At 27.3% G+C, this 67286-nt stretch overlaps 3 protein-coding genes across 3 annotated transcripts; 2 read left to right on the top strand and 1 right to left on the bottom strand.

Moving 5' to 3' along the window:
- Positions 1–24179: 24179 nt before the first annotated feature.
- LOC100200475 (protein transport protein Sec61 subunit alpha) lies at positions 24180–27309 on the bottom strand. Its single transcript, XM_065812442.1, has 8 exons — positions 27130–27309; positions 26859–26926; positions 26628–26693; positions 26042–26516; positions 25185–25345; positions 24934–25038; positions 24500–24855; positions 24180–24419 (listed from the first exon to the last, which is right to left on the bottom strand). Exons 1-8 carry the CDS (start codon positions 27134–27136, stop codon positions 24233–24235), a joined length of 1425 nt encoding a protein of 474 aa, XP_065668514.1. The 5' UTR covers positions 27137–27309; the 3' UTR covers positions 24180–24232.
- Positions 27310–27507: 198 nt separating this feature from the next.
- On the top strand, positions 27508–48800 carry LOC100199195 (dolichyl pyrophosphate Glc1Man9GlcNAc2 alpha-1,3-glucosyltransferase). The gene is made up of 13 exons (XM_065812443.1): positions 27508–27679; positions 38049–38127; positions 39331–39524; positions 39982–40091; positions 43928–43995; positions 44167–44308; positions 44415–44530; positions 44614–44734; positions 44864–44997; positions 45083–45222; positions 47913–48010; positions 48122–48194; positions 48373–48800. Exons 1-13 carry the CDS (start codon positions 27588–27590, stop codon positions 48599–48601), a joined length of 1596 nt encoding a protein of 531 aa, XP_065668515.1. The 5' UTR covers positions 27508–27587; the 3' UTR covers positions 48602–48800.
- Positions 48801–48844: 44 nt separating this feature from the next.
- On the top strand, positions 48845–52646 carry LOC100204057 (tubulin alpha-4 chain). The gene is made up of 6 exons (XM_065812444.1): positions 48845–48962; positions 50606–50974; positions 51073–51433; positions 51797–52153; positions 52227–52353; positions 52432–52646. The coding sequence occupies exons 1-6, from the start codon at positions 48960–48962 to the stop codon at positions 52562–52564; spliced, it is 1350 nt and encodes a 449-aa protein (XP_065668516.1). The 5' UTR covers positions 48845–48959; the 3' UTR covers positions 52565–52646.
- Positions 52647–67286: the final 14640 nt, after the last annotated feature.

Consider the following 67286-nt stretch of genomic DNA (forward strand, 5'->3'; position numbering starts at 1 on the left):
GTACAGATTTAAATGCTTTTCAGAAATCAATGTAGATTTTGTCGGTAATTAAACGGTTATCTAGAGCTTTATTCCAACCATTTGTTGACTCAAGAAGACTTGTACTGGTTGATCTTTTGGACAAAAAACTGTGTTGATTAGTAATTATTAGATTGTTGCTATTTAAATATTCGGCAGTTTTTGAACTAAAAATAATTTCCATGACATGACAGCAGGTACATGTAAGAGAGTTCTAATACTATTTATCATCTGAGATGGATCCTTTTTTAAAAAATAGGGTAAACAAAAACTTGAAGCCATTATTTGGGTAGGAAGCTTGATTTAACTTGAATGAAATATAAGTGAAAGCGGAAAACATACTATGTGGGCAAAAAAATTTTAAAGTATATTTGGCATTCCATTAGGACCGAACAATGTGCTAGTTTATACATTTATTAGTTTTTGGTAAAGTCTCTGCTAAAAATTCAACAATGTCGATGTTAGTATAACCGTTAACGAAGTTTTATTTTTGGCAAACAACCTTTATCTACCGTAAAAACACTACGGAAGTGTTTGTTAAATACCTCAGCAATAATAATATTGCTAGTAATTAAGTTGTTGTTGGTTTTTAGTGAGTATATACTTTAGATAAAAACGACTATTTTTATTATGGTATACTGTTCTGATTGGAACAAAACAATCAATGCCAATACAAAGATGATCTGAAAACATGTTTCAATACTCCTCAGTTGTAAAAACAAAGGAAAACTTTCAATTTATGTTTGATAAGTAAGAAATAAAACCTAATGGATTTTTTAAAATCTTAAAAAAATCTTTTTAGACTGTTTATAAATTAAAGTGTCAATATAAAATAGGACAGAGTTATTGTCACTTGTATTAAATGGACACTCAGAAGTAATGTTACGTAGTAAATGGACACTCAACATTAATGGCATGTACTAAATAGACACTCAACAGTAATGTTATGTATTAAGTGGACATTCAACATTAATAGTGCTTCATTATTCAATTTTGATTTTAACTTAATTATTTGTTTAATTTCTATGTTTGTGTTAACTGAATTTAACATGGCATAAATCGATTTTGTATCTTACTTTCTGGAACTTGTTAAGTCTGAAGCTTTAGACGCTTTAATACTAAACACTACAACATTACACTCGCATTTTTCTCCTTTTGCTTCGGTGATAACTGCATTCATAAAATGTATTTGTTCGGTTAATCTTTTAGATGTCATAATTACATTAACGACACTAGCCTACGATACGGAGATAGAAGGTGTAATTTTAGCTTTTTCTAAAATAATTAGTCTTTCGGTCAGCGGTAATGAGTGACTTTTCTTAATCAGCTTTATAAACGCTAAATTCGGTAGATTGAACATTAACCATATTTATTATAAATATTTCTCTTGATGTATGTTTTGTTTTAATTTTATTTTGTTTTTAAGTTTAAATAAACTGCTTATATAAAACAAAACGCGTCCGTTCACCAAAACGTCATGTGTCCAGAAAAGCTTTTTATTGTCCAACATTTGTTCGGTCCAACGCTCAACATTTGTTCGGTTAATTTCTATACGTGTAAGGGGAAGAGTGAGTCAGTAGGTATTTACGGATTATTGTTTAAGTTCATTAAAATGTTTCAAATTTTTCAACTCTCAAGTTGAAAGCTCATACAAGCCATGAATCATTACAATAGAACAAGCATACAAACAAAATATTATATAATATTTTATATAGACCCTTTTTGTTTTAAGTTGAACTGTTTTTAAGTTGAACTTGCAATTCAAACTAACTACTACATCTTAGTACTTACTGCTACATCTTAGAAATCTAAAAGATTTCTAAGACGTGAGTTGTAAGCTCAAGTTTATATATGTTTATATATAAGTAAGTTTATATATGTTTGTATTTATATATATATATATATATATATATATATATATATATATATATATATATATATATATATATATACATATATATATATATACATGTTAATCAACTACCTTTATATTAAAGCACTTCTATATAATCTTATATAGACATAATCACTAATATTGAAACTTGCACCTTAGAACTCGAACAACAAAATAAACAAACACTGCCAGAGATTCTTCGACAAAGCTGTTTGAAAATTTTAACCAGTTCTTTAAAATTGAAAATAAAAGATAATTTAATAAAACAGCAACGCTTTTCTTTACAAAACCTAAAAAAAACATTCACAGCTAAAGATATATCCGTTTGACAGAGGAACAGGTTTTGCTTTATTATACGAAAATGAAGCAAAAGATAAATTAGAAGATCAAATAAAAAATAGTAAAAGTATTGGTTACGATCCAACACCCACATTCACCACTAAATTTCAAAAACTGTTATGTAAAATAAGAAAACAGGGTAAGTTAGACAATGACACTTACGTTAAAATGTATCCATCAGATTGCGTTCCGCCTGTAATCTATGGAATGGTTATAGCTCTCAAACCGGCAAAAAAACTACCCAATACGTCCTGTTGTTTCCACTAGAAACACACCTCCTTATGGAACATCTGAGTATCTGGTTGCGATTATCTAACCAACATTAAATGAAAATATAACTCGACTAATTAATTCAAGAAATTTTGTCAACGATGCTAAATAATGGAAGGTGACTTTCAAGTTATGGTCGGTATTTAAAGAACATAGATGGCTAGCCAGATATTTGAAACAATTTAGTCGGTTGAATTTTAGTTTGGAGGACTATTTTTATTAATATTTTTAGGAGTCAGTTGTTACTTTTAAAGTATTAACCCCCTCCTCCTCATTTTATTTGTAGAAATGCCTCGGCCTATATATATTTACAAATTAAAAATAATAATTGTTAAAAATACATTGTAACAAAAAGATAAAAGCTTTCACAAATATTTCTTTTAAATTGAGAAAGTAACCATAGCAACAGCATCAATATAGTTTTAACGATAGTCATTCAAATACACTTTTAAATCTTAAAAATAAGAGACACTCAAACAAATAAAAAAACTAAGAATAACGAAATTCGATGTTCATTTAGAAAAAATTATTTATCTCGTTTGAAAACTTCATTTTTTCATAGAAACTAAAAGGGTTTAACGATTCTAAGGGCTGTCTATAAATTACGTCAACATTTTTCTGTTCCTCCCCTCTCTCTTTCTCTCTTAAAAATCAACTTTTTCTATCGATTTATTATATATATGATATATTATATATATATCATATATATTATATACATATATTATATATATATATATATATATATATATATATATATATATATATATATATATATATATATTATATATATATATGTATTATATATATATATATATATATATCATATATATATATATATATATATATATATATATATATATATATATATATATATATATATATATATATATATATATATATATATATATATATATGTATATATATATATATATATTATATATATGATATATTATATATATATCGATTTATTATATATATTATATATCGATTTATTATATATATTAGTTATATATATATTTATTATATATATGGTGACTTCAATGCTCACCACTCTGAATGGCTTGGCTCTAGTGTCAGTAATTCTGCAGGCATTAAAGCCCACAATTTTTGTCTTTCTCAATCCCTAACTCAAATAGTCAACTTTCCAACTCGCTTTCCTGATAACCCGAATCATTTACCTTCTCTACTTGACTTATGTCTTGTTTCTGATCCTAGTCAGTGCTCAGTTTCTCTACATTCACCCTTAGGTGCTTCTGATCACAGTTTGATCTCTCTAAAACTAATATCTCATTCTTCTTCATCACCTGAATCCCCCTATTATCGAACCTCTTACATCTACAGTAAAGCTGGCTGGGATTCTTTCTTGATTTTCTTTCTTAACTTTCGTGATTTTCTTCGTGATGGCCCTTGGGTAGAAATCTTTCGTCTTCCTGTCGACAAATGTGCTTCTTACATAACTTTGTGGATTCAGGCTGGCATTGAATCTTTTGTTCCCTCTCGACGATTCCAGGTCAAGCCTCACTCTCCTCCATGGTTTTCCTTACACTGTGCTGCTGCGATTGCCAATCAAAACCATTACATCCATATTTATCAGCAAAACAATTCTCTAGAAAACAGACGTCTGTTTATTACTGCTAGAAACAATTGTAAAAAGGTTTTGTCTAATGCCAAAACCCACTATTCTCAGGTCATGAAATCTCGTATTTCATCTCAAAAATTAGACTCTCGTGACTTCTGGAGAATCTTTAATAGCATAAATAATAAGTGCAAATCTTTAATTCCACCTCTCTTGTATGGTTCAGACTTTGTCACCTCACCTAAAGACAAAGCTGAATTGTTTGCTAAAAACTTTTCATTAATATTGTCTCTTGATTCCATTAGTTGCGTTCTACCTGATATTGCCAGCAAACAGGTTGATCCATTGCTTGACATTCGTATCACTTCAGCTTCCGTATCTAAAGTAATTTCCTGCCTAGACTCTTCTACAGCTTGTGGCCCGGACAACGTACCTGTTATTGTCTGCCAGAAGTGTTCTCCGGAGCTGTTGTCTATACTCTCAAAACTATTCAACAAGTGCTTATCAGAGTCTTGTTTTCCAGCCTGCTGGAAAGCGGCATCTGTTATTCCTATCTTCAAAAATTCTGGAGAGCGATCTGATTTGTCTAACTACCGTCCCATAAGTCTTCTTCCTATCATAAGCAAGGTTTTTGAATCTCTAATTAACAAACACTTAATTTCTCATCTTGAATCTAATAACTTACTTTCTGACCATCAATATGGATTTCGATTTTCTCGTTCTACAGCTGATTTGCTTATAGTAATAACTGATAGGTTTTACTATGCATTAGATAAAGGTGGAGAGGTTAAGGCCATCACTCTTGGCATTTCAAAAGCTTTTGATAAAGTTTGGCATGCTGGTTTTCTCCATAAGTTTTCTTCTTATGGTGCATCTGGCAATATCTTTAAAAATATTCAATCCTTGCTTTCCAATCGTAAAAGTTGTCCTCAATGGACAGCACTCTTCTTTTTATTCTGCAACTTCAGGGGTTCCTCAAGGTTCTATCCTTGGCCCTATACTCTTTTTAATTTACATTAAGGATCTTCCAGATATTCTCACATCTAAGGTGGCATTGTTTGCTGATGATACTACCATTTATTCTTGTCGCGATAAGAATCCAAGAATCTCTGATTGCTTGGAGGGGGCATTTGAGCTTGAAAAGGATCTCACTTCTGCTACTAGCATGGGGCTCACTTCATGCTGCTAGCAGGATCTCACTTCATGCTGCTAGCATGGGGCTCACAGTGGCTGGTGAACTTTAATTCAGATAAAACTCAATTTTTTTCAGACAATCGTTATCGCAATAAATTAGATGTTCCTATATTTTTGAACGGTAATGTACTCGATGAGTCATCTACTCTTCATCTTCTAGGATTAACTCTTACTTCCAATCTTTCTTGGAAACCATATATCAAATCTATTGCAAAATTAGCATCTGCTAAGGTTGCATCTCTTTATCGAGCTCGTCACTTTCTTACTTCGGATTCTATTCTTTACCTCTATAAATCTCAAATCCGGCCTTGTATAGAATACTGTTGCCATATCTGGGGCGAATCTTCTAATGATGCCTATTCTCTTTTAGACAAGGTGCAAAAACGCATTGTAAACATAGTTGGACCTGCTCTTGCAGCCAACCTCCAACCATTATCACATTGTCGTAATGTTGCTTCTCTTTCTCTTTTCTACAAATACTATAATGGACACTGCTCTAATGAGCTAGCATCTCTTGTGCCATCTACTAAAATTCATTCTCGTGTTACTCGTCATTCAATTAAGTCTCATCCTTTTTCTGTGACTGTTCCTATGTGTTCCAAAAACGCTTATTCGTCTAGTTTTTTTTCTCGAACATCAGCTCTTTGGAATTCGCTTCCTTCATCTTGCTTTCCTGATTCATATAATTTGCAGTTCTTTAAGTCATCTGTCAATCGTTATCTTGCTCTACAATCTTCATCTTTTTTCTTTCAGTAACTTCCAACTTTAATTAGTGGCTGCTTGCAGCCTTGTTGGAAGCGAAGATGTTAAAAAAAAAAAATATATATATATATATATATATATATATATATATATATATATATATATATATATATATATATATATATATATATATATGTATGTATATTTTTCCTTTACTTATTTTTTTCAGATCACTGTTAAATAATCAATTACCTTTAAGAAAGACATTATTAGTAATATTAAATTTTTTTAAATAATTTTTCTTAATTTTTCTCTTTTGCTAAATATATTTTTTTATTTTTATATATATTAAATTTTATTTGTATATATTAAATGAATTGATTGCGATGATAGTGATGATACTTAGGGTAACCTGGGGCAAAGCGAGACACTTTTAGAGAGAATGTTCATGACTTGAGAAGAACCATGTTTCACAACAAGAAATTTTGCAGGCCACTAGCACATTATGTGTCTAATGATCTCTTAAATATTTGTGGTGATAGGTTGTTGCATTGGTACATAATAAAATTCAAAATGACAAAAACTACCTCATCTCACTTTCCCCAAAACCTGGGGCAAAGTGTGACAGATTTCATTTGAAGAGAAAAAACTAAATAAAAAATATAGTTTTCAATAAAATTAAAGCAGACTTTTAATAAATTCGATTTGATTAAATATAAGAATGCAAATAAAAGCACAAAGGTATCATTTTATGTAATTTTTCGTTTTAAATCAAAAAACATGATGGGAATTAAAAAAAAAATTATCAATAAAAAAAATGCATATGCAAATGTTAGTCATAAAATTTGAATAAAATCTGTTCACGTAAAAAGCAAACTTCGTTAAATGTGCAGTCTTCGTTTACCCAAACAGTACATACACAACAAGCTATCCAGTCAATTTGGGTACCATTGCACCATTTGCCGATGTTTGTAGGACAAAACCATTCCAATGAAAAGGAATGGTTTTGTCCTACAAACTGGACAAAACCATTCCTCTTCATTGTTTACATCTTTTTCAATCAAGCATTTCTTTAATTTTCTTTTCTTTTTGTTCTTTTTTATATTCTTTTTAGTTTAATTTCTTGTCATTGTTCTTTTCCAGTAAATTTTTTTTTCTTATTGTTCTTTTTTTTTTTTCCTATTGTTTTTTTCTCATTGTTCTTTTCAAGTAAAATTTTTTTCCTTAATGGAAAACTAGTTATAATTTGAGATTTTTCAGCTAATTTTCTTTTTGGAGGATAAAGTTTTGGAATTGAAAGTATGTATTCAACAGAACTTGATGAAGTAGCCGTGGTCTCTGAAAAGCTGTAAAATTTCACTTTCTTTATTGGTATCGCGTTTAAAGTGAATTTCATGAGGTATGGATAACCTGATTTTATTATTATTACCACTCAAAGATGTCCTTGGATTTTTATTCTCTTACAAATGCCGATTAAATGGGACAATTCCAGTTGCTCTAAAACTTGAAGTAGCATTTTCCATATTAGCAGCTTTTAAATATGCTTCATTAAAAATTTCTCCAAGATTTTCTATTTGTATTTGTCTTCCTGAATGGTTTCGAATCCATCTCATACATGCTAGATTAAAAAAGGTTTTCTAAGGCTTAAAAAATCCACGGATCAATGGCTGAAGTTTATGAGTTGTGTGTGGTGGTAGCGATAGCAAAAACAATCCATTGTCACGAGCATAGTCTATAAGTTTTAAACATTTAGTATGAGAACGATGACCGTCAAATATAAGTAAAACTTTGTTGATCTAAGTGCGTCATACATGTTTAACAAAATGTTGTGTATATTCAAGAAATAAATCAGTATTAACCCAGCCATATTCTGAGCATCCTTGAATAGTACCAACTGGAGCACTGTGAGTAATAATTTCTTTTTTTTTTTGCGCTTAAATATCATCATGGGTGGTACATAATGACCGATAGAATTACATGCACATAAAATTGTTTTAGTGACTCCTTTTTCCCCACTTGTCACTGATGAAGCACACTATTTTCCTGTAGATGAAATAACTTTTAATGGCTTATGGACGCATGATAATCCAGACTCATCACAATTAAAAGTTCGATGTGGCTCAAAGTGATATTTATCTAACAAATTCTCTAAATTACTAAAATAGATTTTAATACTATATTTATTCAAACCAAATACTCTTTCATAGAAATTGCTTCTGGTTTTCTTAGTGATAAATCAGGATGGCGTTTTAAAAAGTTTCGCACAAAGTCTTCTCCTACTAATTTACTATCTTTGTTAAAAGGATTTGGAATTAAATTTTTTTGCAGAACTCAAATACTATCAATTTAATATCCATTGTTGAGAGACCATAAAATGAATCGTCCATATCTTCAATATACTTATTTAGACCTTGTTCTTGGTTATAAGAAAGCACTTTTCTAAAGTAAATTACTATGTAAAGAAAGAAAGCACTTTTCTTCCAAGTAAATTAGTATGTAAACTACTTTCAAGTGAAGCCTTTTTAACACGCTGATATAGTGAATCTTTTGGCACACTAAAGTTTTTACAAGCTTTTCTTAAAAACATCTGCTTCAACTTTACTGCTGTAATAGCATTTTTCATGTCATTTTCGTTCCAGTTAGCTTGATTAGTTTTTCTCTTGTAGTTTCTCATTTAATTTTTTGGTCACTAAATGACAACAAAGTTATGTTATATTCTCTTAAAGTTTCTAATAAAATTATGTTTTACTTTTACATAAAATTCTTTCATAATATGATGATATCGTAAACGTTTACTTTGACGATTTATAAAGTTTAAAAACTTGCAAGGGCAAACTGACCTATTAGTGGCCATGTCCTATTAAGAGCCGCTGTCGCGTTAAATAAGTAGCTCGTTAAATAAGTAGACAAACAGTTCTGCGCATGCTTAAAAACGCTGAAACACTTAAAACCCAGGATCCTAAAACCCAGCGTTAAATGAGTAACATTGTTTATAAACAAATAAGATGGCTGATTACTCTGTTAAAGATGTTAAAAAATATCTTTATGACGGAACAATTAAGAAGTGTATGAGTTTAAAACAGAATAAATCATTCCTAAAATATGTTTAAAAATTTCAGTTTACTGGTATGTAATAACATTTTTGTATTATTGTATGTATTAATAATTTTGTATTTGGACTTTTTTTGAAGATTTAGAATTTATTCTCAGATAAAATGTAAACATTGTATACAAATGTAAGCATTTGCGTATAATTTATATACGATTGTAAAAATTGCAGAATTATTGTTCATTTGACAAATGAATATATACAAAAGTAAGCGTTGCAAACACGTTTTGCATACACATGTCACATGTGTTTACCAATGCTTACATGAGTTGTAAACGTTTGCATATAATTTATATACGATTCTAAACATTACAGAAATAGTTCTGTAATGAATAATATTGCATAAACTTATACAAATACTTAAAATTACCATTGCATACATCTTTGGCATACAAATGTAAACATTACAAATAAAATTCTGCAAACTAGTCTTCAAATGAACATTTATTTTGAAATAGTTTGATGAATGTGTGGAAACACTTGTTTTTTATTTTTTTTTCTTAGATGGAAGGCTGTAATATGTAACTGCATCTAATAAGCTGCAAGTTCTTTTAACAGATAAAGAAAAAAAACGTGCTTTTAGATGTGCACGACCTAATCATGGAGCTCATGTTGTCCTTAATAACACAAGAATTAAGCTAAAAAGTGCTTTTTATTGGCTAGGTAACAGGGTTAAATATTTCAACTGAATATTTTTTTTATCAAATTTTCTCATATAATAATTGTCTTCTTTGCATTAAAAATGGTTTTCAACATTGTTCATTTTAAACATGATTTTCAACATGGTTCAACTTAATGTAATTGTAATTATAATTGTAAATTTTTCCAGTACAAAAGCTTATCATATTGTTTGCATAATGTTATCTAGGTATGGTTAGTGATATTACAAAATGGGTGAAAGAATGCGACAAGTGCCAGCGCATGGAGAAGATTACAACTTGTGCTCCGGAACTGAAACCAATTAAGGTCAACAGATTGTGGGAGTTTTTAGGTATAGACCTCATTGGCCCCCTTCCGCTTACAACATAAGGTAATAAATACATCTTAACTGTTACTGACCTTTGGAGTAAGCATGTTGAAGCTTTTTCAATACCAGAAAAATCTGTCTTTTTTGTTTCTAACTATCTTGTTACTTTATTTTATTAATTTGACCCTCCAAAAAAAGTACTATCAGACCAAGGTAGAGAATTTGTAAATAGCTTGAATGAATTTTTATTTTCTACTTTCAATATTAGGCATTTAATAACATCAGATTATCATCCACAAACAAATGGACAGGATGAGAGAACAAATCAGATTATTAAGCGAGCTCTTTCAAAAGTAGCTAATGAATCCCAAGATAATTTGGATACTTTATTAGAACCAGTATTATTAGGTCTCTATACATGCGTACAATCTTCAACTAAGTTCGCTCCATTTTCTTTAATGTAGGGAGGCACGACTTTTTTCATCTTTAGCTCTCAATGATAATGATCCTGATTTTAATGATAATAATATTGACATTGCAGAAAGTAATGCAACTGAATCACAGATTCAACAAATAATGGATTTCCGTATTGCAGTTCATGTCATAGTGAATAATAATATTTGTATTGCATAAATAAAATGCAAAAGTGCCATGATAAAAAACATTTAAAAGGTTTTAAGTCATTTAATTTTAAAATAGGTGACAAGGTTTTAGTAAAAAATTACGTAAAGATAGGTCGCAAAGGTAACCGTATGGAGCATGATAGGCTCGGACCTGCTATAATTACCAACTTTAAGTCAACTGGAGCTGTTGTGTCCCTTAATGGTAAAGTTTGGAAATCAGCTGTAGCTATCCCCAATATGAAGCCTTATTTGAAAGAAAATCTAAGTTTTATCACTTCAAATATTTTAAAAGAACATAATTATTGTTTGCAAATCACTGACCAAATACATATAAACAAAAAACCATGTGATGAAAATACAAACTCTACTTTCACAGCATTAAAGATTACACCCACATTAATGTATAATTTAGAAAGAAAAAAAAAAGTTAGTGAAGTGATTTTCCTATGTCTCCTAGCAATTATAATACTAACAATAACTATAGTAATAGTAACTTTATTTATAGTAACAAAATTTTAGCAGCTAAAGAAGAAAAGCCAGTTGATAGTGTTGTCGAAAGTGTTAAATCTGATACTATAATTAAAAAAAGTGAATATAGAAGTTCAAAGTTTTCTCAAGTTTTTTGTGCAGTTCCTGTTGCCATTAAATCTTATTCAAAATTGTCAACACAGTCTAAAAAAAAAGCCTTAGATATTTTAAGAAATCCATCTGGCTGGCTTGATGACACCTTGATTGATATAACGCAAGGTTTACTTTCATATCAGTTTCCTAAAATATCTGGGTTTCAAAGTTTGTGTATTTTTAGTTGTTTTTATTCAGGTAGTTTTTAAACAAATACAGTTTTATGCAGATAATTAATGTTCGAAAATCACATTGGGTGCTTTTAAGTAATGTGTCCTCTGATGTTGTTTCCCATTTTTGAAGTGTGTTTAGTTCTACAACTCACTTTTTATTAGTTCAAGTAAAGATGATATACCATTGATAGTGCACAGAGTTGCACGTTCATCCTTGAATTGTCAAACAAGCAGTTCTTTGATTGTCGAAGTAATGGATGGTCAAACGCAACTAAATGGAAATGATTGTGGTCTTTTTGCAATAGCAAATGCGACAGCTTTGTGTAATGGTATCGATCCGAGTTTAGTTATATGAAAACATAATGACATGAGGCAACACTACCTGAAATGTATTAAGAATGGTGTGTTAGAAATGTTTCCCTTCGTTACTGTGTTAGACGGTCGTAAAAGGTCTGCCTTTTCTATTGATTGCAATAATTTTTGTAAGTGCAGACAAAATAATAATAATTGATTATCATTCAAGTTTTTCTGGATATGGATTTATAATTTCTGTTAATCATTAGTGTTTATGCATTCTGCAGTTTTTTTAGTTACTAAACTAACGCATGCGCAGAATATCATTTTGTCTACTTATTTAACGATCTACTTATTTAACGTGACACCGCTTTTCTGAGGGCTGCTTTCAAAGATTTTTTAAGCAGGTTGATCAAATATTTGGATTTTTTCTTCAGCTATTTGTATTATAAATAATATGCAATATATATTTTTAGCTATAGTTTATAAATAGAATATTTATATTATGTTAAATATCGTTTTTTTTGGGGGAGGAAAATTGCCGGTTGTGGATTTTTTAAACATATTTAAAATAGTTTTTATGATGCATTTTTTTAGGTTCAGTTATTTAAGTAGGTTTATTTAAAAATTTAAGTCATATATTTATCCTATAAACACATTTTGTTAAGCTACAAATGATAAGTTTTAGAATTTTGAAAGACTTTGTATAGCACCACTCACATCGCCCAATTAATGGCCGCATAATGTAGCCATTACTTTGTTTGTTTTTATTTTTTATTGTAAACTCAGTTATTTTTTGGTCTGATACAAACATGATATTGAGAAATTTATTTAATTTACTCACTTAGGCATTCAAATAACTATTTCTTTCATTTGTAAGGTAGAAGTTTTGTTTTTTTTGCAACAGTCTTGTTGCAAAACAAAACTAGTTGATTATGCCTACTTCAATTTGGAATATGGATGAGACTGGGCTTCAATTAGACTTTAAACCACCCAAAATTGTTGCAGCACGGGGTGCCAAACATCTTCAGTCTCGCACTTCAGGAAAAAGATAAACCATCACAGTAATATCTGCTGTGAATGCAGCTGGTAAAACTATTCCACCACATCTAATACCAAAAGGTAAAACAATAAAATCACTTCAAGCTTTTAATACAAGTGATGCACCAGTTGGTTCAAAATGGAGTTTTAGTGAGACTGGATGGACAAAACAAGGAATAGCATATCTTTGGTTTATAAATACATTTTTGCCAAACATTGGAACTAACAGACCACAGGTAATAATAGTTGATGGCCATGATTCTCACAATTCAGTTGAGTTGTTATCTGTTGCTATTGAAAACAAGATTGAAATTGTTGAGATGCTAGCACATTGCTCTCACTGGTTGCAGCCATTAGACCGTACTGTATTTGGTCCCATGAAGACTTATTACAATACTTGTTGTAGTGATTTAATGAATACATATTTCTGTGGATTGTTCAAGAAAGCTTGGGATCAAGCATTAACTGCTACTGACATTATTTCTGGTTTTCAATCATGTAGTATATTTCCCTATAATCCTTCTGCAATTCCATATGAGGCCTACTTGCCCAATTCACTTTACTCTGACCAGTTATAAGGGAATGAGAATTTGCTTAAATCAAGGTTTGACTCTATTTAAAATGATAACTTAAATTATCCATCTGGAATATCAGTAAACAAAACTTTTGAAAAACAGGTGGATCCCAATTCAAATTGTACTTTTATTGATGACGTTGATAAACTGAAACTATATGTATCTTGTCTGGATCAGAAATTCTGAATGTAGATTTAGATCAACTGGATAATGATACAGCATTAATGTTATGGAATAGTTGTTTAACTCTAGAACATTTGAATGATCTAGAGTTGGCATTTGGCCGATGCCGATGCCGATGAGTACAGGTCGATGCCGATGCATGGGTATCGGCCCTGAAATCAAATAAATATATATTGGATATATGATGGAATCATATACTGGAATGGAAATGCTAGATTCCATTTCAGTGGCAATTAAAACAACATTTTTTAAGTCTTATTGTTGATTTTTTTTTCCAGCTTTTTCTCTTTTTAATTAGAGCAAATACTTTTAATGAAAAGCTCGTTTTCTAAATATTAACTTACGTCATTCTGCATAAACCAAAACGATTTTGTTTTTTATTATTAAGAAAGTTTTTATAAAGTCATTACTTCTAATAATTAGCAAGTTTTAAGCAAATGTTTGAACGAAATTAAGTTATATAACATTACTTATATTGAATGTTCATTTATTAAACGCTTTTAATTTAATTTTAAACTTGTTTTTAATTTAACTTAAATGTAAATATAATGAAACATTTTAATAGTAAAGAATAACTGCAAGAGTATTAAATCAATCAGTTTTCTCTTTCAATTCTCATTCATTCAAAGTTTGTATAAACTTTTATTTTGTATTAATATTCATTAATGGTTAATATTTTGAACAATAAAAACTAGGATTTTTTCTTATAGTTTGATTTTTTGATTAACTTACATTTCTTATAGAGTTGATGAAATAAAATTTTATTTATCACTGCTTAACTTAGTACTGGGGGAAATATTAATGAATCGATACGGTCCCGACTAACTGCAGAACATGGAGAACATCTAGCTTTTGTGAATGCGAATTGGAAATTTTTTGGAGAAATGGAAATAAAAAAATAGTTTCACAGCTTTATATAACATATTTTATTAATTTTCATAACATTAAAAATATTTATATTTCTTTCTAACACAACACAATTTCTTCAATTATGCTTAAAATATGTTATACTTTATGTTTATAATTTTTAAATTTGCATTTCTTGATTTCGAACTTCTCTCTTTGTATAGTTTGGATCCATAAGTTATATAATTAAATAAGATTTAAAAAGTTTTCAATACAATCGGTATCGGCCGATGGTTATCAAGGCCGACATCGATGCATCGGCTAAATAGTCGATGCACCGGTGCACCCCTAGCAATCAGTAATGTTTCTTTTGATCTCTCATTAATAAAAGCTGCTAAAACAATTCCTTTGTCAATAGAAACTGATATTCACTCTGTCTCTATACCAAATACTAGTGTTGATTGTTCTAGTCCAATATCTATTAAAAAAAGTTCATTGAAAAGTACGATCATGATGTTCTCACTTACCCAAATTTTGTTGTCAATAAGTCAAAAAACAATAGAAATACTAAACAAAAGTATTTTGTTCTAACTTCTCCATAAGCTATGCAAGCCAAGTTAAATGATCTAAAAAAGAAAGAGGAAAAGGTCAAGGCTGCAAAACTAAAAAAACTGAAGCAACTTGAGACAAAGAAAAAGAGATTAAGACTGCAACAGGATAGAGAAATAAAAAAGCAATCAAAACATATTGATTTTATTATTAATAAGTGAACAAGTTAATATTTTTTATCAAATTTTGATAATACTTTTTTTTATTTCTTGAGTTTTGATTGATAAAATTTCTTTGAATCAATATACAATTTAATAGATACAGTTTTACAAATAATTTATTTTCTTTTTAAGTTTTTTGCCCATTGTTGGAGGGAGGGGGTACTTATGTCTAAGCTAGTTTTTATTGAGTAATTATACCGTTTAATAAATTTATAAAATTTGATGTGTAACAGCTAATAATCAATATTTAACTAGTTCATTATTTTGTTTTAAAATCTTTTTTTATTTAAATCTTATAAATATTAAATAATTTTCACAACATGATGTGGCCATTAATTGGTCAGTTTGCCCTATCTTAAACGTTTGCTTTGACGATCTTTTTCAGTAACTAGCGTTGTCGCATTTTCCCCGTAAATGTGAAGTTATATATTTTTTAAACATCTTTGAAATAAAATAATCTGACGTAAAAAGAAGAATGGCAGCTAAAAGATAACAAATAAATGATTACAAACTCAATATTATGTTTGTTCTGACCGATATTAAAATTAGGTTTAGTTTATTGTGCTAAAGTTTTGAAATTAAGTTTAATTTATTGTGCTAAAGTAAGCATGCTTACCGGTCGCACAGTGTGCCAGGCGATGGACAAAGCCTATTAGAAAATTATTATCATATTCAAAACCATACAATAAAACATATTATTTTGAGTTTAATAGAATCTTTTAAAACCATAAAAATCAGTTGCTGTTTTATGTACAATGAAAATAAATTTTTTATTTTTAAAAACGAAGAAATTTTTGATTTTCATGCACAGCCGTAGTAAACAGTAACTTTTAAAGTTCTTTTTTTAAAGTTTTAAACTTATACGACAAAATAAACTGATTTCAAATAATATATCATTCTTTTCATCGATATTTACTCTTCTAGTCTCTGTAGATATTAAATTATAGGAATCTGAGTGCAAAAACTTTATAAAAGTATATCGTAAAGAGTGGATAGTTGCAAACAATAATGAAACTCATTTCGAGTAAAGTAATTAAAATTGGCTAGGTCAACAACGTTATTAACAGTTTGTCTAGTCCCAAAGAACTTCACGCAACAAAATTTAAACTAAGAAGTGAGTTTAGGTACGAGACTGCCACAAAAGTTGCTAAAACTTTGAAATAAAAACCCCATTGAAGCTTGTAAGAAATATTTACCTGATAAAGCTTTAACTATAAATGGTGATATATCATAATCAATCTAGTGGCTTATAAGAAATGATGCTGGAGAACAAGGCTGCTTCATATATCCAAAGAACAATCATCTAAATGGCAATTCAGTACACATACCGCTAAAATACCTTCTAAAACACACTCATAAAATGCTATGTGATGTAAAAGCTCCTGTGCTAACCATAATACTTAAGGAATTAACTAAAATGACGTTTAGATGCAAGACTGGTTTTGCGTGCTACATGACATAGCGTTTACAAACAGATAAGTTAAAATAAAAACAGGGAACTCTGACGAACTTACTATAAAAGTAAATATATCTTTAATAGAAAGTGATTGTTTGGGCATTTAAACGGTTTAGGTAAAAAAAAAAAAAAGATCCAAGTAATTTTGTCAACCATGCTAATATTCGGCCCACTGTGTGTCGCTTAAAAACATGTTTAATAAACTCAATTAGTTAAGATAATGTCGCAACATATGTATACATAAAATAATTTGCTCAAAAATGTACCAAAAAACAAGTTATAAATTTTTATTGATTCTAAAAATGAAACTGCTATTAATCAAAGTTGTAAGTGTTTCAGCTTATTTAAACTAAAAAAATTAACCTCTTTTGAATGCAAAAAAGTTTCATCCCTCTCCTTCTCTCGGAGATGTTAACTACACATACCTTTCTTCGGGGTAATCTTTTAAAATTTAATTCCCTTAAATTTTAAAAGAAGCCTCGGAACAATAAATTAAAAAAACACTGTTATAAACATTTCTTAATTACAACTTTAGTAATCTCAATTACATATTAAAAATGTTATGTGTGCTTATTTTTTCAAAAATTTACTAACTTAAAAAAACAAATTTTGAAAATTATAAAATTCTGCCTCCACACTATGCGTCGCTCCTATACAAATTGAGGAAAAAGGCTTATAAATGATGAGGCATTCAACATATTGAAATGATTTTTTTACAAAACATAAAATTTTGTTTCTATTTCTATATTTAAAATTATTCGGTTTTTATAAGTAACAAACAGTTTATTGTATTTTTTTTTTTTTTTTTCTGTTTAACATAGTATAATAATTTTTACAATGCTCGTTTAAATATATATAAAATAAATTCAGTTACAAGAGTATACACTAGTATTACAATAAAATAAGGTTAAAGCAGATAGGAACTCAAAGAAGAAAAGGATAACATTACGTTATTGCAATCTTTTCATAGAGTCCCTTTTTAAAAGAATAATAAACCGTAGATTTATATACTGAATAAGAAGAGTAATAAATCGTTTTAATAAATCGTTTTAATAAATTGTAAATATACAGCATTAACATCGAGTATAATAAAATATAAAACTCATAATAAATATACAAAGAGATCGTATTAAGAAGTATATAACACGTATAATATAAAGCTCGTATTAAGAAGCAAACAAGTAGCAAAGTTACCGGTAAAATAGTCAAACAAACAAAAAATTAATTAGTTAAAATAAAAATAATTTTTTAATTATTGAGATCATTACATTTTAAAAATTTCTTTTTTTGCTTGAAACTTAAATGAACTTAAGGACTTCACCGTAAACTTAAAATCCTTTTGACATTCATTCCATAATTTAGGTCCTCGATAAGATATACAATTTTCTGAGAGTTTGTTACATTTCCGAGGCAATTTATAGTTAACGTTTCTATTTAATCTTAGATTATACTTATCATTTAGCTTTATTTCGAACTTATCATCAAAATTTACTGGTAAAAGATTGTTGTAGTATCTATACATAAAAATTAGATGCTGTTAGATATTTATTTCAAATATATCCATCATTTTTATATCTTTCATTAGAGGTTTTGCATGTTCACGTTTAAACTTAGAGTATATGATTCTGCAAGCGTGTTTTTGTAGCTTATAAATTTTTTCAAGTTTTGTTTTATGCGTACTTGCCAATAGTTCTGGCGATTTTTGATTGAATATAATTTATCTGAGGAAGCCAGGATAAACTTTCATCGACAAGAATTCCTAATTTTATACTTTTTTGCTTTTTAATTAACTTGTCATTTAAATAAAATTCAGCAACTTAATTGGAATGTTTAATTCTTGTTTTTTTTAATGAAATAGAGTATAGTTTGTTTTCTCAACATTAAGTGACAGTTTGTTTGCCCTAAACCAAATATTAACTTTACTTAATTCCATATTCATATCTGAATAGAGATGTTTAATATTATTATTGGTAAGAAATAGATTTGTATCATCTGCAAACATTATTGAATTTAGTTTTAATGATGCATTACAAAAGTCGTTAACATAAATAAGGAATAGGAGCGGACCAAGAATTGATCCCTGCGGAACTCCGCATACGACATTTAGTGTTCCGGATTTTTTATTATGAACATATTGCTTTCTATCTGTAAGATAACTTTTTATCCAGGAATATGTTGTATTATTTATACCGTAATGCTTAATTTTTTCTAAGAGAATGCAATGGTCAACTGTATCGAATGCTTAATATAGATCTATAGATACTCCTAAAGTATATTTGTTATTGTTAAAACCATTAGTTTTATGGTTGACTATTTCAATAATTGCATGTTCAGTTGAGTGATTTTTCTGGAACCCGAATTGTTTTGGGTAAAACAAACTGTTTATAGTGAAATACTCGAATATTCTATTATAAATTACGCGTTCAAACAATTTTGAGAATACAGAAAGTAATGATATAGGTCTATAGTTTGTAATGTCCGAGTGATCGTTGCATTTGTAAATTGGGATTATTTTAGCTATTTAAGAGCATCAGGGAAAATACCGAACTTTAATGAAAGTTTCAGAATATGAAACAAAGATTTACCTAAGCTAGTTTTGTTAAAAATTACTATATTACTAGAGATTTCATCATATCCTGGGGATTTTTTTTTTTAAAGAAGAGTATGCTGTTTCAAATTCTTTATAACTTAATTCATTATCATATAATATTTTTTTTATTTGAGGGTTTTAGATTTTAAATGATTCTGATGTTGCCAATATTTTGTTGGCAAGTTTAGGTCCAACATTTGTGAAATACTTGTTGAACTTTTTTATTAAGATTAAGTTTTGACAGAATATATCGGTGTTGTCAATATTAATTCTCTTAGGCAGTGAAGGAGCAATATTTTTGTCTTTTCCGATGATGTTATTAATTATGGACCATGTTTTATTACTATTAAATTGGCAATTCGAAATTAGCCTACTGAAATAACTTTTCTTTGCATTTTTGATTAGTGATTGGTAAAAGTATTTATATTTTTTGTAATTTAGTTCATTTTTAGTGTTTTTATTTTTTAGAAATTTGTTATATAGTTTTTGCTTTTTTTTTGAGCTTTTTAATAGCGATTTAGTCATCCATGGGTTAGCAATAGCTTTTGCCTTAACTTTAATATCCTCATACGGACAGGTTTCATTGTAGTGTTTTAATAATGCACTTAAAAAGTTATTAAAAGCTTCGTTAGTATCATTGCATTTATATACATTACTCCATGATTCTTGTTTTAATCTACGCGATAGTTTGTTAATATTACAAAATTTAATGTTACGTTTTTTCAAATTAATAACATTTAGTTGACTATCTGACGCAGTTTTTAAATAATTAACTTTTAAGAAGATAAGAAAATGATCACTAATATCTGTAAGCAAAATTCCAGTTTCAAATGTTGATTTTAGGTGGTTATTAATGAAGATATTTTCAATCGGAGTTGCTGAGTTTTTTGTAACACGTGTGGGTTTATTAATTGTTGATAAGACGTTGAGTTTAAATAGCATTTCAAAAAAGGATTTTTTTTAGGAAATTTTTGATAAATCAAAGCATCAAGGTTTATGTCCCCAATAATATATAGATTTTTATTTACATTATTAATTTATATGATATAATTTTTCATAAAACTTTCAAATGTTTTAATTTTACCATTTGGCGGACGATAAATACATCCTACTAATATATTACTATATTTATTGTTTACAATTTTGATGAAAAGACTTTCGTAGTTAGAATTAGAGAAACATTGTACTTTTTTAATTTTATACATATATTTAACGGAGACATAAACCCCTAATCCTCCACCTTTTTTCCCGCTGGCTCTTGGTTGGCTAACTAATTTATAAGATTGCAAACTATAGATAGAATTCAATTCAACAGAACTTTCTGTATCATGCCAAGTCTCTGTAAGAGCTATGATATCGAACGCGTAATTTAAAATACTTAAAAATTCTTTCAACTTCTCAATATTTTGCTGCATGCTTCTAATGTTTGCGTGTAATATAGATGATGCTTTCTAATGCTGCATGCTTCTAATGTTTACGTGTAATATAAAAAATGAATTAAGATCTTTTGATACTTTGAAGTCGAAAGGACTAAAATACGGTGTGTCGATTAAGTTCATTTGAGTTTCTTGAAAAATATTTATGTTTTCATTAGATAAGTTATTAATAATAACCTCCCGAAATGGGTCAAAGTTTAGATTTTCAAAATCTCTATTTTTTAGAGTTTTATTTCCATTTTTGAAAATAAAGAATTTAGATTAAACAAATAGTTTCAATAATTTTACTTTATATATATAAATATAAGTTTAGATCAAATCAATCCAGATTTTAAATTTTGAGCATCGTCGGATTTCTTTTTATTAAACTCGTGTACTACGAGCTTGTTGTATATCACTTTAACGAAGTATTCGTTTTGCCTATGGATTTTTGCTTTAGCAAAAAGTTCTTTTCGAATTTTTTCTTGTGGTTTTGCTAAAGTCTTTATTAATATAAATGTTGGTACCTTTAAGATAGGAAGCTTTATTCAAGATTATTTTTTTGTCCTCAAAGTCGTGTAGTTTGAGTACAATTGTTGCCGCACGCTCGTTATTAGCAAGACAAACTCTATGCGCACGTTCAATTTTGATATTCTGTTCAATCCCGAGATTTTCATTCAAACGTTTTTCAACTTTTTCTTTCGTAAATTCCCACTCTTTTTCCTTACTGCTCTCTTTAAGACCGTTAATTCGTAAATTACACCTTCTATTCCTGTCTTCTATGTCTACACTTTTTAGCTTTAGCTCACTATTATCCGACGAAATTTTTCCTTGTATTTTTTTAATATTAGATAATTCATCACTTACTTGTTTAACTTTTTCTTCATGAGTCTTTATTTTTTCAACGCACAAATCTCCAACAAAATTCATACCAGTTTTTATTTCTTGAAGTTCATTACTTAAACTGTTAATATTATGTTGCAGAGTTTCAATTTTTAAATTAAAGTCTTTCACTGTTTCTTTGAAAAACCAATTATGGTTTCTTTTTGATTACTAAGTAGTTCTCTCATCATTACAACGGAGACATACTCAGTTGATTTGCTCATTTTATTTATGTTAATATTTAATTATATAAGTAATAAATAAATTTGTAGATTTAAAATTTCTTAAATTTATCCAAGCAAAGAAAAGAAAAGACACGTCCGATCACTACAGAGTTTTGAGCATGTATAACCGCACTAATTCCTGACTAATCCAGAAAACTACAAAAGTCTGGATAATTTTATTCAAAAAACAGTAAGCCCCGATATTTTATAGAATTTTACAAACTGTATCATAAACACGATTTAATAATAAATAATATTATTGAATAAAAACATATTAAAATTATAAACAAATCTGTTATCACCTGACTCTTTGCTCTATTGTTTCTAACAAAGTTTCTCACAAGTTTTCTCAACCTTCTATTTTAATTGATGCTTTTAATAACTTGTGGCTATGAAAATAGCCGTTTTTTAAAAAAATTTAATGCAGAACAGCTTATCAGTATAGCATTTAGTTAATGATATAAGCCTTTATAGATTTGTTAATTACTAGTTATTATTTATTAAATTATTTCTTAAATATTTTTAAAAACAAAAAACATTAAAACTTTGAATTGCTTTTATAAACAATATTGAGATAACAAAGCAAAAATAACAAAAATAGCTAAAAATATGAACATAACATAAAATTCAAAAAACCGCTCAGCATTCTGTTTATTTTACATTTTATTTTACCTTTATTTTAAACAGTTATCAAAAAACTGTCACTTTACTTTTTCAAACTGCCTTCACTCTTATTTTATCCATTGTTTTTTTTTTTGCTGTTTTTCTTTGTGCAATAAACAAGCGTAAGTAGTGCGGTAGTGGTGGAGCGCTCGATTCATAAGCAAGTGGTTCCTAGTTCGATTCCCACCACGTCCCTTCGAGTACTGCGCAGCGGCCATGTTTTTTAAGGTTCGTCTTATGGGGTTATAGAGTTAAGAGAGGGTTATAACCACAAGTTGCTTTTTCATCTGTAAAACTGGCAAAAACTGGCATATGTGCTAATTAGCATAACTGCAAACTGGTATAAGTGTGCCGAAAGTATTTGCAAACATTGGTATAAGTACGAATTGACATAAGTGCGAAATGTCATTTCGCACTTATAGTAATGTTTGCATTTTTATTCGACACACTTATGCCAGTTTTTGTAACTGCTTTGCACTTATGTCAACGTTTGCAAATTCTTAAGGCGCACTTATGCCAGTTTTTTGCAACGCTTCGCACTTATGAAAAGTCAATTTATTGCAGAAAATTTATAACAAATAAAAAACTGGTTCCCTCTGTAGTAACATGGACCAATCAGTTTTTAAAGACACACAAAAATAATGATCCAAACATTTTTTTCTTTGTTTTTAATTTACAAAATGTATTATTTGATAACATGCAAAAAAAAAAAAAAAAATTGAAGTTTGGATTTATTCTGTTATATAAAGATTTGGTGAAAACCCGGGTTTTTTTCAACCCTAAAAACCCCGCACTTAACAAGGCATTAACAATTTATGAAAATTAGAAGTAATTTTTTTTCTTAATTAATTCTGTTGATTTCAAAAAAACTAAAATTGAAATATTTTTCATAAAAGTAAAAATAATCCTATTTACGGTTTGCGACATATATTGCCGCGCTCCTTTAGTTTAACTACCGCATTTAGGCGGCGGTTAAACTGGAGGAAACTTAAGGAAGGCAGAAGCCATTAGAGACGGCCTAGAAAATTTTTTTTCTGATGTCGGCTTCTAAAAAAAATGGTTATTCTGCAAAAATTTACTACAGGGGAGGCATTACTAACTCAGCGTTACACAAAATGACGTTTGAACATGAAATTCGGTCAAGATGAAATACTGTTATTACACTTAACAGTTCCATTACGTTTAGGCCTACTTACATATTTCCGAAGAGTAGTTAGGTGCGCTTGACTGAAACGATTTTTAAAACGTTTCGTCGACAAGCAGCTTTTAACACCTTATTAAATGCGTAAATTGAAATTTCTAAATTAAATATTTAGGAAATTAGTAATTTCATACCAATTTAACTTAAGAAATTTCACACAAAAATTCTGAGTAACGAACAAAACTTTTACGAGGAAATTACTAATGTGATGATCCACCTAACAAATCTAAACTTGAATAATTCAAACAGACTTTCAAATAACAAAAACAAACAAAACAAAAACAATATTCTTTATTTACTGAAGAAATAATTTAAATTCTGTATTATATAATATTTAACCTTTTTTTAAGGCACTTTCCCTCTTCCAGAAAAAATATAAGTTCCTAAATATTAACTTTGTAAAAGTTAAAAATATTAATTTAAACTATATAAAAAATTCCTAAAATAAGTATTAATCTTACAAAGTTTAAAAAGTTTGATGCTGCTCATTAAAAGTTTAAAATGTTAGAAACTTATGAAAATACTAAAGGTAAGGTCAGAAAGAAATAAAATGTTGATTTGGAGATGTATTTTGAATATCTACAAAACACTAAAGCGTTCATTAAATTAGAAAAGCAAAGTTCCCACACCGCCTTGTTCACTTTGTTCTTTAACAAATATTTCAAAATATTGATATATAATTGTTACAGCAAGCAAAATTCCTGTGCCCGATCCAATAGCACCCATAAAATCAGCTAAAACTGATAGAGCTCCTATACAAAGACCTCCAAAAGCAGCAGCAGTTGGTATATATCTAAATAAAAATAATAGTAAAAAGTTTGAAAAAAACAAAAATCAATTCAAAAATAGAAAGCCAAAATAAAATGGCATTACCTATTAAGTTCGTGAATCATTGATTTTTCGCGATGACCTCTCATAACCATTTGTTGCTCCTTGAGTTGCTTAGCAACATCTTTAGCAGATGATCCAGAGACATCAATCCAAGTCTTTGAAAAAAATGCACAAGAACCTAACATAAACACTATATATAACAACGCATGTATAGGATCAGCAGTTATCTGGCTAAGCGATTCAGGAGGTGATAAGTAATAGCATAAACCACCAATAGGGTATGATCTATTTGGACCTCCAGCTTCATTCCATATTCCAAGAAGATTAACAAAGAAGTTTCCAGAAAACTTTGCAGATAACATTTGAGAAATTATGTATACATTTGATACTAATGCACTCTAAAAAGAAATTTAAAAAAAATTGTTCTCAAAAAGTTACACGCCAAAAAACATCTGTATATAATATAAAAATCTTACTTGCAAAATGATTGGGATATTTGAAGTATAAAAGAGTTTAATGGGATAAGAGCTGTATTGACCTCTGTATCGAGCGGATTTAATTGGTAGATCAACTCTAAATCCCTAAATAAAAATTTCGAACAATGAATATAAATAATAATATATACACATAATATACAATACATAAATAATATACATAATATACAAAACTGTATATACATGTATATTATAAACTAGTTATTACAAATACTACTAAAAACCTATCTTACTTGAAAGTATATAACAATTGCAAAAACAAAGACTGTTGCTAACAAATTCATTAAATTTGGTAAATTTTGTCTATAAAAAGCTTCACGTAGACCTCGAACTTTGTCTGTGCGTGTAGCAAGAAGATGAAACAAAGCAATAACAGCCCCTTCAAACTCAGTTCCTAAAATTAAATTATAATTAAAAAAACTAGGCAACTTTAATTATAGCTTCGATTAAAAAAATAAACATGGCTACTACCAATACATTACAATACACTTCTGCAGATTAAGGTAAGTTGATGAATATTTTATGTACACAATAATTTTCAAGCCCTAACTTTAACCATACAGATTGAAAAAAAGAACAACAAAGTGCAAAAATTTGGTATATTATGTTACTTGAATGTAGATATAGTCTGCCTAACAGATGGCTATTTCAGTATGTTACTAATTATGTGTAGACAAATCTTTTTTTATTGAATATATATATCATCCAACTTATTAATGTGTAGATAAATCTTATTTATTGAAACATATTATCCAACCTAAACTTGTGTGGTTAAAAGGATGAGTCTACATTACTAAAACTTATATAAATATGACACTACAGAAAAATTAAAGCAACTCGATGTTTCAGGGAACTATTAATTGATAACATATATTATTATTTTCATAATTTTGCATCTAGGGTTTAGCAGTATAAAGTTTACATACATCAACAAATGTATAAGTAACAAATATTGTCTACACAGATAACAAAAGACATTTAATCCTTTTCTCCTAAGGGTTTAAATAGATAACTGTTAACATCAAACAGATTAAAAAGTATGAAAATATACTTAAATCTACTACGAAGCTAAATAATAAAATTATATTACCTCTTCCTGTATTGACGGTTGCAGGACTGAAGGCTTTCCAAACAATTGTCTCGCAAATATTTGTAGCAATAAACAGTGAAATTCCTGAACCAAGTCCATAACCTTTTTGCAACAACTCATCAAGCAATAGAACAATAAGGCCAGCACAGAAAAGTTGAATGATGATCAAAAGACAAACACCAGCACCTAAATCACTTGGATCACCATACATTCCAGTCATAACATAAACAATAGACTGCCCTATTGTAATGACCATCCCAAACAGTTTCTGGGCACCATTAAACAAAGCTCTATCGCGTGGAGTGTCACCTACTTCAAGTATCTTTGCACCAGCAAGAAGTTGCATAATAAGACCAGAGGTGACTATTGGAGATATACCTAATTCCATAAGAGTACCTCTATTTGAAGCCATAATTACCCGAAGCCAGTAAAATGGATCAGCTGAGTCTGATGACATAATACCAAATAATGGAATCTACATAAAAATACAAATGCTTAAAACATAAAAATACAAATGCTTAAGACATGAAATTAAGAACTTGTAATGTAAAAAGTAAATACATTTTATTATTTTTATGCAAAGTACCTGACAACAAACCAAAAAAATAAATAATGTTATTGCTGTCCATAGAACTTTTTCTCTAAATTGAATCTAAAAAAAATTAGGATTTATTTTTAAAATAGATTTATTTAAATAATAGCCATACAACTTTTTCATGATGAGAAATTAATGAAGGAAAACCAAGAAGCATTTTTTCTTTTACAGGTTCAATTAACCTTGTGTTTTTGCTCATACAACCGTAAATAAATAACAAACCTTTCGTTCTGGTTTAGATACTTCAGGCAATACCGATATAAACGGTTTAAGCAGTTCCAGAAATTTGACTGTAAAAAATAAATAAAAACGATCATAAGAGCATTTAATGATAAAATTTAAATTATAACTACTTATTATTTCACTAGCCACAATATTAGCGCGTGAAGTAACGGCTATTATGAAGTTATTATTTAAGTTTTGTTCCAAATGGTAAGATTTGGTTTAATTAAGTTATCTATAACGAAGACAGTAGCAACAACAAAAATCTTACATCCCATATTTATTTTGTCCTTTATCCAATAATCAGTCCTATTCGGTCAAAGCCAGGCAAGTTGGTAGTGCAAAAGTGGTACCTAATAACACTACTTCAAATCAAAACATTAAAGAAAAGTCAATTCGTTTAAAATAATTCTTTCAAGTTTAGAATTGTATTGTGGGAAATATTATCTGCGAAACGTCATTAGATTTACTTCAAGATGTGCAAATCATGATTACATACGGGGGTGTTATATTTGTTAGCAAATTATATATCAAATATAGATAATTTTATATCATAATTATTTTAAAAATAAAAAGTTAGAAAAAAATTTTTTATTTATAAAAAATAAAAAAAAATAAAATTATTATTTTTTTATTGTCTATGTAAACAAGTAAATAAATTGTCAAGCCCTTATATGCGACACGTATGTTTGTTATCAGTACATTTTACACGAAACAATAACATTTAAAATGGTGATGGAACCATGTGGAACCGGCACTGATTTTACCATACCAATTATTTTTATATCTTCTGTATTAAAGTTAATGACATTAGATGCGTAGTAAGTAAGGTTTAGGTAGATTTACATATTATTATAGAAAGAAATTTAGTATTACTGTTCAATAATTTAGTACTGTTTAACTTGGAATTGTTAAAAATTTAGACCAACTACAATCATTGAAATTTTTATTTTATAAATCTGTAAAAAATAACTCATTTTAAATTAAGCAATTTTTAAATTCAAATAAAGTGATTTTCTCAAAAACTTATGTAAACCAAGTATTGAGTATGTGATATTTACTTTTGAATGCTCATTATGGCGCTACTGTAATTTCCCTCCTAATTTCCCTTATTGTAAAAAATAAAAACTATAAAAAAACTTATACAAATTATAAATAATAATTTTAGAAAATAATGAAAATAATGAAATTTTAGAAAACCCTTTTAGTTTATGATTTGTTTATTTTTTATTTTTTCCACAAAAACAACGAATATTAATATATGATAGGTTTAGAGAACTTGGTGATGACAATGTTTTTTTGTGTTTTATAGATTTTGGTACATTTTAACTCATTTTTGTATTTGTTTAAGAAAGTGATTTGAAGCACAAATAAAACTTAATATACTATTTAATGGTCCAAGCAACTGCCTCATTACTATTAATAAGATCTAAGCCTTAACGAAGGCCTCTAAATGTGGCCTTGACAATGCACACCAAAAGAATGAACAGGGACGCCATTTATGCACAACATGGTACTGTTAGTACTCTAACATTTTATAACTTTTAATGAATGAGCCTCTCTGAGAGCTATCAAACAGTTCTGGAAACCTGGCTACCAGCTGGCCTCAGAACCATAAAACTGAGTTTTAGAGCTGTAACCTTATTAGAAGATAATAAAATGAGTTGCCCAGTCATTAAAACAGAGGCAGAAGCAAAACCCATGCATTGAGTCAAAAAGGTTTAAGATCTGAAATTAAAACAATGTATTATTAATACATCTCCGCCAGCATAATAGATAAAGAAACGGTGCAAAGCTGGTCAATAGATAAAATTTGTTTACCCATTAAGTCTTTTCCTAGGAGGAGTTATACCAGACAGTAGCTGGATGCATTTAACATGTGCCCAAATTAAGTAATTTTATCAATGCACCATCTTTAGCCTTTATACAACCATGAATCCCAAAAGCAGGGGGTGTGTTAAGGTAGAGTTGGCTTCTCTTAGCCTTTGCCTAAAAAAGTGTATGTGGCAAGGCCGCTGGGTATGAAGCAGGATGTAATAATTTACATTTTACCAATTGCAGGATAACCTACTTTTATTATTTTTAATATTTGTGTATTTTAAAAGCCCCTACTGTGAATGGAATTTAAAAGGGTTTTTGTGATAGCCATTATACATTTTATGAATGAAATGATGGTTTCACCTTCATGTTCAGCAGTTTACATTGAGAAAAAAAATTTATGCTTTGGAATATATTTAAATTGTTTTTTGTTATATTACATATGGGGCCTTTTATTTTATTTACTTTTATTTATTATTAAATTATTTTATTAAATAATATTCTAAAAATTAAAAATTAAGGAATGTAAAATAGTTTTGCAAAACTTCCTAATGACATAATTATTTCTTTTTTATTTGTAAACTTATATGTTCTGTAAAAACGTTAAGGTTTTAAGATTCTTTGTCGTAGATTTAAATGAGTAAAAGCAGTTATATAATAAACCATTTAAAAAAACTATTAGAGTAAAACCGGGTCAAACCGCACACCATATCATTCCGCACACTGATTGAAATTATCAAATAAAAACTATGGCTGTGAAAAAAATAAAAATAGATTCAAATACAGAACTATCTTCTCTATTCGAATTGATAAAATTATATGCAGATTCAACTCCATTTTTTTCTTTTTTTATACATTGTTATTTTGAATGCGTCACCAAGCAATATCAATAGACTAGTATAATTTCTGGGTCGCATATTTGAAATTGTGATGAAACAGGTTTTTTGAGTGATTAAGGCAAAGCAACCGTAGTGTGTCGAAAAGGGACAAGACGTGCATTTAAACTTACTGGCAACAATAAAAAAATTCATTGTACTGTAAACAATTGCTGCAACACTGATGGGTATTTTGCACCACATTTGTGATATACAAAGCCAAAAGAAACTTTTGTCCTGACTGGGCAAGAGTTATCCAATTGGCACCAAATATTCGATTTCAAAATCAGGTTGGATGGAGCATGATACATCTATTGAATGGCTGAAAGAACTAAGCAAATTGGTGGTATTTATATTTTAGTATGAGATGAGCATACAACTTACATAACTTTGGAAGAGGTATTACTGTGCAAAAAACACAATAAAATCTTGATTTGTTTACCAGAGCATTCTTCACATATTCTACAACCATTGGATAGAGGTTTCTATTGTCATGTCAAAGAAGCATGGAAAGAAATTCTTACAAATTATTACAAAGACTCAAAATGAAAGAATTTAGGTAAACAAAATTTTCCATTGTTGCTCAAACTGCCTACAGGCTTGATTATGGTTTATCTTGCTATGCCTTTATATACAGTTATAAGCACTTTTGTTTATTAGCTTTTTCATAACATTATAATAAAAGTTTATTGATTTAAAACTATAAATAAATAAACAAAATAGTTGTTTGTAATACAAACGAAGAAGTAACTTTAATTTAATAAAAGGAATTTTCTTTTCTTTAACATATTAGAAGTTAATAGTAAGATAAAATAAATTGATTACAGTTTTTTCAAAAATTGAAAAATAATTATTACACAATTGCAGTACAAATATTTTTTACAACAATTCATGCTTGATGTTTTCCACATAAACTATTTCAAAAGAGTGTTGTAAAAAATATTCTAATTGATAAAACTTTTTGGGTAACTTAAATGGCCTAACATGTAGATAAAATCGCTTTGTACATAAAATGCATAAAGCATAATGCTTCTTAACAAGACCCGTATTGGTAACTAATAAAATATATCTATAAGTTGGTTGCAATCTTAATTAAATATAGTTTATTAAATACTTAAAAGGATCCCCAAGTGCCAAGTTATGTTGTTTTCATATCTTAAATAATCCTTAAAAAATTGTTTATTAATTAATCTTTCCATAACTATTTTGGAAAACTATTATTTATTGTGATATTAGCATAAAAATTACATTTAATATTCAAACAAGATATTTTTACAACTGAAAAAACTATGCAGGTTCATGAAGTTAACATTAACCTCTCAACCGGAAGTATAATGGCAAAACAACAAATGTTTTTTGTTAATATCTCAATAAATAACTTATTTTGGTAATTTTAATAAATTCAAAACTTATTTTCTAATGTTTATTTACAAAATAAACATAACTTATCTCAGCACTTGGGAATCCCTTTATGGAAAAAAAACCAGCTAAATTGTGATAAAACAAACAAAAGATCATTATGTTATGTATAAAATAGTTCTACAACATAAATAATTAACATATCTTTTTCAAATAATGAGTTTATGCTAAAATTTTCAGGAATTGCTTTTCCTATTTATAAAAACTAGCTCATCAAGTGTTGTCAAAGTTTAAGATGGTTCGTGTTAGACCTTGGTCCACTTGGCATGGAATGACCCAACATGAGTATTATTGAAATTGGATTTTTTTTGTGATTTTCTTTTTGATGATTCTCAAGCTGATATCTTTTATCTCTTACACAAATTGCACTGATATAAAATATGGTTTTCTAGTTGGTTACTTGCTAATATTAGTATTTATTTTCTGGTATCAAAAATGTAAGGTTTTGCTAATAAGGCAAAAACAAGTTGGCTGAAAAAGATGCTTCATTTTTTTTACAAAGAACTGAAAACTGATTTCATATATACAATCTGCCTGTTTTATAGTAATTTCTGCCAAAAATGCTTGTACTAATAATAAAACATCGAGAGAAATAGTTATTAGATTTATATTGTTTAAAACTTGTATTTCAAAGTTGATACTAAAGTTTTTAAAGTTGCTTTGATTATCTTTGAAGAAATTTTTACACTTTTTTGGAAATTTGTTTGCAAACATTTTTTAAACTTTTGTAAAATGTTAAATAATTTCAAACTTGAAAGTATTAAAGATTAATACAATATAAATCCGTTTTTTGATTTATAATAATAGTTCATAGTCAAATATATATTTTAAATATTTTGTTAACTTTGTGAGCCATGAATATATAACCAAATTTTAAAAATAACAACTATAACAAAGAGAGCCAACCTTAGCAGATGCTAACTTTGCAATGGATTAAATATATGGTTTCCATGAAGGATCAGTGAAAGCTAACTCAAGAAGAGGTAAAGTAAAAGATTCGGTCAAAAAGAAAAAAGTAAAAGAGTCCTCCACTTTTCTTTATTTTAACTTTCTCATATCTCTCTGCAAGTGCATGGAATGCATTAAAACTAGACCCAAAATAAGGTCAATCAAATCTTGGGTATTGTCTGGCATCGAGATTACACAACACTGGTATTGAACTTATCAGTTATATTGGTATTGTTTTAGTATTGTTGGTATCATTTGGTAATGCACCTCAGGACTCTGCAAGAGTTCTTATTTTATTTTTATAAACTATTAGTAGTTTGAAATAGTAAGTTTATATAATAACTGAGTTATATAATTGATTTCTTATTTTGTATTGTCATTTTAATATAACCAATTTTGTGGTACCACACAGTATTTTTACTGATTTGTCAAACTATTCAGTAAAAATTAGTCAAACTAACCAGTAAAATAGTATAACAAAAAAAAAAGCAACAAATGAAAGATATCCCAAGTCTTATAGATGGTTAAAAAAGCATTAACTAAACCTCTAAAAAGCTCATTTGTAGTTCATAATAAATTCAAATTTTATTTTTGAGACTAAGCCATTTGATACCATACTATTTGATACTATACTATTCTTTTTATATAGGTATTATGTGGTATTGAATCTATACTGAAAGTATCAACATTATCATATAAGTGATACCACTAAGGGTAGCAAAATCGGATATCCTGTCCGGCTTGAGAAAACCGAATCGTATACCAGGTTTATAGTTCACATAGTTAAAAACACTGGATTTTGTGGATATCGGATAATCTGATATCCGTTTAAATCAGATCAGAAACCAGATTTATTCAGATCTGAAACTGTTTATACAAACATTATATATATATATATATATATATTATATATATATATATATATATATATATATATATATATATATATATATATATATATATAATATTATATATAAATGCGGTAGTGGTGTAGTGGTAAGAGCGCTCGCTTTGTAAGGGAGAGGTTCCGAGTTCGACTCCCACCACGTCCCTGGAAGTACCGCGCTCAACTTAGTTTCTCCGCACAGCGGCCTTGCTCGGCAAGGTTTGTGTTTCGGAGTTAAAGAGTTGAGAGAGGGTTGCACCACGAATAACAACTAAAAAAAAAAAAAAAAAAAAAAAACACAAAAAAAAAAAAAATATGAGTAGCCTCCTCGACTGTAGTGGCCCCCCTCGGGCCTTGGGGAGGTGAACAATCTAAAAATATATATATATATATATATATATATATAATATTAATGTTGTTTTTTTGTACCAAGTTATGATACAAAGTCTCTTGTTCGTTGGAGAGTGATCAATATTAAGTAAATTGTTTACAAAATAGATCAGTATTAATATATAAAGAGTTTGATTATTTGAAAAAATACAACTTTGTGATGGAACTTAAAGTTTCATGCCCTTCGGCAATCATCAGCCATATTTTATTCTTTAAATTAAGAAAAAACTTAAAGGTTTTTAGAATAGAGTCCTCAGTGTTATTATAGAACAAAGCAGTAATAAAGTAGTAATAACACTTATTTATCTGTTTTCTTCTACAGGCAGTTTCTCCTTCAATAGGTTTATGTATATATATATATAGATTTATATGTTTAGCAAAAGTATAAGTAGTTATAACATAATTTATTGATACCACAAAAATGTCTCAAAAAACTGGGCGCAAATGTGATATGATTTGGTTAAAATATACACGAGTGACTGTTCCCGAAAGAAAGGGGTGTAGAGCAGTTTGTAATGTGTGTAGAAAAGAAAAGGAAGGTCAAATTCAAAGGATGCATGAACATATAAAAAAGTGCAAGCAATCACAACCCCATGAAATTATGGATTCAATTGAAGATCAACAACTTCTTGAAGGTAATTAAATGAGTGCATTGTCATTTTAAATTTTATACTTCCCCTAAATTGTAAACATATATGTTTAGAGTAATTCAATAAACTGCAATTTCATTTTAAAGGTAACTCACCATCAACATCACAACAACAAATGAAAAGGTTTCAGCCCAATTCAACATCAGCTGATAAATATTTGAAAATTGATAAGTTTTTCACACGAACAAGCCTCAAAGAGAAAGATTTATTTGATCTGCAACTTGGTAGATTTATATACAGTACAAACTCTAGCTTCAGAACAGTTGAACACAAAGAATTTAAAAAATTTATCAATATGCTTCATCCAGGATACACTCTACCTAATAGAACTCAAATTGGAGGAGAAATATTAGATAGGGTTTACACAGAAGAAATTGTAAAATGTAATGTATTGAATGGGAAAATTGTAGCCATGTCTTTAGATGGCTGGAGTAATGTACATAATGAACCTATAGTTTGTATCTCTGTAATTACAGATAAAATTAACATTTAAGTAGAAACAATCAACACTTCTGGTCATTCACATACTGGTGAATATCTTACACAATTAGCAAAAGAAGCAATAGATTCTGTAAGATGTAAATTTGGATGCACAGTAAAAAGCTTTGTGACTGACAATGCAGCTAATATGAAATCAATGAGACAAGAACTGTCATCTGAAAAGATATTATCATAACTTATGGGTGTGCTGCTCATATACTGAATCTTTTAGCAAATGATCTTAACATTGAAAATGTGAGCAAGCATGTTACACAAATAATAAAATATATAAGAAATAATCATCAAGCTGGAGCAATTTATAAATTAAGCAGAGGAACAAAATTGCCACTTCCAACTGAAACTCGCTGGAATTCTGTATGTGATTCACTTGAAAAATATTGCAACAACTGGAGCATCATTTTCACAATGTTTGAAAAAAATAAAGAATTGGATCCTATGATTAGTAAAAAAGTAAGTGATATACAGATAAAGCGAAACGCAGAGGATTTATTAAAAATATTAAAACCAATTGCAGTAGCTCTAGATAAGTTGCAAAGTGATCAAACAAAAATAAGTGACACTGTTGAAATTTTTAAAGATTTGATGAACAGTTTATCATTTTTATCAAACGAAAAAAAAAAAAAAATTGAATCTAGATACCTTCAGATTGTCAGTGATGCTCATTTACTGGCAAACACACTAGATCCTAGATATTTTGGATCTAATATTTCTGAAAATGAAAATGAAGCTGCCATGAATTTCGCAGATAAAGAGTTCAAGAATTTATTACCAATAATATTCAAATTAAAAGCCAAATCTGCTCCATTCGATAAAAGCTATATGTATAGTGAATCTGTTTTAAAAAATGTATCACCAATAGAATGGTGGAAATCTCTAAAAATTGTGATTGTGAATGCACCAGCTTCTAGTGCTGGAATCGAAAGAACTTTTTCAACTTTTGGCCTTGTTCATTCTAAGTTAAGAAACCATTTGGAGGTAGAAAAAGCAGCAAAGCTTGTATTTATATATAGAACATTATATAATGATGTATTGAATAATTTTGATGAAATATAACAGTAATATTGATAAAGAATATAGTTTACTCACATAAAATGCGTTATGCTTTTTTTTAATTTAAAAGGATAACTAAATACTACATTTTTTAATAAAAACCTAATTTAAGCCAAAAAAACCATGGTTTTTTTGTTTTTTTTTAAAAAAAAACCTATGGTTTTTGGTTTTTTTCAAAAAAAACGGTTTTTTTGCAACCCTGATATATATATATATATATATATATATATATATATATATATATATATATATATATATATATATATATATATATATATATATATATATATATATATATATATATATATAACATAAACATAAAACATGCAGTCTTTTTTTAAATGCTTTGAGCATTTTTTAAACACACTCAATGTTTTTTAAACTTTTATTTGGTATTTACATATTATTTAATTACTTAATTTTAAATTAATTATTGTATATAAACAATATTCTAAAGTTTAAACATTTCTTTAAAGAGATCTATTCATATCTTATCTTAATAAATTTATTTGTTTAGTTTTTTTCATAGCCTAATGTTTTAAAAACACATGAACACAAACAATAGTTTTAATATCTTATATTCTATAGTTATAATGATTATAAATATATAAATAAAATAAATACCTAGATTTTTATTTATAACTAAATATTGCATTTATTTTTAAAGAAATTAAAAATAAAAATATTTAATTATCTAAAATTATGAAACTATTAACAATAAAATAAGTAATAAGAAAATAAAAACCCATAAAAATAATGTAATTAAAAAATCAAGCAAAAAAACAATTAAATAACAACTTTAAAGTTAACCTTTGTGATTTATAAACATTTGATTCTGTAATGATTATGAAAATTAGCAAAAAGCGAAAAAATAAAATTATTTGGATATCCAGTCTGCTTTTTCGAGATCAAATATCCACATTTTCAGATTTTTTAATATGGATACCGGACCAGAAATTAGGACATTCAGTTTTTCATATATTTTTGCTTACCCATAGATACCACATGATATGAGTATTGATTTACATGATACCGTTTATCAAGTGTCTAATTAAAACTATAGAGTTGTCTTCATCAAAGTTACCCTTCTTTCTATATAGTTTATAAAAAAATTGTCAACTTCAACAAATTGTTGAAATATATCAACTTGTCAGTAATTTTTACATTTTTATTTATTACACTAATTGTTCAAGAGTATTTTTTTCCATCAACTAAACAAAAAGTTTAATCAAATTATGCTTTTATAAATTTTGGTCATTTTCTTAACTAAAGTAAAAGTAATTTCTACATTTTATAAATTTTGGTCATTTTCTTAACCAAAGTGAAAGTAATTTCTACATTTTATATATTTTGGTCATTTTTGTAACCAAAGTAAAAGTAATTTCTACATTTTATAAATTTTGGTCATTTTCTTAACCAAAGTGAAATTAATTTCTACATTTTATAAATTTTGGTCATTTTCTTAACCAAAGTGAAAGTAATTTCTACATTTTATAAATTTTGGTCATTTTCTTAACCAAAGTAAAATTAATTTCTACATTTTATAAATTTTGGTCATTTTCGTAACCAAAGTAAAAGTAATTTCTACATTTTATAAATTTTGGTCATTTTCGTAACCAAAGTAAAAGTAATTTCTACATTTTATAAATTTTGGTCATTTTCTTAACCAAAGTGAAAGTAATTTCTACATTTTATAAATTTTGGTCATTTTCTTAACCAAAGTGAAAGTAATTTCTACATTTTATAAATTTTGGTCATTTTCTTAACCAAAGTAAAAGTAATTTCTACATTTTATAAATTTTGGTCATTTTCTTAACCAAAGTGAAAGTAATTTCTACATTTTATAAATTTTGGTCATTTTCTTAACCAAAGTAAAAGTAATTTCTACATTTTATAAATTTTGGTCATTTTCTTAACCAAAGTGAAAGTAATTTCTACATTTTATAAATTTTGGTCATTTTCTTAACCAAAGTAAAATTAATTTCTACATTTAGGAATTATTTTCTACATTTTAGGAATTATTACTATTCTTGTTTTTAAATGGTGTAAATAAAAATATGTGCTAACTAGCATTGGTATTTAAAAGAAGAAGTGGTAATTTTTTAAAAATAGTATTATAACTACAAGGCAAGTTAACAGTTTTGACATATACTTATTTTGAAATTTTTTGGTTGCAATAAATAGTCAAATTTAAAACAACTATATTAATGTATTTTTGGGTAAAAAAAATGATCTTATTAAAAACTTACAGCAATTCAAATAACTTATTTAAAAATATATCCCATAAAGTATTCAAAGTAACATTTCTACAAACAGTTAAAGTATAATATGGTAGTAAATTTATTTCAAACAAGTTTTTTCTTATAAAAAAAGAGCTTTTTAATGACATAAATGCTCAAAATTTGTAAAATTTAAACTTGATTATCTTTACTTAAAAATGTCTACATATTCTTTAATTTACGTGCAAATTTATATGGGTTTCAATTTTTACAGACTTATGCAGCAATATGTAATAGATATTATATATTTTTGATTTATTTTGCACCTCTAGGTCCTATTTAGTTTAATGTAATATCAAAAGTGAAAATAATTTAAAAACACATTAATGCAATAAAAGTATATTTATTGCAAACTTCAATATATTTTTTTACAGCCATTCAACTGACTTTGAAGTTCATAGAAATTGGCTAGCAATAACATCAAATCTTCAGATATCTGAATGGTACTTTGAGGTAGTTTTATTTTTTTTTGAACTATTCTTTTCACTGTATATATTGAGAGTATATCAAAATAGTTTATAATAATTGCATTAAAAAAATTATTAAAGAAATATTATTTTCATTATTTGTTATCATTATAAAACATGAATTTTACTACTCATATCTAAAACTTTTATACCTGATTCCATCACTACTGAATAACATAAAGTCCAAACAGGTGGTAAGGCATGACCAGCCCCACTTATGATTTCTGTATGTGCTACCAATTTTCCTCTTTCTTGGTATGTTACTTGACCAACTTGGTGCTGTCTTTTCCGAGTTACGACTTTAGAAATGTGCTTCACTGTGGTTACCCCAGTTTCATCCAGGTTGTAAATTTGGGATTTTTGTGACATCTAAAACCAACAAATATAGTTCACCAACTTTACAATAGAACACACATTGAATTTCAGTCTATAACTTGCAGAAGATGTCACATAGAATTTTAATAACATGCCTAACAGAAGTAGAATGAATATTATTTTATTAAAATTTCAAAATCTTGAAATTTACCAGACCCAAAATCTTTTGGTTCTGATAAAGATCTTTTCAATCTGTCCCATTTCTTTGTAACATTCAGAAGTAACTAACACTATCATCACTGTTGGCAGACTCAGGTACCAGGTAACTTGTATCTCACCATTACTCTAAACTTTGCTAATAGTTATTTTGTACTATGGTATTTATATCTTCAATGTCTTTTTCACTCTAGTGAAAAATCTTTTTTGAACTTTGACAGGAGCAACTTCAAATTTTAATTGTATAGAATTTACTGCAATTAATTTTCTCATGGGTATTGGAAATCCTTTTCAGTTTATGAAATCTGTACCTAGCAGCTTGATTTTTTGCCTAAAGTACCACAAGTTGCAAGTTATCAGTAACCACTGTGCTTATAAATTTTAAAAAGAGTGAATAATAAAAACAACATAATTGTAACAAGAAAATTTCTTCAACATTTTGAATGGCTGCAGCAAATAAAATAAGTATTAAAAAAAAATTAATCTGAAGCAATTCTGAGTTAATGATTTCACATAATTTACATAAAATTAAAAAATAGTTGAGAATTTAATTTTTATGTCTTTTACAAAAAAAAAAAAATCATGTTTTTTTTATTTTTTTTTTATTTGAGGACGCTATATATGTGCACATAAATTCAAATTTAAATTTTGTATTTAGAAAACATCCGAATGGACTTTAGATTACCCACCATTTTTTGCTTGGTTTGAATATGTTCTATCTTTTTTGGCTGTATACTTTGATCCTAAAATGTTGGTTATAGAAAATCTCAATTATGTCAGCAAAAAAGCAGTGTTTTTTCAAAGATTCTCAGTTGTTGTGTGTGATCTCTTTCTATTTTATGCACTTAAAAGGTATATATTCAATGTCATTAATTTCAAACATTTGTCATTAATTGCAATATTACTGTCATAAATTGCAAGCACTAATGTCATTAATTGCACACATTAATGCTATTAATTGAAGCACAATTTTTATATAATTTGTTTTTTCAAGGATTTTATTTGTGTAGTTTTTTTCATAAACTTAAATATGAATATCGTTTTTGTTTGAAATAGTAAGAGACCATAAAGTATAATTTGTTGTTAACATTTGATATTCCATATTTAATAATTAGGTGTTTGTTTACAATCATCTGTTTTTTATTTTTTTATCTGTAACTGTTTCATGTTTATGAACATATTTCTAATAATTAACATATTTCTAATAATTATTGTTTATTATAAGTTTTTTTCACATAAAATTTGCTCTAAATAAAGATGTTGAATGCTGTTTCCATATTTTTAAAGTCTAATATGTTTTTTCTTACAGATATTGTAAATTATGCCTGACAAGAATAGAATCAGTGAATAAAACTAAAGAGGAATCATTGTTTATTGTATTAGGCGTTCTAATGAATGCAGGACTTTTTATGGTTGATCGTATCTTTTTATTTGTTTATTTATATTAAAGTATCAATAAATTATTTAAAGTAAATTAGGGTTGGTAATTTATTTTATATTAAGTTTATTTTTATCAAAATATCAATAAATTATTTAAATTAAATTAGGGTTGGTCATTGGTCACTTTTTACAAATTTAGAATAAGAATTGCAACTAAGATTTCTTTTAATATATAAGGGTATATTTTTTTGGCCTATATCAATTTAATGATCCATATATGTTTATAAATAATATAAACAATTAAACATCAGTTTTAATATTATATTTCTAAATGCTTTAATTTTTTATTTTGGTTTTATTTTGATTTATAACAATATATATAAATATATATATATATATATATATATATATATATATATATATATATATATATATATATATATATATATATATACACATAAATATAAATTAAAAAAGTTTTTCTAATTAGAAAAAGAGCTGAATACAAATAATATATAAAAGTATGAATAATAAACATAATCTACATATTTCATTAATAAATATTGAAGAGGGTTGAAAATTTAGTAACAGAAGGAATGAAAGATTTTATAGATGTTAACAGGTAGGTTAAAAATTTTACTCAAATTTTTTGTGACATCATAGAACTTGATTCTGATATTGTTAAAGCTTTTAGGTGATGAAAAATATTTTTTTTAATTTTTTTAAAATATTTTTGATCAACTAAAAGAAGTTGGTCTACATTTACATGAAATTAGCTTACTTAGGCAAATTTATATCAAATATAATTTGTTATCATCATAAATACTTAAGAATAACTTTGTGTAAGAATTTTATTTGGTTTTCTAGATAATCGATTTAAAAGTTAGACTAAATTTACAGAAATGTTGACCAAAAGCATTTATAAACTTCAAAATGTTCTAAATCATGTTGAAAACAACATTAAAAAAGAAAAGAATTAAATGCTTTAAACCCCTTTATGCTTTCAATACAATTTAGATATTCAATTGGGAAATTAAAAACTAGATTGTGCCATTTAGTTCGAAATGTTAAAGTTAAAATTTTTTTTTTGGAATTTTGTAGTATAAAGAAAAGAGGGAGTCAAAAACCATTGCTAAAAGCATTATATAATTTATGAATAGCCCTTTAGTTGCAAATTCCAAATAATTGAATAAATTCCATAAATGTTATTTCTAATGTGATAGTTAAAAGAGTCATGCTCAGCTTTCTCTTATATAATTTTTGAAAACCTAGAGCTTCAACCATTTTTATGTTACTTAGAAGGCTTGAGAAAATAAAGATTGAAAATAAAAATGACAATAAATTTTTTTTTTTGTTATTTTCAATCTTTATTTTTAGTTTTTTGCATACTTTTAAAGCATGATATTTAGACAAGTTATCTGCCTATTATATATATTTTATCCTTTTTTAGGTCTCAATTACAGGTGTTTTTTTTTATAATGCCTATTAGCATATGGAGGCTCAGATTTGGAAAAATAATAAGCATATGTAAGCATGTTCCTGAGCCTAGATAAACCATTTAAAAGATTTAAATTTTATTTAATTAAAAATTTTAAATATATGCATTTCTAAATTTAAACCAACAAAAACAACAAAAATCAAAGTTTATGTTTTGCAATGCAACGACTTTATGAAGTAATGAAGTCATTGTGTTGCAAAACCTAAACCTCAATACTTGAACAGAAAACATAAAGTTTAAGAGTCACTCTGAAGTGTTTTATTTCTCTCCCTTTTTTTTTCTCTCGCTTTTAATGTGTAGCTTATTTAATAGCATATTCAAAATGTTTATTTTATTTCTAAGTCTTAATTTCAGATACTGTTAAAATTAGCAATAATAATGTCAAAAAGAATAAAGAAAAAGCCGCCTACATTGGCAGTGTTTGATTTTACAAAAAATGTAAATTATACTTTGATAGTGCCCCCACCATTCATTATTGATCCTGGCAGTGATCAACCCATAGGAAATCAGGGTGATATTCAACCGGCGGAGGTAGATGATGCTATAAATAAAGATGCCAACAAAATTCTTCCAGATGACACCTTTATTGGTTCGGGCAAGAAGGAATGCGAAGTTCATATCTTTGATTTCATTGATAACATTTGTATATAGTATGTTTTATTTTTTATTATTATACTACAACATTAATTCAGCTACATTAAAACCAAAGCAAATACAGAGCATAAGTCAAATTTTATTCTTCTTATACCCATTAACTTTTAGTAACGCACACACTTTTAGAAAGTATTGAAATAAGTTATTCAAAATTTTGTTAGAAATATGTTTAAGTTTAAGCATATTGCTAATAAAATTTTTTAGTAATTTTTTTAATTTTTTAGTAATATTCACCAAATGCCTTTGACATCATTTGGTCAATATTACTAAAATATTTTTCAAATTTTGAAGTACAACATCTAAAAAACAAATAGATATTTTTTAAAAAATAATTTAGTATTGACTTTTGAGTACAAATAGCAACAACATTAAATAAAATAACAATTTTGAAGATGGTCACTTTTGAGCTTTGTCTGATTCTTAAAAAGGCGGGCCTTGATCAAAAAAAAAATCTATGATAAATATAGTTTAATTTCTTCTTACTTTTGCAATACCGTATTGGTTTTTTTTATAAATATGATAGTTGACAGGTCAATATCCATTTTTGAAAAAAACTTTTTACCATAAACCCAGGACTTAAGCTATTATGAGGTTAAGAAAAATGTGCTATTCGACTTTTACTCCAATCAATATTCTAAAAAAATTTAAAAGTTTTTATTTATTGAATTTACCTTCTAGTATAATTAGTGTATTAAAAAAATTTTGATGAGGGTCACTATTGAGCTCTGCTTGATTAAAACTGAAAAAAGTTTTAATCAGGCAGATTTTTTTAAAAGATTCTTTAATACTATTATTAAAGGAACTTTTAAAAGTTCTTTTAATAATAATATTATATTATCAATTTTTTATTTTCTATATTATTTTTTTAAAAAACTTTGTTTCTAAAACTGAATATAAAAATATAAAAAATTGCAAATTTGGTAAATTTTTAGATCCAACTGTCAATTTTTAAACCCCCATTAGATATTTGCAAAATTTATGCTTTAAAAAGTATATATAATTTTACCTGGATCCTAATACTTTTATTAACACACACATATATATATATATATATATATATATATATATATATATATATATATATATATATATATATATATATATATATATATATATATATAGTTTTACATGGATCCTAATACTTCTATTAAAAAATAATATATTGAAGATTATAGTTGCTTACTTTTGAGGATTTGTAAGAATTTTTATTTCCCCTGTAAGTCTTATTTTATTTGAAACGCTCTTTTAGTAATAAAAAAAATTTTTTAAATATGTATGTATTTACTGATTGGTTTTTAAATATATATGTATTTACTGATTGGTTTAGGTTGGATCAGACTCATGGTTATGATTTTATGAAATAGTTTTACATTTCTTTAAATATTCAAGTTGGTATACAAAAATATTTTTTATAGCTGTAAATAAAAATATAAAATATGGCATATAATAGTTAACTAAAGTAATTAAAATAAATATAAAAATTATTTTTTACATATTTATGTCAAAATATTTAACTTAAATATATATAAATTAAATTAAAAATTGAAAATAGTAACAAAAAAATAGTAAAAAAAAAGTATAAAAAACTTGTTACAGGAACCAAGTAAAGTTGTTATGATAACAAACAATGTATAGAGCATAGCAAATCGAATAAAAAAATGAATGTTTATTCAATTTATTATTTATGTATTATTTCAAACAAAAGTTACTTAACTCTTTGGAGATATTCATTTTCAATATAATGGCTTCTTGTTTGGTTTTCTAATACTTTCAATTTTAGAAATGAAACAGGTCAGTATTAGCAATGTAATTAAATAGATTGAACAATTTATATAGAATTTTATTGTAATTTATTGTGACATTTATTATCTGTAAGTTGTTTAAATGTAATAAAAAGTTAAACAAAAAATCATTCTAAGAAAAATTAAAGATTATAATTAAATATAATTTTTTAATTTGCAGGGACGGTTTCTTCATAGTGCGTTTTGGTTTACTATTTTGCTAAACTTAAAGCATATATATGTTTATGTTGCTCCCGTGTATTTTGTTTACTTACTAAGAAATTTTTGCTTTAACGAAAATAACAGATTAAAGTCACAAAGTTGTATGTTTTTTATATTTTATTTATATTTGAATTTGTATATTTTTCTCATGTTTAAATATAACTTGAAAAAAAATTTTTTTTGAGTTGCTTAAGTACTTTTTCATAGATATTTGTTCACTAATTGGTGTGTCTCCGAAAGATTTTTCAATAAAACATTTGATACAGTTGGGTCTTGTTGTATTAGCTATATTTGGAATATCATTTGGACCCTTTATTTACATGGTACTTTTTGTTACACTATTTTTACTTTTTTTACTTTTTATTTTTTTCAAATATAATTTTTTTTTTAATATATGATGATTTAGGGTCAGATAACTCAAGTACTATCCCGCCTTTTCCCTGTAAAGCGAGGTTTATTACATGCCTATTGGGCATGTAATTTTTGGTCGCTTTATAGTGGTCTTGACAAAATAGCATCAATAATAGGTTTTATTTTTCTGGTTTAATACTTATAATAATAATAAATTTTTTATTAATTATTATAATTATTATAATATATTAATAATATTTACTCAGTTTTGCATGTGATTATTTTTGTAACTTTTATTTCTGCAGGTTCTTACCTAGGTTTAAATGTTGGTTCTAAGCCTGCTTCATTGACTGGTGGTTTAGTAACACAGCAAAGTTTTTCCATGCTTCCAGACATACCTTTAGTCGTAACTTTTATCTTCACTGTAATTACAATCTTGGTAGGTTTTTAAGTTTTTTTAAGATTTTGGTATGCTGTATATTTGTGTTTAATTTTGTAATATAATGTGTTAATTCACTTTTTAGCCTTGCTTGATAAAGATTTGGTTTAGACCAAATGAAAAGAATTTATTTCTTCCATGTTTAATACTTTGTGCATATGCATCATTTATATTTGGCTATCATGTACATGAAAAAGCTATTCTTATGGTTACAATACCAATGACGTAAGTAATTTATATCTGCAATCTAATTTTTGAAGTATAAGAATACAAAAGCCTGTTACTTATATTTTATTAATTTAGACATTAAAATTCGATATTAATAAAAAAAATTTAGCAAACAGTGTTTCTAATTGTAAATTATGACATTTACTAAAAATTGTCCACTATTTGCAGACTGTCAGAATTTGCAGACTGTCATTTTTTGTTTAATTTTATATTGATTTTTACATGTAAATTTTTTCTTTAATATTTGGATTGATTTAAGGTTTGTTTAACCTAAAATTTATTTTTTGCAATTTGAGTTGTTTTTGATAATATTATTTCATTTATTCACAGTTTTAATTTATTATTTAGAAAAATTGAAATTTTTACCTCGTTTTCAATCTTTTTCTTTTAAAGTTTAGATTTTTACAGTTTTTTGTTGAATTGTTGTTATTATTTTTATTGGTTGATAAACTGAATTTTTAGTATATTAAACAATTTATAGCTCTTAAGAATAAGGGTTAAATGGAATGATGTGTGGCTGGATTTTAAGTTTTCTGGTTAATGTGGAGTTTCAATGCTAAATATTTATATTTTAATAATAAAAAAACTTTTATGTAAAAAAAAGATGTCAGCTTACAGCAAGTGGTAAATAAACGAATATCCGTTTTAAAACATACAAAAAAACTTCCACTTTGTTTCCTCGACTTGTTTGGGTGCTCAAATGAGATACAAATCTTGGACTTGGGTAAGGCATGACTTGGCAGACATGGTGATAAATATAATAATAAAGAGAGATAATTTAATATTACAATATTTAATTCAATTATAATTTAAGTTTTTTGTTTTGTCTTTTCAAAATGTACTTTGTTAGTTTAATGTGCAAACCTTGAGCAAATTTTAATTTCCTAATATTTTATTAATATTGTAGTTTATATTTTTCTTTAATTTCTTATGGAGAATGTATTTAAATATAAATATATTCTCGATAAGAATTTTGTATTCATTTTTGTATAGGTATCGTTTTCGAAAGATGAATGAAAGTTGTACCAAGTAGTAAAAAAGACTTTCTTTTTAAAAAAAAAGACTGATATAGACTCAGATACAAAATAAATGGAAAGAGTTGACTATTACTGAACTCAACTTTTTTAAAAAAAAAAATGAGAATGGAAGAACAAAGAATCTCGTAAAAATGTTAAAAGCTGTTTAACAATTAAGAACAGAAATGCTAATGCAGAGCAAAGTTTATTCAATAACAAAAGTTCATTGAATTCGGAGCGAATAAAATTAAATGATGAAACTTGACCTTGAAAATATCAAAGGGGTATACAAGAAATTGCCTGGGAGTGCTGATGGAGTATACAAGGAGTATACAATGCTGATGTTCTCTCTAAACATGTTGTTAAATAGTTTAAAGATGCTCATGGAATATATATATATTATAATATTTCAAAACAAGAACTTATTGTTAAAGAAAAACAACTCAAAGGAATTGAAAAAAATTGAAAACATAACAAAAACCTGGAACAAAGAAAAAAAATGTTAAAAGATGAAAAATGAAGAAAAGTGTAGATCTAGAATTTCGGCTTGCTCAGAGAATATTGGATGAAGGAAATCTAAAGATTTTGTTGCTTCATCCAGTATTCTCATACATATCAATAATGAAGACATGATACATATAAAATTGCCTGTTAATTTAGTAAACAGTACAAAAGGAAACTTTAAAATGCTTGTGAATAAATACTTGTTTAATACAAAAAATTGAAAAAGACTAAATAATTATTTCAAAAAATCAAACTAGTTTTTATTTTAAAATTGTGATAAATAAAGCGAGCTTTAACTTCTTGTTAAATTTTTTTAAACCTCATGTTGGAGCAGTTTCTTTATTTTGTTAATTTTTTTAACTTTATTTTTGGTCTATATAGAACTTTTTTTTGTATGTTTAACAACAAAAAACAGTAAAGATTGTGTAAAGAAAGTTTTTGACGAAAGCTGATTTATTTTTCCTAAGAACTTAAATATATTTTTTTTTATTAAATATATAATTTAATAAAAAAATAAAAATAATATTTGTTGTTTTTTTATTTTTTAATCAACTTTTTTTTCTTTTCTTTTTTTATATTTTTTAAAAAAAATTTATTTTGACTTTCTTTTTATGAAAAAATTTGAGGTTTTAAAAAACCAATCAAAAAAAAAATAATTTAATTTTTTATTATAAATTTAATAAACGATACATTTTTAAAATAAAATATATCGTTGATGTAAAAATTATCCTAATATCAGCATTAGTACATTGCAAACTAAAGATAAATTCCTTTTGTAAAGAGCTAACTAAGATACGATACGGTTTCTTTGTTTTTAAACGTGCATTAAATAAGTTTATTCTATATATAGAGAGTTGTTATTTGAAAAAAACGTTAATTTACAAAAACACTTTTTGTGTCTTTCAGAGATCAAGTCAAGTCAAAATCAAAATGTTGATTAAAAATCTAATTTATTAAAAAATGAGAAAATATTTTTAAAACTTAGTTTTCATTTTTCTCTTTATTTTATATTATTATTTTCACTTTCTTAAAACTGAGACACTACAGACAAGAATTTAGGTATTTAACTCTAAGTACTTATAAATTGAAAGTAATTAGGACATTATCACGAACTGCCAGAAACCAGAAGAGCTTTTTATTTGAAACTTATTTGTTATTTTTTATAAGGTTACTTTCAACCAAGTCAGAGGAATATGCTCGAGTATTTACGATATTATCTATTACTGCAAATTTTTCTATTTTCCCCCTTCTTTACAAGGAAGCAGGTAAAGATATTTTTCTTTTTTTTTATCAATATTGCTTTAATATCAAAAAGCCAAGTTTTTTACTTTCACTTGTCACTTTTACTTTATAACTTTTACATTTTTTTATATTAGAGACTCCGCTGAAGTTATCTTTATTTTTGCTGTATACATTTTTATCAACTTATTGTCTTTATCATTTTTATGGGTATATATTTTTTGTCATGTTTTTTTGTTTGTTTTTTTATTATTTATGATAAGTACAAGTGAATTTTATGGGTAAATTTATTTTTGTCATGTTTTTTTTTCTAATTTATAATAAGTACAAGTTATTTTTTGATTTTTATTCTTACTTTTTGTATTCTCAATTATATACATTTTTTCAGCCAGAAAAGCACTGTTCCTGGATTAGGCATTCCGTTCATTAAAAGATACGAAGCATTTTACTTATACGGCTATATACCTTTATTTATTTATTGTAATATTGGACACAATATGATTGATTGGAATGGTAAACTTCCTTTTTTGCCGCTAATGCTGACATCTTTGTATTGCTCAATCGGAGTTATATGGTCTTGGCTTTTAATGTACGTAAAATTCATTATCGAATCATAAAATGATATACAAGCTTTCTTCATGGCATGATTTTACAGAAATCAGTATAAATAAACTTCGCACCGGGGGGTTTGGTGAAGTTTTTTTGAAATACTGTAACTTCTGAATATTTTTATTTGGAATAAATTTTGTAAATATAAATGAAATATTAAAAACATGTAGAATCTTGATTGTTTGTTAAATAATGAACTGACCATGATGCTTGTGTTGCGTTACATTTTTTATTCATCATGCATGAGTTTGATTCAACTCATTCAGTTAATATACTTTGATTCATTCAAAAGCGTCATATAAGAGACGAAACTACTTTATAAAACTATTTTATTGTTAAAAGAGCTTCGTCTGAATCTCTGGTAAAATGGTAAGTTTCGTAAAATTTATAAATAAAACGAAAATTTAATAAAAACTAATTGTGCTAATCTGTTTGTATTAGTCATCTTGTATAATCAATTGTTTATATATATTATTTTTCAAATTGTAAATAAACAGTTTATTTACGGTTTGAAAAATTATATATTTTATATATAATTTATATATTTTTATTATAAACTGATGTTGCAGTGTGGATAGTTAAAACTTTGTTTTATACTTATTTTTTGTTATTGAGTGAAGTTTTTTTATACAACTCATTGAAGCATTTTTAAGTTGCATTAAGATGCAAGTAGTGCAAGAGAAATGTCGAACAAAGTATGTATTTCTGGATGAAATACAGTACAGATACAAAGTATGTATTTCTGGATGAAATACAGTACAGATACAAAGTATGTATTTCTGGATGAAATACAGTACAGATACAAAGTATGTATTTCTGGATGAAATACAGTTCAGATACAAAGTATGTATTTCTGGATGAAATACAGTACAGATACAAAGTATGTATTTCTGGATGAAATACAGTACAGAGCACAAGTAGTTATCCAGGATTTAATTTTAAATAAATTTTTTGGAAAAATAGTGTAGCTGAAAATAATTACTTTAATATATGGATTTAAATAGTTTAAAGTTTAATACAGTGTGTGTTGCATGTAGGTTGATGGAATTTATTATTTAATACATAATCATATACTGTAATGATAATATTTTTTTATTTAGATAGTATATTTCAAAAGTAATTATGCTGATAAGTAATTTAGTTAATTATAAAAAAAAAAAAGTTTGTTACAATTACAAAAATGTTTTTGGCAAGTTTAGTTCAAAAAAATTGCATAGAAGTTTTGTAAAAGTAGATGTTATACATAGTGTATTATTCATGTTCAGTAAGTTAATTAAGCTACGAATATTAAAATGTCGCAAAAGTTTAAGAACGAATAAAAACTTAAAAAGGTAGATTGTATACCAGAATCTAACAAATTAATCTAACAATTTTTTTTTTTTTTTTTTTTGTGCAATAGTTTTGTCTTTGAGTTCAAGGTTGTTAGTTTTTTTAATATAAAATTATGAGTAATATTAAAATTATTCTTAAAGCTAGACTTTGTTAAAACAAAATTATATCAAAATATATATCGCACTAAATAAGAACGCAATTTTATATTCAGTTTATTGTGTATTTACCGTACCGCAAACGCGTCTATTTAACTCCATTACAATGAGGATAAATAATTAATTAATGCATTCAAAAAGCAGTTTCCACAAATAATTAAAAGTTGCATTAATAATTAAAATTTTGAGTCTCAACTATTTTTTGGCTCTTTTTTCCAATAGGTTAGTAATCGAACTATTTTGGTTTATCCTAAAAGTTTTTTACTAAAAAGTGCAAGCAGTTGCTTTGGCGCAAGCAACTTCTTGCACTTTTTAGTTTCGTAATACATTCCTTAATTTTATCAAATTATAAATTTATTTTATACATCGCAATAAAGTGATTGCGACTAATTTGATGACTACTTTACTTATACTTTACGCATTTTTAATATTTTGAAAAACAGTTGTTCGAGTGCAAAATGTTGTTGAGGACTAAACGATTATTTGTTAAATAATATTCATTAAAAAAAAAAAATTCGTATTTAGCGTGAATGTATTTCTATACATCTTGGTCAAGCTGGTTGTCAGATTGGCAACGCTTGTTGGGAGTTATATTGTCTTGAGCATGGTATTAATCCTGATGGTACTCCAGACGTTGAACATAAACCTGAACCTGGAGATTCGTCTTCTTCTTTTTTTACAGAAATGGAAAGTGGAAGAAAAGTCCCTCGTGCAGTTTTTGCCGATCTAGAGCCTTGTGTAATTGACGAGATTAGAACAAAATCTTTCAAAAATTTATTTCATCCGGACCAACTTATATCTGGTAGTGAAGATGCGGCAAATAACTTTGCAAGAGGACATTATACAGTTGGTAAAAAACTTTTAGACAAAGTTTTAAGCTACGTCGTAAAACAAGTATGTGCAATTTAAATACTTTTTGCATTAAATTATTTAAAGATTAGTTGTGTTCTTTTTTTTTTATCGCTTCTAATAATAATTTTTGTTTAATATAGACCGAGGCATGCGATGGTTTACAAGGTTTTCTGGTATATCATTCTTATGGTGGTGGAACTGGTTCAGGGTTTACTGCTAGGCTTATGGAAGCTCTTTCTGTGCAATTTGGGAAAAAAAGCAAGTTGCAGTTTTCCATTTATCCCGCACCGCAAGTATCTACTGCCGTGGTTGAGCCATATAACTCTGTGTTGACTACGCATTTTACTTTTGATCATTCAGACGTCGCTTTTTTATTTGATAATGAAGCAATTTATGATATATGTAGAAAAAATTTAGATATTGAACGTCCAACATACGTAAATCTTAACCGACTAATCAGTCAAGTGGTATCTTCAATAACTGCATCTTTAAGATTTGAGGGTATCTCATAATATACGCTTTGAATTTTTTTTATTTGAAACAATAAATTATTTATTATAAATTTATTTATAGACTAATTTCATTGAATTGCAAAAATTAAAAGATTTATTTTGCCCGTTGTAAATATGTATAAATTTTGCATATATGCAAATTGATACCTGTTTATACGCATAAATAGGTATCAATTCGCATAAATGCATAATTTTTACACATTTACAAACGACTTCGTATAACCTTTAAATTTTTGTCTTAAAAAGTCTTAAAAGGGTTCCAACTTGATAGTTTAAAAAGAAGTTTAAAATTAATAAATAAAAATTACATATCTTATTTTATGCTTCGTAAATTTTTTATTTTTTTAATTAGGCGAACTTAATGTTGATCTGAATGAATTTCAAACAAACTTAGTTCCCTACCCGCGAATTCATTTTCCATTGGCTAGTTTTGCTCCAATCATATCTCGTGAGAAAGCAAACCATCAAAGCATGGATACTCATGAAATCACGAAAAGCGTTTTCGAGCCTGGTAATAAAATGGTTAAGTGCAATCCAAGTGGAGGAAAATACATGTCATGCTGCATGCTTTATCGTGGAGATGTTAGACCGCGAAATGTTAATGATGCAATTTCAAAAATTAAACAAATGCAGAACATACATTTTGTAGACTGGTGTCCCACTGGCTTCAAAGTTGGAATAAACAGCCAAACACTTGTCATTCCTAAAGGTATGCTACTATAACTTAAATTCACGACCATGATTGTGTCGATTAAATAGTTTATATTGGTATCTTTTTTTAGATAGCGAAATTGCCGGTGTAAAACGTGCTTTATGTATGTTAAGTAATACGACAGCAATGGCCGAATTATGGAAAAACTTAGACAGAAAGTTTGATTTAATGTACAGAAAGAGAGCATTTGTACATTGGTAAGTATTTACTTTAGGTGTGTTCTATTGAAAGTATTTTAATAAAACAACAAATCTTTAACAACAATTAATATATAGGTACGTTGGAGAAGGAATGGAAGAAGGAGAATTTAGTGAGGCCAGAGAAGATATGGCTGGATTGGAGCGTGATTATGCTGAAGTTGGTGCAGACGCACCCGATGATAAGGCTGGAGAAGATAATCAGTATTAAAAATATACACTTTTTTTAAAAACGCACTCATTGCATTGTAGCTCTCATTTCAAAGAAATAAATTTTTTGTCTCTTGATATAATTAGGTTGATGTTATTAAGAACGAGTTTACTCACTGCCTAAATAGGCAGAATGAAAAAATTAGTAATTTCAAAAAATTTAAAATTATATTTGGTTCATTATTAACAGTATGTGTCTAGTCGAGTTAATGAACGCAGTTTTTATTTTATTTTTAATCAAACAGTTATCACAAGTGTAAAACGTAAACAGATCCTTTTCGTTACGAAAAGGATCTGGTTACGCAATATAGCCTTTAGTATTTCTAATAAACTGCTAAAATGCAAAACTAATATCTGTATTATTTCCTGTGTACAAAAAAACGTTATTTTTTGTTTAAAGCAATAAGTCAAGACCATCAAATGTTATAGATAGAGCGAAGTTTTTTAGCTATATAATATAAGCGAAGTTTCCCAGCTATATAAAGCTATATAAAATAACAACTTCATACACATAATGTACAATATTAAAATTTTTTAGATCAAGAAACTCAAATTGAAACTATTAACCCTTTGACTGCGGTTTATTAACCCTTTGACTGCGGCAAGCCACAATCATGGCTTTTAAAACTGATCTTTTAAATTATGACCTATATTACAAAAAAATTATTGCTTTTCTAAATATCATTCATTATTTATACAATAAAGGCTTAAATTTTTTGTTTATAAAATATGTAGATGTAATAAAATAAAAAATAACATACAAATCTCAAAATTTTTTTTTTTTTTCATTATCAGTTTTTTTAGTTAAATTTTTCTGAGCATCTTTTAATTTTATCAAGCTGGCGTGTTGACTCAACACGCCAGCAACCAAACTTCAATATAACTCTGGCTATTCAAAAGGAAATTAAAAAAGAAGTTGAAAAACAATTGAAATTGGTCTAATTGCTTGCCGCAGCTTTGCAACACGTTGAGACAAAAAAATGTTGACGTGCGAAGATACGAATGGTAGTGTCTCATTAAATATGAAATATTCGAAAGATTGAATTATGCTGACTGCAAAAAAGCAGCAAAGCAAGCTAGGAAGCAGCGTAAGTTTGACATTAGTGATGAGCATCAGATAAATTAATCAACAGGAACTCCAACAACAACAAAAACAACAAAAACAACAACAACAACAAACATACTCAACGTTTTTCAACTTAACTTTTATCAAATTCAAATATGTTCAAAGTTGATAATGAAATTGCACCCATCTTATTCAACTCATTTTTTTAAAAAGTGAATTATTTATACCCAGCACGATTTTCGAATAACATTTGTATTACATTCAAAAACAAAGTATTCCGCTACTAAGTTTTCGATCGCAATTAGAAGACCTATATTATGGAACACGCTAATAAACAATGAATTAAAACTATTTCTTACTTTGATCAATTTAAAAATAAACTTAAACAAAAACTTTTGATAATTGGCAACGAACGAGACTTCTGAAACTTTTAAATAGGAATAATCACTTGTTTTTTACTTCTTTTTTTTTACTACAATTTCGATCATATTTATTTTTGATCTTGGTCTGAATCATTATAAATCTGAAATATAAACAGTTGTAACAGTAATATGTTTTATAAAATGCGTGTTTAAAAATGTGTAAATAGGTGAGTACTTTTATATTTCTCGTATATGATATTCAATTTTTAAACTATAATTTTGTGTTTTGTATAATAGAATTTCTAAAAAAATTTATTTTATATGAAGTATACATTTTAATATATAAATATTGTTCATAATACTAGCTCCAAACTTTCCTTCTTTTGTTGTTCATGTTTTATCTCCTTTTAATTCATTTGAATTTTGAAATCTTAATAAATAAAAGTTAAAAAAAAAAAATAATCTGACGTCTAAAATAGAACAAAAAAGATACACTTCTAAACCCGTAATCTCACTACTTAACTCTGGCTAGAGTAGGAAAATATTCTTAACTTTTTTTTAAACAAAAAAAAATCAAGAATATTTTTTGTTGAAAAAATAATTTCTTTTAAAGATTGTTTGAAAAAGTAATAGGTCAATTCCGATGAAAAAACAAAATTAGGCCGTACTATTTCATTCCAGAAAAATGGTCCAAAACGATATACAAAATTGAGGTCGTTTATTTTTGAAAATTAGATTTTTCTAGAATGCTATTATTACGTAGGTTATATTTATTTTGGGGTTTAATTTTGTAAAGGTTTACAAATACATCGGGGGACAAGTTCTTTACACTTGTACATAAAACACAAAATGTTAATTACATTTAGCTGATAAACATTTAAGACGTCCATTTCTTTAAAAAGCGGTTTAGAGTTCGAAAAATGATTTTTAAAACTTATTATGCGAGCTGCGTGTTTCTGATATCGATAAAGAGATTTAAGTTTAGTTTTATATGTACTTCTCCATATAATATTTGCACAATTTATTTGACAATGAATAAAAAAGAAGTATAGTTGTGTTAATTAGTTTTTGTTTAAAATACCTCAAAACTTGTATAGAAATCCAATGCTTTATGCAATTTTATTAGAAATATTATTGATGTGTGATTTCCGAGAGAGATTTTCTGCAATAAAAACTCCTTAAAATTTTGTCTCTTTTTCTCTTTTTAGCATTACATTGTCGATAAAAAAACCAGGCACATTTAAAGGCAGTAACTGTTTTTTATAGTTTGGGTAGAAAAGTATCCATTTTGTTTTTTCAATATTTAAAGATTTTTTTTTTTAAATCGAACTGATTTTCATAAAGAAGTTTATTGATAATTAGATATGTGTACACTCTGTTATACATTTTTCTTTCTAATATTTTTGAAAAAACTGGAAGAACAGAAATAGATCAGTAATTTGTTATATTGGTCGGGTCTTCTGTCTTAAAAATAGGAATTACTTTTGCTATTTTCAGAGAGTCTCGAAGAGAACCTTGTTAATAGATGATTTAAAGATTTTGTAAAGAATCTCTTTCATGGCGTCATAAGAATCACAATATTTACATTTACATCGTCAGGTCCAACTGATTAATTTCTTTTTTACGATCTAAAAACTATATCAAATTTCTCAAGTGTTAGGTTCGTAAAATGTAAAGAGTTTGATTTTTAAATTTCATTTGTTAATTTATAATTTGTTAAAAAGGATTTTGTTTAATAAATTTGCTCCTCTTGTGGAAAAGAATTTGTTAAGTTTAGTCGCAATTTCATTAATATCATTAATTATTTTATTTCCAACTTTTATTGCAAGTGGCTGAGAGGTTGAAACTACTTTTTGTTTTCCTGTAATTTCTTTGAATAATTCTCAGACGCGTTTTAAGTTATGTTTGTGCTGCGTAAGCAACTTATAATAATTTTTTTTTTTTGCATTTTTGCGGAGTTTTTTAAACAGATTTTTGTAGTTTTTGTAATTTTGTTTATGTTTTTTGGATTTTGCTTTTAAGTGTTTATTATACAACTTTTGTTTTAGTTTTGAAGGCTTTTTAGTCTCTTAGTTATTCAAGGAGATAAATGTCTTTATGACAAGGAGATAATATATCTTTAGGACAAGAAAATGATATTTCTTTGTGACAAGGAGATAATATGTCTTTATGACAAGGAGATAATATGTCTTTTTGAAAAGGAAATAATATTTCTTTGTGACAAGGAGATAATATGTCTTTGACCTTGAGAATTAGTTCACATATTGGAAAACTAGCGTCAAAGATTTTAAAGAAAGTTTAAAAGAATGTATTATAGATAATGTTTATGTTATCATTAAAGTTAATGTGATTCCAGTCCTGCTGTAAAATGTGATCTTAAGATCACATTTTACAGAATGATTTTAAGTTACCATTGTTAACAACTCACTTTATTATTGTCATTCTACCCTCGTTTTTTGATTTGATAATCTGATTTTAATTAAAAAAAAATATGGGAATTTGATCAAAAACATCAGTTTTTATAATTCCTTTTTTATAGAGATTTATCAAATAGTCTTAGGTTAAAATATTATCAATTAAAGTCGTCAAATAATTTGTAATTCTAGTTGGGGTATCTATTATTGGTATGGTTCCCATTTCAAATAAACTGTTATAAAATGTTTTTATGTTTTGGTTTTCGCTATACTTAATACAATCCAAAGTCACCCAAAATATAATTATTTTTTTCCCTTTGACTAGTTTTTTCTATTATTTCAAAAATCGACCAAAATTTGCTGTTCTTCCGGTTGGAGGCCTATAGCAATAGCTGAATTTTTGTTTATTACTTCGATTGTTAAGATCTCTTGATCCGTATCAGAAGTACTCATACCGCACAGTGGGCCAGGCTGTGACAAAAGTCAAAAAATTTTGTTCTTAAAAAACTTTTTTTAGATACGTGTATAGTATATATCATGGCCTTTATAAAATATATATATATATATATATATATATATATTTTATAACTGTTTTAACAGTTACAAATTAAAGAGGGGTCTTTTCAGATATTCAAAGCAACTAAAAATTCATTAAAATATGCTCAACTTTATTTCTTCACAAATTTAAAATTAATTTTATTCGTTGCGCTTTTTTTAGTAAACTTTGAAATATATTTATAGTTAATTATTTTCTTGCAATAATAACAAAATATGAATGTAAATTTTTTTTTTTGTTTAAATATTGTTTAAAATAATGGGTAAAATATCTTTACAGCAATTATCAGAGAGGTATATATATAACCTAAAACACTAGCGAACACATTTAAAAGTAAATACAACAAATGGTTAACATGTTTATTATGAGGTAAAATTAGTTTTGGCTGCTACTTCTTGCAACTTTGAGCACAGTCAAGCTCTAAAGCTGAAAACATTTTCTACAACATTTGAGGGGGTTTAAATATTTGATGTTGATGTAACTTAAAAATGCTAAAAATTTATTAATGAATTCTGTTAATTTTGATGAAATGAGGATGATAAAAATATGTTATTCTTAAATTTGAGAACTGGCTGCCTGAAATAGCTCTACCGCATTCTCCCTCATCTCTACCACATTCTCCCTTGTATGGAAATAACTAACATTAAGGTTGTCACTTAAGTTAGGGTTACTTTTGTTTTTAAATTATTACTTATTTCGCTTTATACTTTTTATACATTTACTTTTTTTTAGTTGTATGATGAAATATTTTGAAACTTTGATAAAGCAACGCAATAATACAAACTTGAAGGTTCAACTAGTCAAAGGATTTATAAACAAAAATTTGTTTATAATCAGAAAACAGTTCTCGTAATTTATCAAATGTAAATTCTTTATTTTTCATTTGTGTTGTTTTTTTAGAGCTATTTACAAGTACAGATGAAAAAAAAGTTATTTTATGGAGAAATTTAAAGCCATCGTCAACCGTTCATTAAAGACCTCTAAGTTTTGAGTTTAAAAAAGAAAGTAAATCTGCATTGATTGATAAAGAAAGTAAACTTAAAAATGAAATAGCAAATTTGATTTCATCTATCACTATTTTCGAAAGGCGAAAAAGTATCTATTGCAAACCATATCGAAATGAATATGATTAATGAAAAGGTGCACACTGCTTTATGCAACGCAATTGACTCTAATCAGTCTTGCTTTGGCGTGTGTAGCTCATCAGAAATGGATAAAATTGAAATTTTCATTAAAAAAAGCATTCCACTCATATTCTGCAGTATGGTCTTTTGAGCTTGCATGCTTGGATAAGGTACTTTGAATGCTTATTGCATTTGCACATAAAATAAAAATTAAATCTTGGCAAGCAAGATTTTTCAAAGCCAAGAATTCAGTAATGGAGCAAAAGAATTTAATTCAGAAAAGGTTCTTGAATAAAGGTTTTTAAGTTGATAGTAGATCAACCAAGACCAGGTGGTAGTAAAACGCCAACGAAGGTAATACATCTAGGATAGCTTTTTTAAATGAAGACATATTTAGTGAAACTACAAGAACAAATAAAGTGTTAATTGAAAGATTGCATGCTATACTTTGTTGTATTTCTAGTGATTTTGAATAAGACATTGTATCATGTACATAAGATTATTGTTTTGAAACTGCCAGATATTTTGTTGAATGTTACTCCTGGTACTATATACCTCAAAGTTATATATATATATATATATATATATATATATATATATATATATATATATATATATATATATATATATATATATATATATATATATATACAATGCTGTATATGTATAATAATAAAAGGGAGAAATTGTTTGGAGTAAAGAAATTAGTTGTTTAATTAATATAAATTTTATTTAAATATAATGCTATGGCTAAGTAGTTTTGCTATGCAAAATTAGTAAACCATAGGTGACATACCACCTAACTTCGCCCTGCAAATTCAAGTGCGGCCGTGGCGCAGTGGTTAGAACGCTTGCTTTACAACCAGGAGATCCAGGTTCGAAACGAGCTCTGGACATATTTTCGCGTCACGGTAAGGAAGGAGGCGTGAACTTCCTGGTTAAATGCATTTCCGCGGTGCTCTGTGACAAGACCGTTAGGACTTCTTGGGGCACCTAAAAAAAAATAAATAAATAAAAAAATAAAAAGTAACCATAGTAACCTAATATAAAAAATCACTCAATCTTTTATCAGAAGCCAAATTAATACACATGCCAAATACGTTGCACAAATGAAAAATCTCTACCTACCAGAAACAGGTTGTTGCTATGCAAAATTATATCCACAATAACTAAATATAAAAAAAAAAAATTTGTAAAAAAGCTTAGACCTCATATTTGTACTCATGTCAATTTTGATAAATGCAGCACTAACGAAAAATCTCTAAAATTAAAAATAATTGTTGCTATGAAAATTAGTTATCCATAACAACTAAATATAAAAATTATCACTTTCATCGTCCGCTCTTATTATCGTTTCGTTCTAAAAATATCTCTTTAAAACCTTGAAGAAAGAAAATTAGAATTTGATTCAAAATCTTTTTAGAGCACCAAGTTTCGGTTACACAAATCACGTTAAAACAATTGTTGGTTTCGTAAATTAAATTAAAAAAATTTTCGAAACTCTTTTTTAACTTCTCATATTCACGTGAATGACATTAAAATAATCACTTTTATTATTCATTCCTATAAAGTTACTAACTTTATTTTGTTGAATATAGGAGCATACAAATGCAGGCAAATTAATTTCGTTAAAGTAATATCTGGATCGAGTTCTTCATACGATTTAAAATCATTAATATGAAAAAATGTAAAAGCATTTTCAAAATTATTATTATTTTTCGAATGAATTTATTATTCTTTTTTATTTTTTAATCTGTTATAAATAACCGTAAATATACTTTGTTTTAAGATAGCTAAGTGATTATTTTATTGTACACGACTTTAACAATTTTACCTGATGCTCGTAGTTCTTTTGCTTGTCGGAAAAGTTGTTTGCGAATACTAATTGTCCGCTCTCTAAAATCTTCGTTAACATCCATGTTTTCCTTCCACAATTTCATTTTCTTTGTATTTTTCGAGAATGTTTTTACGATCTTTAAAATTGAGAAACTTGACAACGATAGTTCACTTTCTTCGCCTACCTTTCTACGCTTTACCTTTTCTTCCAGCACGATGAGCTCTTTCAATTTGTACACCGTTAGTATCCAGTTTTTTTCTCAATAGATTCTTAATCAATTCTTCTCTTTTCTCCCATATTTCGCCTTCGGTTTCCTCAATACCCTCAAATCGAAAGTTGTTTCTTCCACTTCGGTCTTCTAATTCAACAATTTTATTCTTTAGTGCTTCACTTTCATCGTTTAAAAATTTTTGATCAAGTTGACCCGGTGCATTTTTTTTAGTATTATTTAATGTTTCTTTTATTGTTTCGTATTGTTCACTAACAAACTCGATGTTTTATTGGTCTCATTAAGTTCACGTTTTAATTCTTTGTTTTTTTTCTTTTATAATGATCAGTTTGTTTTCTAATTTTTGTATACGATCATTAAAGATTTTTATCATCGTATTTTCATGAATTTCCAATAAATCTTTTACTTGACTTAAGGAGAATTTGTTTGCCATTATTTAAAAGAAGGTTTATTATAAAGATTATAAAAATATAAATGGATATAAATGAGAAGGTTTGCAAAACTAGAGCACACCTTCAACAGCCGCCATGTTTATATGATTTTTAAATTTTTGTTTGAAATCTTCTGAATGTTTTTAAAGACAAGGTTTTCCTTCATATCTTCTAACTTGCTGCATTTTTATATCTAAACGATAGCTAATGTGTAGCATGCACTCACAAAAGAAAATCTGTTTCCCAATCCAAGCAACAAAATTATCGGTGGTAAAGTTTTTTTCAATTTAAACATTTTAAATTTAATTTAAAAAATATATTTTAAGTGTTGCTTTTAAAACCAATAACTTTTTTTATTAAAAAATATATTTCAAATCTTAAAAAAAAAGTAAATTAATTAAGTCAACTGGAAATACTATTCTAGACTACTGTATAGGACAAGGCCATTAATGTTATAAGTACATTAAATATGATAAAGCACTACTGTATAGTGAGTTTTGTTATTTATCTGAAAGATGAATAACAAAACTCAATAAGATGAATCAAATCATCTTATTGTTTGTCATTTTAAAATTTGTAAAACATAGTAAATTGATACATTTTTTAAAGTTTGATTTTTTAATTAGACATTTGCAATTGTTTGATTTAGTATTATTGACGATAATTTAACAAAATAATAATAATTAGGAAATGTTTCATAATGTTTTTATTTTGTTTTAACAAGATGGAAAAAAATTTATTAAACATATTCTTTCTGCTTCAGGCATGGAAATGTATGATTCGGATACACCTCTGATCCATCTCAAGGAAAAAAACTAAAGATGGAAGGAAAAAAAGGATTAAAAAACAGACACAGATGATAGATTATGATTCTGATGCGCCTTTAGCTGAACTTAATCAAAGTCGGTAAGCAAAAAAATAGTTGTGCAAAACTTCTAAATCAGAAACTATAGAAAAAGGTGATGATGATTTTCGACCTTCAAAAAGAGAAAATATTATTATGAATTCAACTATTTCATCATCTAAACTTAGCTCTTCATCAGCATCATTATTTACATCTTCAATTGCATCATCTGATAACTTAGTAATTCTGATGGAGTCTTCTGCATCAACATGCATAATTGTAAATTCAGCCGAGTTGTTTGTATCTCCATGTGCCATGATGTGTTATAATGTGCCCACTTCTACTAGCAGCATTGCAAGTACAAATGTGTCTTGTCTTTCTTTAAATACAGTAATTTCTTCAGCTGCATCGTCCCCTGCTATAAGTATTTTGATGAGTCCTATACTGTTTTCACAAAATAAAAGAATCGGAAGAAAGCGATTTAGAGATAAAAAGTTCTGGAAAGAAATCTGCAGAAAATGACTTAATAACAAAGAAAAGGAGTATTCCTCTAAAGGGGGCAAGATTCGAAAAGCAAGGTCAGTTCAACCTATTTGCGGTCAGAATTGTGAAAAAAATATAAAGATATATTTTCCGAATCTAAAAGAGAAGAAATATTTAATTGCTTTTGGAAAACTGGGGATATAGAGCACAAAGAGACTTCATTAATGCAAACGTTTTGGAAGTACCAAATCAAAGAAGTCGTGGCATAAAAAGCTACAGGAAGCACATATCATGTGAATGGTTTTTGTCTTACAATCAAGAAAAACACTAGGTTTGAAAAACTTTGGTTGCTTTGGCTAAGAGGAAGTTTTGCAGACTCCATTAAGCTGTGAATCGAGTATGTGCAAAAAAAAAAATTAAACACATTTACTATAACAGTGTATGATTATGGGACATCAATAGGCATTTGCAATGTCTGGAATGAAACCATGGCTGGCAGAGGATCAAAAGTAATTTCTTCATGTGTTTATAAATATCTCCAATGGCTTCATACAAAAAATATAAAGAAAGTCACTATTTTCACGGCAGAATAGAAATAAAAACATGTTGATTATGCTGGTAATCATTAAATTCGATGTGTTTTGAAGAAATAGAACATGTATTTTTGTGTCAGGCCATTCACAGAATGAAAACGATAGCGTTCATTCAAAAATAGAAAAGACAACCAAAAGCATTTCTATATTCACCACGCCGCAGTGAGCCCAAGTGATGAGAACTACGAAATACCGTTCACCACAATACACAACAAATGAACTAGACCTCAATGGTTTTTTTGATTTTAAACAAATTGCAAGATCGTTGAAAAATTTTGAACTGGATTCTCAATAAAATAGAACAACTTGGCTGCAAATGGATAAAACACAGCTTCCGAACACAGCATTTATCCATTATGACTACTCTAACAAATGTGTACAGTTGAATCTGCCACAAAAAATAAGAAAAGTTCTTGATATTCCTAATGCTGCATTGTTAGAATTAAAGAAAATTCGATCAATCAAGTCATTATATTTGCTTTCATTAAAGAAAGCAAATAAAACGACTAGATTATTCTTTGCAGAAAGAATATTATTCCAAGCGTTCATCGTCCATACTTTCAATCTCTTCCTCATGAGTGATACTATAACAGAACACACAAGCAAAAATTTTATTCAAATTATGTTTGTCAAACCAATTCTATTTCATTTATTAAGCTTTATACTTTTACAAAAAGGATCTATATTTTTCTTCAAAAACATTCAACAATTATGTATTTGTTTACTTTCTATGATTTAAAAGGAATATTATTATTAATAATGCATAAGTCAATTCAAACAAAGTTGTAAAGTAATTATTTTTGTATAGGCACTACTCCATTCATTTAACTCATTATACACTGAACAGAAAGAGACGTTATCTCCGTTGTTTTACACCATTTTTTGCCTTCTGCGGAAGTAATGTCCTTTACATCTTTTAAAGATATCACATTCCGCAAGTAAAACAACGGTAAAGTCCCATATGTGCATATTCTATAACGATCTCTATAATTGATCTCAAGGACGTACATTTAAATAAAAATGAGCTCTATATAAATTGCAAAACTATAATTATGCAAATAATTATAATGCTTTTGTTGATTGAGAAACTAAAAATAAATTGGTTTCTTTTACAAATAAAAAAGTAATTATGTTTTTTCCTTCTCCTGAAAAATTTGCATTTTGCAGATACAACCCTTTTCTAAAATGGGTGCGATATGTAACATTTTTGTTGGGAACTTGTGTCAGTCAAGGTGTTGCAAACTTTTTCATTTATCATTGAGAGAATCACGCGGATTTTGCCGTCACTAAACCTTAAAGGAACAAATGAAAATACAAACAGAAACTTATCAGTTCCCTCAGAGTTAGTAAATCATTCCATACATGAAATTTTTAATTGCAAAGAGTTCTGTGAATCCCATATTTGACAAATCTGATTCGACGGGGGCAAGAAGTGATATATAGAAAATTATGAAATTTTTTTATTGAAAATTGAAAATTATTATTGATCGCATGAATCAGCGGTTAGAAAGTCCTAGTAGTTCACTTGATGCAAATCATTAACACCACAACAAAAGAAAGGTTTCAACTTTTTTATGTAATTTCTTCAGCAGTAGTTCTCTGTGACAAGACTTGATGGTCTTCTTTGAGTATCCGCGCTCTTTCTCATATTCTTTATTTTTTTAAAGATATCTTCACTTGTAATTTTTCTTTTGTATATATTTGTAATTGTATCTTAAATATTGTAATAAAAAACACATACGCGCACAAAACAAATTATAAATAAATAAAAATTTTAAATTAAATTATTTTCAATTTATAATTATGATTATTCAATATTAATAAATAAAAACTTTGTTGTTGTTTTTATTTAACTAAGTTAAGTAAAAAAACAAACAAACAACGAAAGTGGGTTTTAAAAAAGTTTCCTAATTTTTTATTTCTGTTAACAAAATCGATAATCATCTAATTTTGCTTAGCGTTTATGGAGAGGTAGCCTATTATCTGCCAAACTACCAGCAGTTACAGAGCTGACTATTAGTTTTAATCTCCAATAAATGTTTAGCGGAATTTACTAAACGTTTTTAAACCTTTACAATAGTTACTGTTTTAAGACTGTTAAGTTTAAAACTTCATTTCGTTCAAATTAAAAGATTTAAAAAAAGAACTTTTTCTTTTAATGCGTGTAAATAGTTTATTAAAAACGACTAAAATGTTGTTGTACAACAACTAAAAAGAAAAATTCATCAATTTGTAGCAAACAAATTGATGAACAAACAAATATTTTGTAAAAGCTAGTTGTTGTTACTTCTTCTTTTATACTTTACTTTAAGTAAGTTGCAATAAAACACATTTAAAATTATACATAAATTAAAAAAAAACAAGCAACTCTGACTAAGTCACATCATTGAATGAGAAGTTTTTATTGACTATATCTACAACTTTTATAAAAAATATTGTTATTTTGTTTTTTTTAACGAGTGCCCGTTCGTTCGACTCAGGGAGACATTTTCACGATTTTCGGCAGCCCTATTAATAAAAAGTAGAGAATAAGATTAGTAACGCAACAAAAGATTTTTGTAATGGCAGTTATGTGAAATACGCAGACACTTTTTCTTTTAAACTAATAAATTTTTTGTATATCTGATATCAGATATACAAATGCGTAGTTTAGCGTAGATTTCACTAATTCCTAACAAAATCACACTTAAAGTAACCTTTTTAAAAAAATAATCTCCAAACGAATACTAATTCATTTGGATGATGCAACCCTAGCTGTACTGTACAGATTTGATAAAGGAGTCTGTACTACTTTTATGCCTTTTGGCCCATAATCACGCCAAGCCGATCGTGTTTAGATTTTTACATCAACGTATTGTTAGTGTCTTACGGATTACCAGCCAAAAAATCTAAACCCGATCAGCTTGGCGTCATAGTTTTCTGGTAAATCTGGTATCTGGTAAAAATATTTTTTTGGACAAAAATTAAAAAAAAAAAAAAAATCAAAAAACAAGAAAAATTATTGTAATTTTATATATTTAAGCCAAATAATAAAAAATAGTTTTTATATTATACATTTTTGGTAGTTTTTTGATGATAGAATTGCTTAAATCATCTACCAAATAAAATTCACTATTTAATAAAAATATTGATCTATAGTGGCTTGTTTCATTATTAAATATTGTGCAACATATAAAATTGAAACAACGTTTATCAATTATAAATGATAATGGGATATCATTTATATTTAGTTCATCTTCATCTTCTTGGAACACCTCTACAAATAAACAAAATGGGTGAAATAAAAACTTTGCAGTAGAATCATTAGAGCAGATTTTACACAATTCATTCAACTTGATATTTAAATATGTTACTTTCTCTGCGTTTTTAATTAAGATAAACTCATAAATGTTTGGACATATCGTTTTGTTACAGGTTGAACAATTAAACTGAATTGTCTGAAAATGTATTAAAAAACGAATAAACGCATTGCATTCTGTATCAAGAGTACTGAAAGTTAAAGAATCATTTGGTTTTAGTCTCATAACAAGAAGAATCCATATAGTTTTTACTCTATCCCATTCACAAGTTTCAATGAGAGAAAGTGTATCGAGTATGTGATTGTTTCTTTTTCAGATTCGCATTCTGATTCATTTTCACTTTGTAAAAAAAACATAAGCCTTGAGCCTGGATTAGGAAGTTTTTCTAAATACTTTCCACAACACAAATAAAGTATAATGCTAGCAATGTGACTACAACAACCACAAGTTCTTAAACCAGAAAAACACCCGCATGCCCAAGACAATACTGATTCTGGACTATCGATATTTGGCAAGTATTTAATATATAACCTATACTTAGTCGCGTTTGAATGTCTTGACTGAATTTCAGCGGAAATCAATTTATAATTTTGAATTTGTTGAATATTTTTATCAATCAAAATAATATATTTTCCGTTTTTATTTAAATGTTCTGCTAGATAACTGTAACTTTGCTTTATTTGATAGCTACCAAATGTGATGTATTTTCGCATATCATCTATAGAAAACTTTGGGAAATCGTTTAAATCTAACGCGTCGATTGGTTCAAAATGCTTTTTACTTTTATTTTTTGTGTTCAAAATATATGATTCCAAATCATTTTTGAAATTAATTTTAATTTTCATTAGAATTGCAATATCTTTACCGTCTTTTTTATCGGATATATATTTTACATGAAAACAGTTAATCAAAGAGGCAGCTATTCTAACATCAGTCATTATATGAGGAAGCATTGTATTCATTGTTTTTTCCAAAGATTTAAAAGATTGTTTAAATGTACCATTAACAGCCTCGATAACCCATCTGCATTTTGTAACAAACCTAGTATGGTTCGTTTGTAAACTAGTTAACTGACTTTTAGAACAAGTTGGCATCTTCGTAAACACTTTATATGTAGTTTTCAATTCATCAACGATATCTCTATAACCTCTATCTAAAATGAATAAATCATTGGGCTCAACTAGTTCTCTTATATCGTTTTTGGTTTTTAAAATATTACTTAATATAGTTGCGTCATTCATAGTTGCAGCAAAAGGTCCATAAGCATCAATAATAAAACCATTTGCAGTGCATACTACAAAAGGCTTAACTAAATGTCTTTTTTTTTGCCCACTGTACAGTTTTCGTTGTAAAGTATTATTAGAACTTTTTTCACAGAATAGATAAGTACCATCGGCTATAATTGCTAGCTGTTCTTCTTTTAAGTCAAACAAATCTTTGATCATGTCTGTGTTATTTAAGAGCCAATCTTTTCGTGATCGTGAT

The sequence above is a fragment of the Hydra vulgaris genome, chromosome 12 (assembly GCF_038396675.1).
Source record: "Hydra vulgaris chromosome 12, alternate assembly HydraT2T_AEP".
NCBI classification, from domain to species: Eukaryota; Metazoa; Cnidaria; class Hydrozoa; order Anthoathecata; family Hydridae; genus Hydra; species Hydra vulgaris.

Coding starts and splice junctions, on each gene's coding strand:
- LOC100200475 (XM_065812442.1), bottom strand. Junction 24,856..24,933: donor ATATCCCAATCATTTTGCAA/GTAAGATTTTTA, acceptor ATTTCTTTTTAG/AGTGCATTAGTATCAAATGT. Junction 24,420..24,499: donor ATGATTCACGAACTTAATAG/GTAATGCCATTT, acceptor ATTTTTATTTAG/ATATATACCAACTGCTGCTG.
- LOC100199195 (XM_065812443.1), top strand. CDS start 27,588: ATGGTGATGGAACCATGTGGAACCGGCACTGATTTTACCATACCAATT. Junction 43,996..44,166: donor CAATTTTAGAAATGAAACAG/GTCAGTATTAGC, acceptor TTTAATTTGCAG/GGACGGTTTCTTCATAGTGC. Junction 48,195..48,372: donor TGTCTTTATCATTTTTATGG/GTATATATTTTT, acceptor ACATTTTTTCAG/CCAGAAAAGCACTGTTCCTG.
- LOC100204057 (XM_065812444.1), top strand. Junction 50,975..51,072: donor TAAGCTACGTCGTAAAACAA/GTATGTGCAATT, acceptor TGTTTAATATAG/ACCGAGGCATGCGATGGTTT. Junction 52,154..52,226: donor AACACTTGTCATTCCTAAAG/GTATGCTACTAT, acceptor ATCTTTTTTTAG/ATAGCGAAATTGCCGGTGTA.